General features: G+C 43.7%; 1 long non-coding RNA gene across 1 annotated transcript; it reads left to right on the top strand.

Moving 5' to 3' along the window:
• The first annotated feature begins 31,966 nt into the window (after positions 1-31,966).
• On the top strand, positions 31,967-66,584 carry LOC146359728 (uncharacterized). Its single transcript, XR_014787337.1, has 3 exons — positions 31,967-32,254; positions 55,858-56,062; positions 66,376-66,584. It is a non-coding gene; the product is annotated as an uncharacterized LOC146359728 (long non-coding RNA).
• Positions 66,585-72,089: the final 5,505 nt, after the last annotated feature.

The raw sequence follows: 72,089 nt of genomic DNA, 5'->3' as shown, positions 1-72,089 counted from the left end.
CTAGCTCCTACTGTTACCAGTCAAAAGACGCTAGTCTGTCTTTCCCTCCTTAATAAATTTTCTATGATAAGAAAAAAGAAGGAAGAAGCAGTGAGAAAAAAAATAGGAGGGTTAAGCGGAGGACGATGATGTCTGGATCCCCATAAAATTCCATGAATGAGGCAGGGTGATTGCCCAACAAAAGCCTCAACCGGAAGTATGCATCATATCATTCTTAACTAAATAGTCATATATAAATAACTGGAGCTCTGGGCAAGAACTGTAGTTGCTTTTGGATGCAAGCTCTTGGCCTTGCATCCAATAACTGTTCTGCGTTAGGGATGTACAGGAATTCCGTTTCCATTTGCCTCAAACCAGAATTTGCCCATGAACGCACATGCCTTTTGCAGGCAAAGCCTGTACATTCCCAAGCTTGCAGTGTTCATTTGCAAAATGCATACTTTGGAAAAATGCATTTTCAAGCTTTAGTCAGTGGGGGGGTGGGGAATATGCATTTATGAGTGCACTTTTTTAAAAGTGCACTCAAATCTATACTTTCCCCGTTTGAATGTGGTGGGGGGAAGTGGGAATGGAAATGAGGTGGACTGAGCTTCAAGGTGGAACTCTGAGAACCTCACTGAGGTTCAGCCTTGCTGATTGTCCCATCCCTATTCTGCACACTCTACCACAGATCTGTGCACGGAAGCCTGTTTTCTCGGTGTGTCTCTCTAGCTGAATTAGGACAACAGCATTTTATTTTATGTAGGGTGTCTCTGTGCACTGTATAGCGCCCCAGTGCTCTGTTCAGACTTTACAGGGCCAGCAGCCCACCCACATGTAGGATAAATTATTGATGTCTATTAGCCATAGCTAAAGGCAAAACTGAAATACTTTGGCCACATAATGAGAAGACAGGATACCCTGGAGAAGATGCTGATGCTAGAGAAAGTGGAAGGCAAAAGGAAGAGGGGCCGACGAAGGGCAAGATGGATGGATGATATTCTGGAGGTGATGAACTTGACCTTGGGGGAGCTGGGAGTGGTGACAGCCGACAGGAAGCTCTGGCGTGGGCTGGTCCATGAAGTCACAAAGAGTCGGAAGCGACTGAGCGAATAAACAACAACAATTAGCCATAGCTAAATGGAACTTCCACATTCAGACAGTCTACTAGGGATGTACGAAAGTCACTTAACTTTTAGCGGATTCTGTTCATGGTGGGGGAGGAGGCATTCTGACCCTCCCCCCGGAATCCTCGACGGGGGGTAGGCGATCCGGTCCTCCCCCCTGGAATCCTCGACGGCCAGCTGTGCTCCGTGGCGGCTCCACGGAGCAGCCGGCCAGGCCCAGGCCAGGGCCATCTGCAGCCGAATTTCCGGCTGCGGAGGGCTCTGGGTAAAAAAAAAAAAAAGCGTACGCAAATGGCGGCTATGGCCACCACCATTTGCGTTCCTTATTTTTCGCCGTCTTAGTCTACATAAATATTGACATAGACTAAGACGAAGACAAGAAAGGGGAACGCAAATAGCACCCAGTACACTATTTGCGTTCCCCTTTCTTTTCTTCATCTTAGTCTACGTAAATATTGACATAGACTAAGACGGCGAAAAATAAGGAACGCAAATGGCAGCGGCCATAGCCACCGCCATTTGCGTACGCTTTTGTTTTTGTTTTTTACCCAGACGTGATAGGCTACGGAAGTCTTTATGTAGCCTATCGCGTCTATGGGGGGGGGGGAGAAAAAAACACAGACTGCAAATGGCGGCGGCCGGTCAGAAGACCAGCCAAAGCTGCCGCTGGAGCCGCCGCCGTCCGAAACATCCGCCCCAGTTAAGTCTCGTCCCGGGGGGTGATCCGTGGGGGGTGGGGGGGCAGGCCGTTCCGGGATGGATTTCGGGGGGCCGAATGCACTGGCATTCGGCCTCACCGAGATCCATCGCGGAATTCTCTGACATCCCTACAGTCTACCTCTAAATACTAGCTGCTGAGGACAAACGGGGGAGGGCTGGCAACTTCATGCCTGCTTGTAAGCTTCCCAGAAGCACCTGGTAGGCTATGGTGGAAACAGTGGATTAACGGTAATGCACAATTGTGCAAATCCCCCCCCCCCAGTGATAAATTGGTCTGCAAGTCCATGGAATCTGCATGACTCAGAAAAAGCCAGTCTGCTGTGGAATCCACAGGTCACTTTTATAGAAATTTAAAGTCATTTGAATCCGTTGTGGATTTCTCTGGCATCCCTAGCCATTTCTGTAGTTGTCACCCACTTCATTGTACAAAGAACAATTTCTCTTGCAACTGTGCATGTTTCTGCCAATCTCCTTTCTCTCACAGCTGCCTGTCACAATAAGAAAACTGAAACAACGTGGTAAGATCAACAGCATCGAGTCAAAAAGGGTGATGACAGAACTAAACATTCAGTAATCTATATTAAAGAAAAAATTACAGGCCATTTATGACAATTCAAAGTACACTTCCTATTATGTTGCAGCTAACATCTTCTAAGCAGATAAAATGCTTAGAAGATCCACAGGCTGACAGTGCCTCAGTCAAAAAAGGGACAAGTTTTTTTCAGATAGCTTATCAGGGCTGATTTGGGCTGCAGTCTGCTTGCTGTATCATCCCCTTTAGATTTTAACATCCTAATCACTAGCTGTGATTTGAGTGCAAACTCCCCAAAATGGCATGGGCAAAGTCTGTCCCATGCAAAGGTCAAGTGAAGCTAGGTTGTGCCAGCACATCATCCCAGGGCGGGCTGCCTTTGCCGCTACTGTCTTCCTTAGAAAATTGGTGAGCAGCAACGCTGAAGCTTCTAGGCAGGCATTCGCTGGTGATCTCCTTAAAGCAAGAGGAAGAAGTCAAGCTCTGAGTGTCAGGCTCTGTCACTGCAGACACAACACAAAATGCCCTCCAGTGATGCCACCATCATGGGAGAACAGCATTGTCAGAACACCAGCAGCAACTTAAGAAAACCAGCTATTCTGACAGGACTGGCTGGGATTTAAAACTGGAGATAAAGAGAACGCTGCGAGCAATAACTTATCAAGTACATCACCAGACTGGAAGAAAATCACATTTAGGCACTCGGGGAGGGTTTTTCCGCCTTGTTGAAGATATACAAATTTGAAAATGAAGTACTAAACAACTGCAGGAAACAATTACTACTCATTAATAAACAGCCTTTACAATAATTCTCCAGTAGCTGTGCCCTGTGTCTTAGTGAAAGACTTATATCATTCTTAGGAATTTTCACACTATCTTGTAGTTTTAAGCACAAGCCAATGAAATCTAAAATCACCTTACTGGGGCATCACTTGTTTATGCCACATTCTGACTAGGTCTTTGTGGCAGTCTCCTGCCATGCCATCACTACTACCTTCTTTATGCAGTATATTGAGTAACAGTAGATCCCCTAAAAGTCTCCAGTATCCATTTAAAAGAAGCATTTCTAGATACCATACTAATTGAGGTGGTAGAGGAAAGGGGTGTGTGTACAAATTTATTTAAGAGGGGGTTGGACAAATTCCTGGAGGAAAAGGCTATCAATGGCTACTAGTCTTGATGGCTATGTGCTACCTCCAGTACCAGAGGCAATGAGCCTATGTACACCAGTTGCTGTGGAACATGGGTGGGAGGGTGCTGTTGAGCTCATGCCCTGCTTGTGGGTTCTTGGTTGACAGCTGGTTGGCCACTGTGTACACAGAATGCTGGACTAGATGAACCCTTGGTCTGATCCAGCATGGCTCTTATGTTCTTAAAAAGCATTATCTGGAGGGAATTAGTTTTGCACTGAGAAGCCACTGCAGCAAAAGATCAGTCCCTTGCAATGTAAGGCATGATGCAAGGGTTCCTAACTAGTGTATGGTGCCTGAGAGCTGGCTCACACATGCATGTACATCACTTGATTTCTTATAGGTTACTCAACATTTGATGACTGGGCAGCTGAACGTATGAACCAACTGACTCCACTGGAAAATATTTTATCTGAGAAGATACTGTATGGAGTGATATGAACATGCCTATGATCTGGGATGATTCATTGACACATGGAACTCATGACTTGATGTTGCAGTCATCAAGTGGTAGATATGCATCTGTACTATGATCAGGAAAAAGATAAAAAATGAGGGGGGAGGGTGGTGGTGGTGGTGTGACCAGAGAATGACAGAGAAACACCCAGGGAGGGAGGGATGTTGTGTATGCAAGAAAGACAATAAGTTAGTGCATGCAAGAGACTGAGACTGACAGGATGGGAGATGAGGAGAGAGAAATAGATGGGCAACACTGAGGAAATGCAGCAGGGATGGAGGAGAGATTTTCCCACAGTGTGCTGATTAAATAGCTGGGGTCATGGGGAAATAGTTGCATATGTGAAACATACCAGCCACAATTGTGGCTGCAGGCCTGTATTTTAATTGCAATTCAGGACTGTAACATTATTGTTTCATTTTGCATTTAATGCATGCTATCTCCGACAGATCCCAGAATTAAAGCCACTAGAAGAAGCAACTATTGATAATAAGTATAATTAAGTATAAAGCTAATGTAAAAACATGGGCACACATACGTTTCAAATAATGCTGTGAGCAATTAATGAGTGGGAAGTCCAATCTCATGTCAATTGGTTTTATTTATTTATTTAAAATAGGCCTTTTCTCTCAACCTTATTGACAAGGACTCATTCATTCTCCATATGGCAGCAATCTTAATCTTAGCATTTACTACATTATTACGCATGATGCTTTTGTGGCTGAATGTCAAAGAAAATTCAAAAAACTGAATGATGTTTGAGGGGAAGGGGAGAAGCAAAAATCTTGTATGTAAAATTATTTGAAATGGCAAGTCACACCTATCCATAAGAAAGTAGTTCTGCATTTCAATTGTCTCCAAATGAGTCCCTAAGAAAAAGATTCTTTGATCTGGCGGATGTCTGGAGAAATCAGCTCATATCCCTCAGCCTGTGGCCGGCACATTACTGCCTGCTCTTGTGTGATCTAGTGATATCACAAAGTCATCTGGCAGGTGACTGCATCATCAGCAATCAAGATGCTGGAGTGTTAAAATGGTATGACTTTCAGAGCTTATCAGACACCATAAAGCAAAGCCCGTCTTTGAATAGAAGACAAAGAATGACAGAAGCAGCAGTCACTGGGTATACCCAACCAATCTTGGGAAAAAGGGAGAAAGAACGAAGGTAATATATTGGAATTACAAGGAAGGGAATGTGACCAGTGAGATATAAACAGCCAGTCAGGATTGGTTTTTGTTATTTATTCCTAGGTTAATTTGTTAGGTTTTCCTTTGTAGTTATTTTTTATGTGGAACAGAAAAGCTTTTTTTTCAGTGAAAAAAGATTATAGATTGATTAAATAGAACTTTAGTGAGCTCTCCGTTTCAGTGCAATTATATTGTGCATGCTGTTTCTGTCAGAAATTCAGCAGTAAACATTTCTCATGTATGATAACAACACTTAAAACATCCAAGTCTTCAGTTCAAACATGTGAGTTTTCACTAAGGGTCTCATATGAGAAAAGTACATTATGAGTTTCTAAGGCTGCCATCCTATAGTCCCTTACCTGGGAGTAAACGTCATTGAACTCAATGGGACTTACTTCTGGGTAGTCATGCATAGGACTACACTGTAAGAGGGTCATGGAAAAAAGTGCTCAGTGCTTCCTCCTTCAGATTCTATTTTCCCCTCCCCAGGTGTCCACTCCAGTTTTGAAACTCTGGAGAGCCACTGCCAGTCAATGTCTACAATACTAAATTAATATGACTCAGTATAAGGCAGCTTCCTATGTTCCTCTCTTCCATGAAATGCAATGGAAATCTGGTGAGCGTAACTGTAAACGTAAGATAGTCAGTACAAATCCAGACCATCAAGTACTAAAACTCATCGCTCTATAATCTTGGAACTACTGCTAATATATTTATTGTGTAGCTGGTAATTTAACAAGAAAAATTAAATTTAAAAAAGGGAAAAGACAATAGTGCCAAGGCTGGGATATTAGGCTAATGGCTGCTGAATTCAGCGAGGCTTTCATTGCCCTCCTTCTGATGCTGAACACCCAGAATCCTCTATTTGGTAGGCAAGTGCCTTGATTATCACCACAGGTGAGTTCTTGAGGCATTTCTTCCAGTTTCTCCAATGCCAGGACTAGGCCTGCTAAAATGCCAAGAGATGTCCATAGATTATCTATAGATGATTTGCCTTATTTAGCCATTTAGAATTTCTCAGATTAAAAGTTGGTAGAGCTCAGCCTGAGCAGCACAGCCATATTTCCCCTGTGTGTGTATTACTAATGACTGCTTAACAAAGCAGCAGGTGGGAACCAATAGATCTGATCCCCCTCTGAAGAAGCTATAGTTACTTGGAGAGCACTTGTCAAAGAGGATTCATTTTTCTCCTGGGATGAGAGAGGCGCCAAGGCCTTACAGAGCAGAAGAGAATGAAAGTTTACTCTTCCCTCTCCTTCCTGAGGAGAGTTACAGAAGATAATTTCTAAAAGAGGGCAGTATTATTGGATTTTTTTCCATGCAAATTGTGGCTTCACCCACATGAGTCACTTGTTCCTGCCTGCCCTGTCGAACTCTTGAATTTTATGATTCACTGGTCTAGCTTCTGTTTATTGCTGTTTTTTCTCTCGCTCACTCTTTCTCCTCAGAAGCAGCCCCATGACATCATAATGCCTTCTTTTGTTTTATGAGCTCCACAACCCACTCCTTCGTACATCAACCTCTAGTAACCTGCCTAAAGGAGAGCAAGGCAGAACTATAATGACTTGCTTCTCAGTCTGTCCAGTCACAAAAGCCCTTTAGCTTATGGGGGTGATGTTTTTATCAAATCTTGCTGCCAAAAGGAATAGGCCTATTGGCCTCTTAGTCACAAAATCTTTCTGGTATTCAAGATGACCTGAGAGGAAACAAAAAAAGACAAGGAGAAGGAAAAGAGAGAAGCTGTGACAATTATTAGAAGTTGTTAATGGTTGATCTACATTATGCGACCCTTCACGTAGCCAGCTGAAACAGCTTCCGTGGCTGAAATGGCCTCCCAGAACACCTATGTGATAACATCCTTCAAATTTTTCCTCAAAAATAGCTTTTTCATGAAGCATTTGGCTTAAACACCCATTTCTGACAGAAACAAAGGCATATGGGACCACTTACATTCATACCCTGGCAAAGGAGTAAACAACCTCGTGTCCCACCAGATGTTTTAGATGACAACTTCCATAATCCCTCACCATTGCCAGTGAAGGCTGGGGCTTATGGGAGTTGTAGGCCAAAATATTTGTAGGACACCAGGTTGCCAACCCCTGCCCTGGCATCTCCCTTCATATCCTTCTATTGTCTTTTATCCTGGCCTCTCCTTCCCTTCCTCACCATTCTATGTGTTGTTTTCCCTTTCTCTCTTGAAATTTAGATTGTAAGGTCCTTGTGGATCCTGCTGTTCTTGCTTATATTACTATGTAAAACACCGTATACATAGAATGTGCCATATTAAAAAGAGAGAGAGAAAAGTAGATCTTCTTTTTGGTTATATTTAATTTAATCCACAGCATTTTAGAATGTGCCAGAAGTTGAACTACATCTTTCAATGAAAATTCGAATTGTCATTGTCATTATAAAAAGCTTTAAGAAAAATGATCATTTGCTGTTAGGCTTGTGACAAAAATCACAATAATTGGCCAAAGATATCTAAACCCCTAGATTTAAGATCAGAAAAAAGGATACAAGGCAAAATGAAAGGCCTCATTAAGACAAAATTTGTTCATTTTTGTCAAGGGCTTAATGTAGAAACTTGTCTAGCTTTATAATATTCGTCCCAGAAGCCCTGCTAAGCTCTCTGGGGGAGTTCATGGTGAGGAAGGGTGTGTTTCTTTCCTTTTTAAATATGCCCTACCACGTTATAATTATAATCTTTGGAAGCTCATAAGCTCTTGTAAAAAGTTACTTGAGAGTGCATTAACCAAGACAATGGTGACTCATTTCTCCCCATGTCATCCTGGCATTTAAGAAAGGGGAAGGTGGGTGGAGGTGACGATTTATAATAAATATTATTTTTAAAGCCGAAATAATGATCAGACATATTATTAACTAGAATAACTGTAGCTGACACAATGAGAATGCATTGTTCTGCTGACTGAACAGTACCAGGCTTAAACAATGCTAATAATGTTAAGTGTTTTTTTTAAAAAAAATTAAGTACAATCAAAGAGAATAGAAAATGTATTTTTGAAAAGCTATGGGGTTCTGCAAAATGGCATTTCCTTTACTTTCCAAGCTTAAAAAAATACTTTAAGGAGGTTTGTCAAAAACACAGAAATATTTCACAGTAAAGCTTGGGTAGTTCATTTGATAGCATATTGGGTGCTGTTTTGGAAGACCTGGGTTCAACTCCCCACTCGGACATGTTACTGACTGGATTTATCTCTCATTTTAATCTACTTCCCAGAGCTGTTGTGAGGATAAACCAACATAAGAGTTTAAAAATAATGTGCCATAGAAAAATATGCTATAGAACTATGTATCATTATCCCTGGTCACAATATTAACAGTGCCTCAAAGATCAGACCTGTCATTCCCATGGTGTCTGTGGGGCCAAAGTCTTGTTCAGAAGGTCCAATTTCACAGGTGTTTTGCCATAATAATGTACATTTTGCAACTCAATAATAACATTACGATTAAGGAAGGCAGTTCTATGACATCACCCAAAGATATAGAACATCTAAATTGGTTAGGAAGAGGCAAGCCTGCTGGAAAAGGGCCAGAGACCAAATGACTTCAAAAATAAATAAGGACAAACAAATATCAAACCATATTGTATTATTATTGTTGTTATTGCTGCTGCTGCTGCTGCTGCAACCACCTAGCTGGAGCTCTCAAAATAGCTTTCAATATAATTCAAATACTTTTTTTTTAAGTTAAAACCATGTAAAGAATGTAAAAGTAAAACAATAGCAACCAAACAATGTAAAACTAAGACAGGAAGGCTTTAAGCATACTCTGAAAAGCAGAAAGCAAGTGAGTGTGAAGGTAGCTTTAGGTAGGGACATAGAAAAAGCAAAAAAAGGTGTGCTGGTTCATTGCTGGGGGAGGGAATCCAAAAGCCAAAACTTTTATTTAGTTTATTAGGACTAAGCCAAATAATATCACAGAATAGTGAGCAAGCTTTCCAGTTCTCCGGAATGCTTTATCAGATGGTGCAGACACAAAAGCCCCCTTCATGCCTGAAATGGGCATCATGGGATCACTGGGGGCATGGCCATGCTGCTGACTCAGCCCCGGGTGCCCATCTGTTATCATGAACTGGCTGCATTATGAGAAAGCCTATATGTGCATGAGCTTCCACGTGATTGGAACCCCCCCATCATGTAGGAGTTCTGATGCCATCAAAGCCTATGCTCAAGGGTTCCATTCATGTGGGAGTTTGTGCACCAGTGCATGGATGACTGAAGGTGGGGCTGGCAAAATGGCCCCACTGCTGGTAATCTCATGGGGCTGTATCAAATGTTAGTATATCTTAAGTCCCATATTCATTACAATGGCTCTACTTTAAGTGGAACTAACACTGGATACTACCCATGATGCTCGCTTCCCACGATTCATTTCTGAAGGGGCTGAAGTCTACATGTAATTACTCACAGTTGAGATGGAGTAAGGGAAGAGACAGGAGACTTACAGCGCAATCCTACACAGAAGTAAGCCCCACTGCGTTCAAAAAGACTTACTCCCATACTCCTATAAGGGTGTATAGGACTACAGCCATAATTGAATTAGGTTCTACTAGGGGTTATGCAGATTTCAGGTTCCACTTAGGATTGATGGGACAAAGAAAGACAAAATGTGTGATCCCATATTTTTGAAAATATAAAATCCAGCTGTTACCTGGATCTAACTCCAGCCTTAAGTGAAACACATGGGTTCCTTGCTAGGTAGAGAACCAAAGTAAAGAGAATCATGGCAGTTTTTACATTAGCAAAGCTGGAGATTAATTTTAGGTGGTGTATTTGGTAGAAAGGTCAATAGAAGTCAAACTAAGGAGTGTTACCTAGTGGTTGGAGGGAATGTAAGCCTTAAAAAAAAGTTAACTCCCATCTCAAGGTGGTAGAAAATAATCTTCCTCCAGTTTTAGTACAAGGAGGTTAGCACTGCAGAGAAGCTCACCCACTTTTGTGATCGTCAGTATAGTGAGTGATGGGGTCATTGCAGGATAGCTTCTCCTAATTTAGTACTGCAGCTACCAAATGTGTTGACTTCCGCTCAAATCCCAGGTACAGGGCAAATTATTATATCGGATGCTGAAAACTGGAGGAGTTGGTATAGTTTTGGAAGTGAGGTTCATGCATGCAAAAGAAAAATGAAAGGAGAAGGATTCCTGGAAGAATTTACATAATCATAAAAATGATCTGCAATTAGTGAAATTATAAAGCTTTACTATAAAACCTAATCAACCTCTAAAATACTTATTTCAATAATGTGGAATATAAAATAATGGTTTGTTCTCCAGATTCCTTCCAGACAAGGTTTACTTTTAGCAGGAAATTTGAACTCTCTGCTTCTGAGCATGTTCTCTAGTTATACTTTGCTTCAGCAAAACTCTAAAATGTAACAGACTTTCTTGGAGTTTCTTAAACCGTCATATTCCCACTTGTCAGTACAGTAGCTAGAAATGAAAATCATAATATCTGAGATTACAAATGACTGAGCCTTATTAGGTGGCGGAGCCATTACAACAGATTTAATCTACTAAAGCCATTAAGTATTTGCAAAATACACATGCAATTAACAACTGGTGCAGCTAAAGGACAAACAGAGAAACATTGTTAGGTTGGATAATAAGACAAAATTAATCTCCCTGCATGGTCTACAACATTTTGAGATTTAATATTAAACAGGTTTTCCATGTCTTTCCTTTCCGACTCATTGATTTCTATCCCCAACTTCTACTGCGGTAGGAAGCAAGAGAGGACTTGCAATGTTGATATATATCTGGGACAATTTTACAATGCATCGGACAAAGGGACCATCTAACCTGGTACTGTCAACCCTGAATAGAGGGAACCCCCCAATCCCAATTTCCTATGATTCTCAGAGAATGGTATATTTTGTTTTATTTATCCATTCATTCATTACATTTCTATACTGCCCAATAGGAAAAGCTCTCTGGATAGTCTATCCCAGTCCTATCACCTTTAGATTGTAAACACCAGTGAATTGAGCCAAGGAACTAAGAAAAAACCCAGCTTTACAAAGTTATGCTCCCCTTCTTTCTCTCCCTCTTCAAACCGCTAAACCCAAACTGACAGTTCACACCCTCTCCTTTGTCATATCGCTAAAGAGCATTTCATAAAATGTATCTAACAAAGGGACATTTTTCCAGACAAAGGTGATCCCCAAGTAGTAGTTTGAGCTATGCCATCACCAGACTGCCAACAGTGAGATATAAGTTCATAATGTCTACAGGGGCTGCAAAATGAGGACTAGAGTGAAGTCAGGTTAGGAGAACAACAACTGTGTGATACAAAACAAGGCAAAATGGCTTTTCTTGAAACTCTCAGAGAAGTCCTTCAATAGTGCAACTATGGCCACATCTACATGGGGCATTTGCTCTGGTGCTACTATACCTCATAGACATTTGTGGTACATGACTCTTCCCCCACTCCACAGCAATTGTGAATTTTCATGCCATAAAACTCGCATTTTTGCAAAGTCATTTTGTGATGGATTTTCCCATTGTGCTTCACTGCATTTGGGAGTCTGTGTGACTTCAACTAGCAATACTAGCTTCCACGCCAGCTAGGGAGAGCAGTGCTGATAGGAGGAATAGATGACAGTTGCGTCATCTGCGCCTATCCAGAGGAGTGGAGCTTCGCATAAAGGTTAATGACTTTAAAAGGTGCTCTTTTCCCCAAAAAATGAGTCTTAAAGTCAGCACATTGCTTTGGGACAACTGTTCTTTTGACATCTCCACTTCTGCCCTGAGAACAGCCCGCTAAACATGTCTACTGAGAAGTAATTCCTATTAACTTCCACTGTACTTTCTCAGCATGGAGTGGGGAGAGGGGTGGAGAGGCCTAAGGTTAGTGGGGCGGAGGGGAGGTTGTTTTTGTTTTTAAAAAGAAGCATGTTGATGCTGCGAGACTCCACCCTCAATGCCCAGACTTAATGCCACTTCTCATGCAGTCTGCCACACAAAAGCTGTTCGAGGGGGTGGGGGTTGCATACGTCACTTTTACTGGCTACACGTGCCATGGGAGGAGCAAATCTAATTTGATGAAAATGCAGTTTTAAACTGAATCGCATTGGGAACGCATCTTTGTGTAGATTGCCCCTATGTTTAGCATATGACTAATCCTGATTTTCAATGCTGTACAAACTCACATGTTTAACTTTTAGCATTTATCCAAATAACATGCCAAGCCAGAATTATTCCAGACTATTCCAATATTTAACCTGAATTTCAAACACTTGGGAAAATTACTTGTCTATGTATTACTTTCAGTTTTGCTTTATAATGACATCAACCCCATCCTTGTTTAGCTAAAAAAATAAGCACCCAACTAATGCAGCTAATGCTTATCTCGATTCATAAGCAGCAAGGGCTGTCCGTCTGTGGCAGAAGAATTTGAGTCCATTCAACCAATCTGCATAAACATGGTGCCATTTTGAAAGACAATGATATAAACACATTTTATTGCTTTTTTGTTTAGCCCAAAATTGCGTGTAGATCTTGGAATTCAGAATCAAAGGCTTCACCTACTGTCCATTGTGACATCAGAACAGTTAAACTAATGGCACCTCAGGTCATTCAACTCTCTCATTTGTAAGAGTAGCACAAGACCACTCAGAATGGATCAAGCAATGGCATTAAGAGAGGTGGGGCAGACTGAGAGGACAAAGGCAGAAAGAGCAAAAGTGAAGAGAGAGGAAGGAAGTTCAGGCCCATCAGGAGGGAATTTTTAACACCATGGGCACTTAGCTAGTCTATAGTGTTTTAATTACACTATGGCCTGGTTCAAACATAACAACAACCTAGAATATGGGTTGTCTTTGAATTCTGGGTGGTTGTTATGTTATGTGTGAACTCTGAACTATGGTTTAACTATTGGTTGCTAACAACAAACAATCCAGAGTTTACAACCCATATTTAAACCATAGTGCAGAGTTTGCACATAACAACCCATACTGAGCCCATACTCTGAGTTGTTGTTACATGAGAAACAGGTCTATATGTGGTGTTTTAAGCTGCCATCTCACTGCCTTTAGAGGGTTCCACCCTAGAAATAATTTTAGATAGAGTGACAGTATCAGGTTTTCTGTTTCTGTGGTGGATTCAAATGAAGAGCAGCAATGTTGGATGAGATGCCCATTTTAATCCAACAATATGAAGATTGCTCTAAGTGAAGAGCCATTCCTCTGTAGTAGGTCAGCATGTGGAACCTCCATTCTTCATTCTATAGCAAAACACCCCAGGTATACATATAGGGTGGCATGCCAAGAATGGAAGATTCTGGATAATGATCTGCCACAGACAAAAAGACTCTCCACAGGAAACAATCTCCCTGCAACTGGATTTAGAGTGTGCATTTCAAGTCACCCTGAGTCAATCTGAATATGCTTCAAGCCAGTCTTGTATTTTGTATTCTCCCATTTCTTCAAGTTTAGAAGGGCAATGGGGAAAGAAGAAGCAAAATATTAATTAAATAAAATGTGATGTACTTTTTCTAATTTTGAAAAAGGCTTCCATTTGCATTCTGGGCAAAGATTCAAGTCACTTCTTATTGCACTCAAAGGAGCTCACTCATCTTCCTCTCTAATAAAAGCAGCACTAGTGAATCCATTTAATTAATGTGAGAAAGTGGGCTCAGAAGAATGCATCAATACAGCAATGCTTAGGGGCCCAAACTTAATACCTTCTGTCCCAAAGCATTCGAGCTTGGCTTTCATAGCTTGGTGTACATCTTGCCTAGCTATTTGGATTCAGCATGCAATTGCTTATTAAACTGTAGCTCAATGACACACTTTCAAGAGGGGAAAGGTGAGGTCTTGCTATCAAAGAGTTTAATAAGGCTGCAATCCTATACTCACTCACCTGGGAGTCAGTCCCACTGCAGTCAATGGGGCATGCTTCTGAGTAGACCTGTATAGGATTGCACCATCAGTAAAGCCCTATGTAGCCATTCAGCCTGCACACATGAGAGCTAAAAGGATGGTCAGGGAAAGGTGTACACAAACCAAGTCCCCAGGTGCTGTGGTGCCTCAAAAGTCATTCATGTCTTTTACTGGCTGCTAAGCAAGCAGTAGCAACATTGGGAAAGAGGAGGTGCAAGAGCAACTAATGAATATGGTGGCAAAGTGGGAGACTCACTGAGGGAGGAGTCCCATTGAGGGTGTCTTGCCCAAGGACCCTACAAAACCTGGAGCTGGCACTGCTTGCAAGCCCCACCCTCAACATCCCCATACACCTGGCTCCCCTGTTGAACCACCTATATAAAGCACAAAGATCTACAGGGTGGTTATATGTGCACTGGAATGAACTTGCTTACACATTTCTGTGTGATTTGGGAGCCTGAAAAGACAGAATTTCAATCGCGGGAAGGCCTGTAAGTGCATTCAGCAGAACATGCTTACAATCACCCTGCAGACCTTGGTGCTAGACACATAGAATCATAGAATACTATTCTATGAATAGTATATGAATCATAGAATACTATTCTATTCTATTATTCTATGTGACTGCAGGGTGATTGTAAGCATGTTCTGCTGAATGCACTTACAGGCCTTCCCGCGATTGAAATTCTGTCTTTTCAGGCTCCCAAATCACACAGAAATGTGTAAGCAAGTTCATTCCAGTGCGCATATAACCACCCTGTAGATCTTTGTGCTCAACATAGGGGGTTCAACAGGGGAGCCAGGTGTATGGGGATGTTGAGGGTGGGGCTTGCAAGCAGTGCCAGCTCCAGGTTTTGTAGGGCCCTTGGCAAGACACCCTCAATGGGACTCCTCCCTCAGTGAGTCTCCCACTTTGCCACCATATTCATTAGTTGCTCTTGCACCTCCTCTTTCCCAATGTTGCTACTACTTGCTTAGCAGCCAGTGATCAGATAGGCATCTACTGCTCCTTAGTCTCACCACCACTGTAGTCTGGACCAGAGCGAGAGGCAGGTGAATAAGCAGATTGCATTGGTGAGGAGGAAGAGCACCTGCAGAAGGGTCTTCAGGGGGCCCCTGCTGGGCTGTGGGCCCTGGCCCAGTGCCCAATCATGCCTACCCTTGATGCCAGCCATGCTTGTAAGAGTAGCCTTACCCCACCACACTTTTATCCTTCACGTGTGTGGGCTCAGTAGGGATGTACGAATTATGTACCTTCCGTGCCACTTGACTTCCGCAGTTTGCAGCCAGTGCTCCGTACCATAGTTCACAAGCCCCCGGAATTCTCCTCTTTTTTTTCCGCTCTGAAAATTACGAAGATAAATCCGTACCGACAACCGTAATTCTGGTGCCCAGCCATCTCCGTGAGTCTGCATAACTTCCGTAAGAGAGGCTATTTTTCAAAGATATTTACGTATTTTTCCCCTGCCCTGAGACGTGCAGTAATTACTTTCAGCCAAAACACTTCCTCCTCCTCGGGGCTTCCCAAAACAAGGCTGTCCTAGGTATGCCTGAGCGATGCACTCTTTGTTTAAAGCAACGCTGTTTTAAAGAAAGAAAAAACCTTTTAAAATGACCATGCCAGTCTGGAGCCCTGCAAGAGGTATTATTCTCCCTGCTAAGCTTTATATTTCCACATCCAGCATTGTTGTTGATGTTGTGAGGCTAAAATGGAGAGGAGAACCAACTCTGTACATGTCTACTCAGAAGTAAGTCTTATTGAGTTCAATGCGACTTACTCCTACACATGTCAGCACCCCACTTGCCCCCAGCTCAGCTTTGTATTTCCACATTCAGCTCATTATCAAACCACCTGTTAGTTATCTCACTGGGTGACTTTGAGCTGGATTCTAACCACTACACCATACTTCTGTTATGAAACTCATGAAGAAAAAGAGACAGTATAATGGAAAGTTCTTTCTGAAGCAGTCACACTTGTACAAATGCAGCATGAAGGGAAAGATCAGCAACCTTCTCTTTGAATAAAAAGCACACTCTGCACATGCTCAGGGAATGGACAAAATGAGGAATAAACATACCAGAGAATATGAAGAACTATATTCTTCCATTATGTGTGTGTGTGTGGAATCTCCCTCAATCCAGCTGTTCCCTGGAAACCCTCTTCCCCCCCCCATTCACCCAAGGGTCTTCTGAGATAACTAACAGGAGGTTTGCTAATGAGCTGGATATGGAAATACAAAGCTGAGCTGGGGGCAAGTGGGGTGCTGACATGTGTAGGAGTAAGTCGCATTGAACTCAGTAAGACTTACTTCTGAGTAGACATGCACAGAGTTGGTTCTCCTCTCCACTCAGCTTTGTATTTCCACATCTAGTTCATTATCAAACCTCCTGTTAGTTATCTCAGAAGACCCTTGGGTGAATGGGGAGAGGGGTTTCCAGGGAACAGCTGGATTGAGGGAGATTCCCCACATACACACATAATGGAAGAATATAGTTCTTCATATTCCCTAGTTCTTCAAATATTCTTCAAATTCCACATTTTGTTCAGAGTTGCCGTGCTTTTCTCCAAACAGAGACCAACTGACTTCCTAACTCTTAGAAACCCCTGGTAGGCTGTTTCTTTGTATTTCCTCCGAGTCTCAGGCAATTAGCATCTGTAAGCCTCATTAGGTTTGTCTGACTGTTGATTCTGGCTGTTGGAGGGTTCAGAAGACAACAGGGGCAGTCCTGACAGCTTGGTCTCTGTTTGGAGAAAAGTGCGGCAACTCTCTGAATTTAAGGAGTAGGAGGGAAAATTCTCCCCCTTTTCCATGGGGTCTCGGGGCATAGCTGCTGATGTCGAGCCAACCAGGCTGAACGCCTCAGCTTCGCTCCCGCAACCTCTCACTTGTGCCTGCGCCTGCGCCTCATGTCTAAAAGCTCAAGTTGTCCCTCCCTTTCCATGCCAGGGTCAGTATCGCTCCCAGGAATGTGAGCGGAGGGGGGGAGCTCCCCCTCCAGCTGCACCTCTGAAACCTCAGAATCAGAGCTACTGATCCTCTCCCGTGGATTGTATCTCCTCCTCAGAATCAGAGCTACTTTGGGACTCTATGGGTTCAGATCCAACCCTGGCACTTACATTGCTTTACAAAGACATGGTATACTCTTCAGAGCTGCATCCACATAGAAATGTCTATAAGAAACCAGTCACCATGCATCTGTCCTGGAGCAAAAACATTTGACCTCTGATGGCTCATCACGTTTTACCCCATGTGCATCTTTCCCTCACAATGCAGGTGTATGTATTATACTGTTGTGGGTCATACAGCTATTCTATCATGCCTTCAGGCTTCAGTATGTCTGATCATTCATGGGGAAAATGGATATGGGTAGGCTACAAGTGGGTTTGCAACAAAATGTTACAGTGTGGAGAGCTCCTGTTCAGGATTCCAGCCAGCCAGCCAAGCCCTTTTCCAGATGACTTCATTCCATTCCCCATCCAACTCCCAATTTTCTTCTTTTTCTCCTCAGACTTTCAGCTTTCTGTGGCCACTTAGCCTGTCCAGTCTTCATTGGGCTGTTTTGGGGTCCCCCCCCCCCGCTTAGTTTTTTGGTAAAGGTTTTTGTACTTTTGCAAAACATGGGCTTCCGAATGCTGATACCTCCCATTTGTGCATGAACGGTGACAATGGTAAACTGCTGAAGGATTTTATTATGTTCAGCGGTATATAAATGCCATAAATAAATTGTGTCTACATAAGGATCGGCACTCAACGAATTCATATATTAGTAGGCAATTATAACAAATCCTGCAGCCAGATGTCCAGGGTAGACCTAGAATCACAGCAAGGTGAACAATGAAAGCAATCCCATCTGGGAGAAATAATGCTATGAGTTGGAAGAGTAGGCATTTTTTAGTGGTTCACTTAGCTATGATCTTATTTTTGAATTGTTCTAATTTGGAGGACTCAGCTGGTGTCACTGTGAGTCTGCAGCTTCCTGTGTGCGCATTTGCGCTGTGATGCTTGCCCAAACTACACCATCGTGTAGTGGAACCAGGGCTTCCAGGGATACAACACCAGCACTTTTCAATTAGCAGGATGATCACAGCACCTGCTACCACCATCCCTCAGACTTTCCTGTTCCCTCTGAGCTTAGCTAGAATCCCCACAGTAGCTGGAGGAAAATTATTTTTCCCAGCAACAATATATCGTTCCCTGTTGTAGTGCAAAATACTTTGGGGTGGCTTGGTCTCAAATGGAGAATTAAGACCCATTAGCTTTACAAAAGACCTGCTCCTGGTGGAGATGAAAATTGCTAGGACTGGTTTGTTGATAGGAATCAGGCCTGAATTTTTGGACTCTCTTCAGGAGCATTGCTATGCGACTGCCATGATGAGCACTGGCACTTCAAAGTGTACTGCTACCTATACATTTATAAATGATTAAAGACACCATCCACCTCTCATCTTTCTCCACCTAAGGAAACCCACTCAAAGCTTCCCACTCACTGAGAAAGAGGATTGTGAAACACTAATACTGTCTTTCAGATCATTTTTCCAGCCCATCCTGAAGGCTCTAGATAAAAAGAGTTACACGTTCAAACCGAAGACATGCCAGACACCTGCAAGCCAGATGTCACCTGTTCACATCCCCATTCTGATCATACAACATAGCAGAATCACAGTATCCCACAGAATCAGTGGTGGTGATTCCAACCCTAGTACAATAGGGATGTTTTTTTTCCAGAGGTGTTTTCTGCTTCATTTTTCAGGGTTTGGGAGTGGGGAAGTTGATAGCTGGAACCTGGAAGCACCTACCCACACGTGAAGTCACAGTCAACTGCATGACTTGGCTTTGAACGCTTACCATGGGAGGCTCCCCTTAAATAAGATCGAGAGAGAAGTTACTTTGCAGCTCTCTTGAGCTACTGCTTCAGATTGCCTTTGCCGCACTGGTTACACTTGCTTTGCCGTGTTTACAACATACACAGCAAGACGCTGTAAATTACATTATAAAATGGGGACAGAACACAAGTTGAGAGGCCGGTGCAGTGGCATTAAGCCCAGAAGTGAAGTCAACGGAGCAGACCTGGAATGCCCATCTGCTTTCATCTGTCCCCGGCTGTAGGGGACTCCAGGTTTAAATGACTTTTCCTCACAGTAACCTGCAGCTAATTAGCTGCTGCCATTTCCAAGCTCCACTGGCTCACTGCCCAGCATTCACAGCCCTGTTCAGGTAGCGACCTACAGCATCACTGTTCCAGTGGACCTTGACTGTTCTCTCACCCAAAGCTAATTGACTAAAGCAGCAAAGGTGGATTGGCTCCTTTCAGAGGCAATGCAGTCACTCTGTTCAGCTTCAGCTTCTATTCTGTGATTGTGCAAATTGGGGTTGCCAACTTCTTAAATGGCTATTGTAGCTGTGCCATTAACAACAGCTTGATATACAGGCATTATTAACAGGAAGTGATATGCTGATGTGAAGCTGTGGCTGGGCTGAATCCAATATCTTGAATCAGTAATGGATGAGGGACAATAAACAGAAGCTCAGTTCAGCAAAACAGAAGAAACACTGTTGGCGGGTGGTTCATCTGACCTGGAAGGTGGCATTCAGTCTGTGCTGGACAGAGTTGCGGTCACCCTACAAGATCAGGTTGACTGCATAGAGGAGCTCATCTCTAGAGGCCCAAGTGTCTTCTGTGGCACAAAGCATCATTCACAAAATGTGGCTGGTGCATCTCTCCTGGATAGAGAATAGCCTGGTCACAGTTACCATGCTCTGGTAACATGCCATTTGGACTATGGCAGTGTGTAGTACATGGGGCTGCCCTTGAAGATTGTTCAGGAAACAGCCATTAGTTCAAAATACAGCAGCTAGATTACTAAGTAGGACCAAGTGAATGGAACATATTTTGACAGTCTTCAATCAACTGGAGTGGTTCCTGGTCCATTTCCAGGCACAGTTTACAGTGCTCGTTTCAGCCTTTAAAACCCCAAAGAGCTTAGGACCTGGTGACCTTAAGGGCTGCCTTCTCCCACATGACCCAGCCTGAGTATTAAGATCACCCTCTGAAGCCCTTCACTGGAGCTTTCTGCCTTTGGAAATGAGGTGCATGAGGGACCAGGAATAGGGCATTTTTTGTTATGTTGCTTTAGTTTTGGAAGAGTAGGATACAAATACTTTAAATAAAACTAAGTAATAATGTGTTTCCATGTTGTAAGAAATTACTCCTGCATACGAAAATGGCTGTTTAAGCAAGATGTCTTTTTTCTGGTTAGTTGCCACCCATAGAACAAACCAGTCTTGTGAACTCTATCCAGGTTCAGATGATAGCGAAGACTGGAGTGGATGGGGTTGTCAACTGACAAAGAAAATCTAGCCTGACTTGCTCTTGTGCCTTTGGTAGCGAATTGAACTGGGGGAAAAGAAAACTCAGCAGAGAAGCTTTTCACAGCATGGAAATAAACATTATAATCTGCTAATGTTTGCTGATGAAGCTGCTGTTAAAAAGACAGCTACCATGTCATCCCTATCAACTGATCATATGAAAACAGAATGCTGAGGAGGAACACTTACTTGGAGAAAACCCCATTCTGAGATGATGTGCATAAGATCGGAATTCATGCAGTGTAAGCTAGTGAGCAAAACCCAACAAGAAAACAAGATTTGATTATGCTCTGGACAACAGGGTGCTCTCGATCTTGTTTATATCAGGGGTGGGCAGAGGGTAGATCTCCAGATTTTTGAACTTTAACTCCCAGAAGCCAATGGCCAATGGTCAGGAATGCTGGGAGTTGAAGTCCAAAAAATCTGAGATGTACTTTCTGCCCACTCCTGGTTTATGAGGAATAGAATGGCAGCTTATCCCATTTCCAGCAGCTTCTGTCTAAACCACAGCCAGCTGAAAAGGGTACAAACCCATAGTGTGAGAGCCAAAACAGACATTATTCTAAATCCATATCTAGTAGCTGTATCTCTTCCCCCACACACACACCATTTTTTACCCTAGAGTAGGTACAGGGGCCCAATTCAGATATTTAAAGTCCCCTTCCCAGTGCAGACAGGGGACCCTACACCTACTCTAGAGTGAAAAATTTAAAAGATGTAGCAGCTAGATACAGATTTAAAGTAATAACTGTTTTGGCCCTGAAACATGGAGTATTTAGAGAATGTGACTTTGGCAACACTTATGATCCTGGAAATTGATTCCTTAAATCGCCTAAGCCAACACAGATTATGGGAAAATAAAACCAATACTGCTGCTAAACTAAAAGAATGAAACAAATATACCATCACCCTATTTTAGACTTAGATGAAACGGAACAATACAAATACAGCTATTCCATCATAAGACTCTAGATGCTGAATGCTGTTGGCTAAACTATAATTAAGTAGCAGGCAGAGAACAGAACCACATTTTTAAAAAGCAGACTATTTGTTCCACATCTTTTCTGCTAGGTACTGAGCAACTAGCCAAAATAAACTAATCTCGTTATACTGAATCATCAGTCCATCTCGCCCAGTACTACTGTCTGCCTCAACTGGCAAAGCTCTACAAGATCCCACATCAAGGTGGTTCCCAGTTCTGCTGCCTGTGATCTTTTTAAAGTGAGATGCCAGCAACTGAACCCTGGACCCGCTGCATGGAATACATGTGCTCTGCCATGATTGATGCTTGGGCCTACATGTGCTTACAATTGAACATGCCTTAAATGTAACATGGCTAAAGGGGCATGGAAGCTCAATGCAAAAATATATTCTTGGCCCCGTGGGCTTCTGATTTATAAAGTTCTCTCTCTCTCAGGCCAAGCTACACATAACATTAGTGCACATGTTTAAACAAGCGTGCTTAACCTGGCCACTTTTATTTTGGAGACAAAGCAGCTGTGGGCCCTGATTGGGAACATGCTCCCAATTCTGATCAGAGCCTTACACCACTTTTCTGCTGAAAATCACTCCTTCATGGCAGCTTTTTGCCCTCAAAGGTACTGCTTGCTGCAAACAGCACTTTCTGGAGCAAATAGCAACCAGGTAGGGGGCAAGTTTCAGCAGAAAAACCAGTGCAGGGCTCCAATTCATAGTTTGGTCCCCAGTTTTCAGTCCGTGAATGACTTATATGGAGCTGCACACACGGGCAGTGGGCGTCCTTCCTCAGACACACTAAATCTACATCAAGGTGGGCAACTAGTGGCCCTCCATTTGTTTTGCACAACAACTCCCATAAGGCCTAGCCAACATAGCCATACGTGAGGGATTATGGAAGTTGTAGGCCAAAACATCTGGAGGGCCACAAATTGTCCAGCCCTGATCTGCATTGTGGTATAGTCAGTGCTGTTACATGAAAGGCTATATGCCTTTAACTGCTACATAACAAGCAGAAATTTGTTAAGTACAGCATTCTTCACTACAATACCTTCATGCTGGGGAAAGCTGCACCTGTTGAATTTTGATTTGCCTTGTAGCAGTTAACAGTACAGAGCCTTTTGCAGGGAAAGAGTTTGTTGCCCTAGGTGAAGAGTGCATGATCCTTTTTCTCTGCTTCATGTGTTATGAAGGGTGTTATTGAAGGTAGCTCTTTAAGCCTTTAATACTCATTCCTGGACCTTTAATGCCTGTCTGGCAAGCAGAAAGATAACTGGTGGATCTAGCTTCTCTTATTCTCATCGTGATGTTTTTACGGGCAGAGAAGCACCGTTCAAGTCTAGGCATAGCAACCCAACCACTGGTATTTTGAACTGTACCACAGTTGACAACATCGGTAATGGTCCTCTGCCATCAGTGGTGGCACCAGGGAAAAAATGGGTGAAGGGTCACAAACAGGGCAAAAGGGGGCAGTTGACTGAGCACCAAACCACCATTAGGATGCAATCTTATGCATGCTTAGACAGAAAAAAATATCAAGCATGTAGGAGCTGTAGGACTTTTTTCTGTCAAAACATGCATAGGATTGCACCCTTAGTCTCACGAGTGAAAAACGCATGCTTGAGAATGGCAAACTGTTTATACATCTTTAAGAATACAAAACACATAAGGAAAATTAAAATTCCTCAGTGAAGATTCACACGTCCTTCATTCCCTGTTCCCATTGAACATACATTTAGCACCCGCAATATGCTCAGAGGTACCCTCATGCCACAATTCCATGGTCCTTTGACAGGTTCTTGCCACGTGGCACACTTGTTTGTTTGTATGTTTAAACATATCTACTGTAGTTTTGACTGGAGCATGTCAAAAGTGCCTTTTCTTCAAGTCATCACAGGGACCCAATAAAGGGGAGGGAAGAGTGAGCCACCTGTCTGGGAGGAATCGAGCCCCTCCCCTAGGATCACTTATGTTGGCCATGTTCTGTTCCATAGAGAATTTCAAAGGAACAAAACAAAACCATTCTTGCATGACTATATTGTAGCCTGGTAGTGATGGTGGTGCTAAATTTCCATAAATGAGGCAGGGCAGTTGAACAGCCTCGTCTGGAAGCACCCTCAGTCCACTTAAAATTAAATTCACCATGACTCTGGGGCTCATGTGAGCTACCTGATGATAGGTATGCATCACCACTTACACATCACCAAAAAAGAGGAAATGTGTCACCAAAAAATGAGGACGTAGTTTTGCATAAAATTTGGATGTGCTAATTTATATGTATAAATTCAGATTTTAAAATAATTACTATAATTTAAGTAGAAATATAGTACATCTCACCATAATGGGAAAGATTGTGACCAGCTGACTTGTGTGCTGGTCAGTCTGCTGTCCAGGTGATAACTGTCAATAGGCAATTTCAGAGGCCCCCCTGCTCTCCTTCTTGCAGTCCTTGATTTTTAAACCAGACTTGGACTGGGTGGTCCTTCAAATAGAGGACTGTCCTCTATAATGTAGGACACAAGGCCACTCTGCTTTATGACTAAATACATAACAGTTTCTAAACCACAAACAATGCAATCCCATACATGTGTACTCAGAGGTTAGTCACACTGGGTTCAATGGGGCTTACTGCCAGGTAAATGGGCAGAGGATTCCTGTCTCAATCGAATTCACACTGTAGAATCTGTCCACATTTGTTGGTTCTTTCTCTGGGAAGAACTTTTAATTCACCTTGAAAGGGAAAAAATTGATACATTTATCTAATTCAATACTAAGAAGCTTTTTGACACACACATGCCCCATATATGTATGTATGTAGGACAGGAAGGCCTGGCGTGCTATCGTCCATGGGGTCACGAAGAGTCGGACACGACTGAACGACTGAACAACAACAACAACAAAATGTATGTATGTATGTATGTATATATAAAGCTTTTACAGGTTTCTGCAGGAGAAAAGAGGCAGAAACTGCTTTGGTAACACGGGCTGTCTCGTAAAATGTTTTATCTATGCTAGTTACAATGGCCCTACATGACCAAACCTGTCAGAAAACAAAGGGAATTGCTTTTATCAGAATACTTCAGGCCTACAGAGTCCTCCAAAAGCCCACTTTGGGCATGGAAGAATTTGTCCAGCCCCAGCATTTGTGTCACATGAAGCTCAACTGCGTTGTCTTCTTCAAAGCGCTCATTCCACAGGCCTTGGGGATTTAGAGCAGAATCATTTTGTGCTAACCTCCTCTCTTCGTCTCTTTGTCAATGTTGGTATGAATCAGTAGCTGTTCACTCTCCCCCTGGAATCTAGAGATTATAGACTTTACTGACCAAATGGGACTAGGGGCTCCTGCTGCAAAATACTGAAGCCAAGCTGGAGTGACAGCTATAAGATACCAGTAAAAGGATTGGAGTTTGATCAGAAGGAAGGTGACCAGATGAGTCTCAAAACAACCACCACTACCACCACCACCACCACCACCAAGGGTCAATGGTGGATATTTTTTGCACATCAATTAATTGGAAGTGAAATATAAAGCCATGGAAAACTGGAATGTGAGGTCAGCTTAGGGAGCCAGGTGAAATTTAGATGACACTGCTACATTGCGAATGCAGGGTTTTTCAGTACTTCGGATAAGGAAAAAAATAGTTTAAGGCTATATATGATTATACAAAATGTAAAGGGTTTATTCATTTGCTTATTTTTGTTTTTGACATACACGTGGAGGGGGGGAAGTAACTTGCCTACGTGTTACTGTTGACTAAGTAAGTCAGGGTGGTTAACCCTTGGTTGGCCACTACAGATGCTGGAGAAATCCACAATGGATTCAAATGAGTTTTCTCATTTCTATGAATCCAACCTGCAGATTCCACAGGCTTTTTCCAAGTCTCATGGACTTGCAGACGAGTTTTTAGATTGGGAGAGATTTGCGCAAATGTGTATTTGTGCTAATGTGCATTAGTGCAAGTGTGTAGTAACTTTAATCCACATTCTTGCAAATGTGCAGTAGCGCAAATGTACACTTGCATAATTGGAATGAAATTCTTTTACACGCATTAAAAAAATTCCATTCCATCAATGAGCAGATGGCAGAACGTAAGACACCTGACAATCCACAAAGCACAGACATAACAGATTTAACAAAACTTGTACATCCCTATTGGCCACAAAATTGTAGTGGACCATATGTGGCCATCCATTCAGTCCTCCATGAATATTTATGTTTTGTCTTGGGAACGGGAGAAACACTCATAGGATATGCAGATCTATTTTGAGATGTCTAGGCAGTTGCCTTGGCTCGTGGGCACACTGGGAATTTGAGAAACTGCCGTGGGCACCACCATGAAATCCCTAATTGATGGATCACCACTTTGGCATCTACCTGTTGATCTATGGATCTTAGGCTGCGTCTTATTCAGCAAAAATGTTTGTTTCATATCTATTAAACACTGCAACATCTCTGTAATAAGGGATTGTCTAATTCAGCTATTTGCTGGCGGTGCAATACAGCCAATGCTTCTTTTAAGCATATGTTTTGGCAATGTCTAGTAGTTGCTTCTTTTGGGGAGGAGGTTATTACTCAGATAAATTTTGTATTGGAACCATCTTTAATATTCACTCATGCTCATACTCTTTTAAATTATTTACCTGCTTTATGTAAATTAACAAATCATCAGGGTAAATGGCCCCTTCATGGATCACTGCCTTGTTGTGGCGAAGGGGCTTGCATAACTCAGTGAAGCCATAAGCTATACTTTGCAGGGCCACCCAAGACGGACAGCTCATGGCGGAGATTTATGACAAAATGTGGTCCACTGGAGAAGGAAATGGCAACCCACTCCAGTATTCCTGCCAAGAAAACCCCATGGAATGTATCACAAGGCTAAAAGATAAGACGCCGGAAGATGAGCCCCTCAGGTCGGAAGGTCTCCAATATACTACTGGGGAAGAGCAGAGGGAATTTCCAAGTAGTGCCAGAAAGAGTGAAGTGGCTGGGCCAAAGCCGAAAGGACACTCAGCTGTGGATGTGTCTGGTGGTGAAAAGAAAGTCCAATGCTGTAAATAACAATATTGTTTAGGAACCTGGAATGTGAGATCAATGAATCAAGGTAAACTGGAGGTAGTCAAACATGAGATGGCAAGATTGAACATCGACATCTTGGGAATCAGTAAACTGAAATGGACAAGCATGAGTGAATTTAATTCAGGTGACCATCATATCTACTACTGTGGGCAAGAATCCCTTAGAAGAAATGGAGTAGCACTCATAGTCAACAAAAGGGTGGGGAAAGCAGTACTGGGGTACAATCTCAAAAATGATAGAATGATCTCAGTACGAATCCAAGGCAAACCATTCAACATCACAGTAATTCAAGTCTATGCCCCAACCACTGAGGCTGAAGAAGTTGAGGTTGATCGGTTCTATGAAGACCTACAACACCTTCTAGAACTAACACCAAAAAAAGATGTCCTCTTCATCATAGGGGATTGGAATGCTAAAGTAGGAAGTCAAGAAATCACCGGGATAACAGGCAGGCATGGCCTTGGTGTACAAAATGAAGCAGGACAAAAGCTAATAGAGTTTTGCCAAGAGAACATGCTGATCACAGCAAACACTCTTTTCCAACAGCACAAGAGGCGACTCTACACATGGACGTCACCAGATGGTCAATATCGAAATCAGATTGATTATGTCCTTTGCAGCCAAAGATGGAGAAGCTCCATACAGTCAGTAAAAACAAGACCTGGAGCTGACTGTGGCTCAGATCATGAGCTGCTTCTTGCAAAATGTTGGCTTAAATTGAAGAACGTAGGGAAAACCGCTAAACCATTCAGGTATGACCTAAATCATAGCCCTTATGAATATACATCTATACGAATATATTTAAGGGATTAAACCTGATAGACAGAGTGCCTGAGGAACTATGGATGGAGGTCCGTAACATTGTTCAGGAGGCAGCAACTAAATCCATCCCAAAGAAAAAGAAATGCAAGAAAGCAAAGTGGCTGTCTGATGAGGCTTTACAAGTAGCCGAGAAAAGAAGGGAAGTGAAAAGCAAGGGAGAAAGGGGAAGATATACCCAACTGAATGCAGATTTCCAGAGAATAGCAAGGAGAGACAAGAAGGCCTTCTTAAATGAACAATGCAAAGAAATTGAGGAAAACAATAGAATGGGAAAGACTAGAGATCTCTTCAAGAAAATCGGAGATCTCAAGGGAACGTTTTGTGCAAAGACAGGCATGATAAAGGACAAAGAAGGCAGGGACCTAACAGAAGCAGATGAGATTAAGAAAAGGTGGAAAGAATACACAGAAGAACTATACAGGGAAGATCTTAATGTCCCTGATAGTCATGATAGTGCGGTCACTGAACTTGAGCTGGACATCCTAGAGAGTGAAGTCAAGTGGGCTTTAGGAAGCATTACTAACAACAAACCTAGCAGAGATGACAGTATTCCAGCTGAGCTATTTAAAATCCTAAAAGATGATGCTGTTAAAGTGCTGCACTCAATATGCCAACAAATTTGGAACACTCAGCAGCGGCCACAAGACTGGAAAAGGTCAGTTTACATTCCAATTCCAAAGAAGGGCAATGCCAAAGAGTGTTCAAACTACCGTACAATTGCGCTCATTTCACATGCCAGCAAGGTGATGCTCCAAATCCTACAAGCTAGGCTTCAGCAGTATGTGAACTGAGAACTACCAGAAGTACAAGCTGGGTTTTGAAGAGGCAGAGGAACTAGAGATCAAATCGCCAACATTCACTGGATCATGGAGAGAGCAAGAAAATTCCAGAAAAACGTCTATTTCTGCTTCATTGACTACGCTAAAGCCTTTGATTGTGTGGATCACAACAAACTGTGGCAAATTCTTAAAGAGATGGGAGTACCAGACCACCTTACCTGTCTCCTGAGAAACCTGTACGAGGGTCAAGAAGCAACAGTAAGAACCGGACATGGAACAACCGATTGGTTCAAAATTGGGAAAGGAGTACGACAAGGCTGCATATTGTCGCCATGCTTATTTAACTTATATGCAGAGTACATCATGAGAAACACCGGTTGGATGAATCACAGGTCGGAATTAAGATTGCCAGGAGAATTCTCAACACCCTCAGATACGCAGATGATACCACCCAAATGGCAGAAAGCGAAGAGGATCTAAAGAGCCTCTTGTTGAGGGTGAAAGTGGAGAGTGCAAAAGCTGGTTTGAAACTCAAAATTAAAAAAACGAAGATCATGGCGTCTGGCCCCATCACTTCCTGGCATATAGAAGGGGAAGAAATGGAAGCAATGACAGATTTTATTTTCTTGGGCTCCAAGATCACCACAGACGGTGACTGTAGCCATGAAATTAAAAGACACTTGCTCCTTGGGAGGAAAGCTATGGCAAACATAGACAGCATAGTAAGAAGGAGAGACATCACCTTGCCGACAAAGGTCCGTATAATCAAAGCTATAGTATTCCCCATAGCAACGTATGGCTGTGAGAGCTGGACTATAAGGAATGCTGAGCGCCAAAGAATTGATGCTTTTGAACTGTGGTGCTGGAGAAGACTCTTACGAGTCCCCTGGACTGCAGGGAGGTCAAATCAGTCCATCCTAAAGGAAATCAACCCTGAGTGCTCATTGGAAGGACAGATACTGAAGCTGAAGCTCAAATATTTTGGCCACCTAATGCGAAGAGAAAACTCCCTGGAAAAGACCCTGATGCTGGGAAAGATTGAAGGCAAAAGGAGAAGGGGACGGCAGAGGATGAGATGGCTAGATAGCATCACCGATGCAATGAATATGGACTTGAGCACGCTCCGGGAGAGAGCGGAGGACAGGAAGGCCTGGCGTGCTATGGTTCATGGGGTCACGAAGAGTCAGACATGACTTAACGACTGAACAACAGGGTAAATGGATTCTCCGTACCCTTTTGACAGCTAAAAGACTGATATTACAACACTGCAAGGATAAACACTCACTTCCTATAATGCAATGGATTGAGGACGTTACAACGTTTTCAATATTTGAACAGGCATTTGAACAGGCACCTTCAAATGGATACTTATTTAGATATTTGGTCTGCTTTTGCTGAAGCCTATGTATATTTGCTAGGAAGTAGTACACATTTCATTGAAATCCATGTATGTATATTTTTTAAAAACGGGAAAAAATAAAAATTTAAAAATTGGGTGCCCATGAGCACCATGTTGGGAACCCCTTTGTGGACACCATTGGGGATCCCTGGACTACAGGTTATTTTGAAGATGTAGTTAGCAGCTGCATCTTTCTTTCTTTCTTACTCTAAAGTGCAGGGGCCTCAATCCAGATTGGTATGGCGTGGGATAGGGAGGCTTGAACCCTTTTTCCCCTGCTGTGGTCCCAATCCAGACTGGGGGGCCCACACTTACTTTGCTGTAAGAAAGAAATACATTGCTGCTAACTACATTTTCAAAGTAACTTGTAGCTTGGCCGTGAGCACACTTGCTGTACATGGATTCCAACTTAATTACATATCTTGTTGACATCTTTAGTATGGTTTATTGTATGAGACAATCACTCCATCTTGGTCAACTGGAATATATAAACTCTTGGGGAAGCGAATACCTGCAACCATTTTACCACTTATCAATCATCTATAAGATGTCTGTCTCATTCTACAACAGCTACTGAATAAGGACAGGAACGTTATATCATTTAGTCAACATCTCCATTTTTTAAAGGTTGATTTTCATAAATAATATTTTACGCTGTAATAAAATTCACTCCCTCCTAGGGGTTGTTTATGGTGTACATGTGGGTAGGTGTATCAAAACAAAGCAGACACTTCAGCTTCTTGCTAATGTGTTGATACTGATCAGATTTTATGAGCTGGCAATGCATCAATCACTCATCATTAAACCATTCCCAAAATGAATGTTAATGCACTCTTCTTCCTATTGAAGTGCAAGGTGAGGCACACTTACACACTTGTTGCTTTGCCATAAAATGAGGCTTACTTAACAAGAAATGTTTCTTACTGATGTCATTCCCAAACAATCTCTGCTGTTTCGGCACTGTGAAAAAGTTGGTATGTTAATATCAGCACACCATTGACTAGAGTAGAGGCTAAGAGATCTTCCTCCCCTTTAAAGGCATTTATATAGAATGGCATGAGTGAGACACTGTACTAGCTGAACTCGCTGGGGATGCTTTCAACAGGGAAGAAGCATTCGGGAAAGCAGTGGTGGATGTAATTCTTAGACATGTAAAAGATCACCTCTGGCAGCTTTACAGATAAGTATAAAACATTACTATCTCTCAAAATGATTTACTAGTTGTGTACATGTGGGTACCTGTGGCTTGAGCACTAGGTCTCTCCCTTGTAAAAGAAAGACCAGTCACTCGTGAAGTGGAAACGTTTGTCATGCTTTCCTCATATAATCTAATCAGTTTATATGGTGTTGGTATAAGTCAAATGCTTATACGTTTGAACACCTACATAGGGCTGAGGAGACAAAGACTGGGTTCGCATGATCAGGGGGGTAAAAGAAGCCATCGTGGCGTCTCCTCTCACCCCCTGCGCATGCCATGCGCATGCCGGTTGTTTACATAATTACCTATGCTACAGTGCAGGTTGGTGTGTCGTGCAAACCTGACATGTGGCACAGCAGGGGTGGCTTTGTATCCACCCCACACCCCCTACTGCACATCATGGATTGCAGGGTGGGTACGAAGCCACCTCCGGCACACTGCTCTCCAGGCTCAGATGACACACCAGCCCATGCTGCAACACAGGCAATTATGTAAACAACTGGCACATGCAGTGTGTGCAGGGGCTGGGGGGAAAGCCACACTGGCTTCTTTTGGCCCCACAGTTGTTCAAACCTGACCAATGGCTTGTATCCAATTGGTATCTCTCTGCTGACAGAAGGCCCTTTGATCCATTAGAGGCTTCTGTAAGCAGAGTAGGGAGGTAACTGACTTTTTGCTGATTCCCCTCCCTATTGCAGCCCCCTGCATCACCTCCCACACTGTTCCAAAAGGTCCCCCAATCCTCTGGAGAAGATTTTGGGGGTGCACAGGGGGATGCAGGAGCAATTTGTCAAAAATTGCCTCCTCCCCCAATCTGCTTTGATCCTGCTGGATCAAAGAGCCTTCTGTCAGCAGAGAGACACTAACTGGATACAACCCAGACTTTCTGAATATGATAAATTACTGTCATTTAGAATGGTTAGTCATGGAATCAACAAGAGGAGAGGTGACCCTTGATTGAATACTAAGTTGTGTGTAGGATCCAGTTAGAAGTGTCACTATACAGAATTCAACACATACATGTGAGTGAGAAATTGTCTAGAAAGTCCAGTACCATCTGGGAAGGTCTGAGGCCTACAGAGGCAAAGGGGAAAAGGTCAGGCTTAGAGGCCTGGAGTTTTCAGTTGGGAGGGGGTAACCCTTTGAGGAGTAGTTTCATTACTCCAATCAGTTTCATTTCTTCACTTAAGTTCCATTTCTTTAGGGTTGAAGCAGCACTTTCAGTTTTGAGAAAGTTTTGAGTATGTAAAGAGAGGGAGAGAATCAGAAAGAGTCAGAAAGACCAAGCTGCAGCCAGAGCAAGAGCGAGACAGCCAGAGCCTGAAGTGGGAGCGGAGTCTGAAGAGTGAGCAGGAAGAACATAAGAATGTAAGAAGAGCCATGCTGGATCAGACCAAGGATCCATCTAGTCCAGCATTCTGTTCACACAGTGGCCAACCAGATGTCGACCAGGAACCTACAAGCAGGGCATGAGCGCATCAGCACCCTCCCACCCATGTTCTCCAGCAACTGGTGTACAGAGGCTCACTGTCTCTGGTACTGGAGGTAAGACAGAGCCATCAGGACAAGTAACCAGTGATAGCCTTTTCCTCCAAGAATTTGTCCAACCCCCTTTTAAATCCATCCAAACTGGTGGCCATCCTGCGGTAGCGAATTCCATAGTTTAACTATGTGCTGTGTGAAGAAGTACTTCCTTTTATCTGTCCTGAATCTCCCACCTATCAGCTTCATAGGGTGACCCCGGGTTCTAGCATTTTGGGAGAGGGGAAAAAATGTCTCCCTATCCACATTCACCACACCATGCATAATTCTGTAGACCTCTATCATGTCTCCCCTTACCCTCCTTTTTTTCAAGCTAAACAATCCCAGCTGTTGTAACCTTCTCTCATAGGGGAGATGCTCCATCCCCTTGATCATTTTAGTTGCCCTTTTCTGCACCTTTTCCAGCTCTACAATATCTTTTCTTAGGTGTGGTGACCAGAACTGTACACAGTATTCCAAGTGTGGCTGCACCATTGATTTGTATAGGAGCAGTATGATACTGGCAGTTTCATTCTCAATTCCTTTTCTAATTAGGCCTAACATGGAGTTTGCCTTTTTTACAGCAGCAGCACACTGAGTTGACATCTTCATTGAGCTGTCCACCATAACCCCAAGACCTGTTTCCTGGTCTATCACCACTAGCTCAGCTCGCATCAGGCTATACTTGAAGTTGGGATTTTTTGCCCCAACATGCATCACTTTACACATTACTACATTGAACCACATTTGCCATTTAGATGCCCATTCTCCCAGTCTGGAGAGATCCTTTTGGAGCTCTTCACAATCCCTTTTTGTTTTAACCACCCTAAATAATTTAGTGTCATCCACAAACTTGGCTCCTTCACTGCTCACTCCTAATTCCAGATCATTTATGAACAAGTTGAAAAGCGTTGGTCCTAATACAGATCCCTGTGGGACCCCACTATTTACTTCCCTCCATTGGGAGAATTGACCATTTATTCCTACTCTCTGCTTTCTGTTCTTTAACCAGTTACTGATCCATATGAGGACCTGTCCTCTTATTCCATGACTGTTAAGTTAGCTCTGGAGTCTTTGCTGAGGGGTCTTCATAGAACCGATCAACCTCAGCTTCTTCGGCCTCAGTGGTTGGGGGGTTCAAGTCTAACTAATTCAAGTTAGACTTGAATTACTGTGATGTTGAATGGTTTGCCTTGGATTCGTACTGAGATCATTCTCTCGTTTTTGAGATTGTACCCCAGTACTGCTTTCCCCACCCTTTTGTTGACTGTGAGTGCTACTCCATTTCTTCTAAGGGATTCTTGCCCACAGTAGTAGATATAACGGTCACCTGAATTAAATTCACCCATGCAGGTCCATTTCAGTTCGCTGATTCCCAAGATGTCGATGTTCAGTCTTGCCATCTCATGTTTGACCACCTCCAGCTTACCTTGATTCATTAATCTTACATTCCAGGTTCCTAAACAATATTGTTCTTTACAGCATCGGACTTTCTTTTCACCACCAGACACATCCACAGCTGAGTGTCCTTTCGGCTTTGTCCCAGCCGCTTCACTCTTTCTGGCACTACTTGGAAATTCCCTCTGCTCTTCCCCAGTAGTATATTGGACACCTTCCGACCTAATGGGCTCATCTTCCGGAGTCATATCTTTTAGCCTTGTGATACGTCCCATGGGGTTTTCTTGGCAGGAATACTGGAGTGGGTTGCCATTTCCTTCTCCAGTGGACCACATTTTGTCAGAACTCTCCACCATGAGCTGTCCGTCTTGGGTGGCCCTGCACAGCATAGCTTATGGCTTCACTGAGTTATGCAAGCCCCTTCGCCACAACAAGGCAGTGATCCATGAAGGGGAAACAATAAATTACAGATTAATAAGTCACCAGGGCCAGATGGCATTCATTCAAGAGTCCTTAACAATGTGAAATTGCTGACTTTTTAACAAAAATATGGACCTATGAAAGTCAGCCTGCTTACAAGAAGATTGGCAGGTAACTAATGCATCACCAATTTGTAAAAGAAATCCAAAGGAGATCCAGGAAATTAAAAAAGTGTTGCCCTAACTTTTGGTCCTAGGTAAATTTGAAGAAAGCATTATTAAAGCCAGAATTAACACACAGAAGAGCAAGACTTACTAAGGATGAATCAGCATGGCTTCTAGGAAAGGAAATCCTGTCTTATCAATCTTCTTTCAAACCATAAGAAAATGTATTCATTTATATTTATATCCTGTTTACTTTGGGTTTTCATCCAGGGGACTGACCAGATCCATATCTGTTTAGGCTATAGGAATCCTGCTGCATCAGCTGTTCCCAAACCAAATTGAATCTGACCTGACCAAACTTTCAAAATTATTTGAGAGTGTTAATAAACATGTAGATGTATATACTTGGGCTTTCAAAACATTTTTGACAAAGTCTCTCACCAAAGGCTCCTAAATAAACTTAGCTGTCATCAGATAAAAAGTTAGGTCCTCTTGAGAGTCAGGAACAGGAAGCAAGAAATGGAAGAAATACATAGAAATTTTTTACAATTGAGGGAGGTAAGTAGTACAGTCCCACAAGGATCTGGATTGGGACTGGTGCTATTTAACATGCCAATATCATGATGGCTACGCGCGCACGTGCATGCACACACACACACACACACACATATTATATAAATATATGGCATGGCCATATTTGGAACAATATGTTCAGTTTTCATCACCATCTCAAACAGAATATCATAGCACTAGGAAAGGTATAGGGAAGACCAATTAAAATGATCAGAGAGTTGGAACACCTTCCCACGGAGAAAAGGGTAACGCATTTGTGGGGATTTTTAGTTTTTTAACAAGACAATGGAGAGAGCAATCCAATGGTCCCTGGGTGAGAGTCCCAGGGACCATAGGAGGGCTTAAAAAACCCTTTTGAGGTTGGAGACAGTGCTCCAACCTCGGGGGGAGTCAGAAATCTGCACCCAGACCCCACCCCCTCACAGCCAGTGTGGAGAGAACCATGCTGGCTGCCTCTCTGAGGTCAGGAAAGCAATCTCGGATGAGGAGGAAAGGGGGCGTTCGAATGGGCAGGAAGGAGAGGACACCAGATTGGCCAGGATAGGAGTTATCCTGAGCCTCCTCCACCCTCCTTCCCTCCCCTCCCCCTTTGAAGTGCCCTTACTAGGCAGGCTGAAAAGCCCATCTAGTGAAATCACCAAAGAAGGAGGATAGGGAGGCAAAGGTCAACTCCGCTGCTGTTCCTGCTCTGCCAGCTTCAGCCTGGCAGGGCATAGGAATCTTGGAACCCTCTGAGTTTGGGGGCATCTGAGCAGTGAGGGCTCAGTCCATAGGATTGTGCCCTAAGAGTGCAATCCTATGGGATTGCTGCTCAATAGACAGAAGGCTTTGCGGTCGAAGCCCTATGTGTCAGATTTCCCTTTTGTCCCTGCTGAACTTCAACAGCCAAATCAAAACACAGACAAGAGGCTTCTGTCCACGGCTCTTTAATCCTTTTACTTCAATGGGAGGAAGAGGTGCAGGGAATGCTGATGAAATTTGCAGATTCCACAAAATTGGGCGGGATAGCTAATACTTTGGAAGACAGAAACAAGATTCAAAGTGATCTTGATAGACTGGAGCGCTGGGCTGAAAAGAACAGAATGAAATTGAATAGGGATAAATCCCAAGTTCTGCACCTAGGAAAAAGAAACCAACCGCACAGTTATAAGATGGGGGATATGTGGCTCAACAACACTACAAGCGAGAAGGATCTTGGAATTGTTGTCGATCACAAGCTGAATATGAGCCAACAATGGAATGTGGCTGCAAAAAAGACAAATGCTCTTTTGGGCTGCATTCATAGAAGCATAGCTTCCAAATCCCGGGAAGTACTAGTTCCCCTCTACTCAGCACTGGTTAGGCCTCATCTGGAGTACTGTGTCCAGTTCTGGGCACCACATTTTAAGAAGGATGCAGACAAACTGGAGAGGGTTCAGAGGAGGGCAACAAAGATGATCAGGGGACTGGAAACAAAGCCCTATGAGGAGAGACTGAAAGAACTGGGCATGTTTAGCCTTGAGAAGAGAAGACTGAGGGGAGAGATGATAGCGCTGTTCAAGTACTTGAAAGGCTGTCACAGAAAGGAAGGCCAGGATCTCTTCTTGATCATCCCAGAGTGCAGGACACGGAATAATGGGCTCAAATTACAGGAAGCCAGATTCCAGCTGAACATCAGGAAAAACTTCCTGTTAGAGCAATATGACAATGGAACCAATTACCTAGGGTGGTGGTGGGCTCTCCCACACTGGAGGCATTCAAGACGAGGCTGGACAGCCATCTGTCAGGGATGCTCTGACTTGGATTCCTGCACTAAGCAGGGGGTTGGACTTGATGGCCTTCTAGGACCCTTCCAACCCTACTGTTCTATGATTCTATGATGCAAATTGTCAGTAACTCACAGTCTACAAAGGAAATGCCTTCAGGGAGTTCATAGGGAAGCTACGAAGGTTGAAAGTTGCCCACCATTTGAGAAAAGGTGGGCACGCTATCCTAACTTAAGGGGGGGATCTCCCTCTATCTCATGAGGTCTCTAGGCATAGCTGTTCCCACTGGGCCAATCGGGCAGATCTCTTAAGCTTTGCCCCTTCCATCTCTCTCTTGGCTCTGTGTCTATACCTGGCGTCTAAGAATTCAGGCTCTCCAAGCCCCACCTCTCCCTGTTCGCTGTCTCTCACAGGGGTGTGTGAAGGGAGGCCCTCTTCGTCCAGCTGGACTATTGAAACCTGAGGAGTCTGTCTCTCCCTGTCTGGAAGAGTCTGGAAAAGTTCCTCCACGTGTTTTGCAGTTCGTCTTCGGAATCTGAGCTACTTTGCCAGTGCCTATGTTCAGAGGCACCCCTGGCATCATGTTTGTCCTATGTCCTGCTGGCAGCAGCCAGGCAAGGCTGGAGGAGGATGGAGGTGAAAACAACTCCCTTGTTGTGAACAGGATGGACAGCCAAGAGGCTTTCTCATCCTACAGATCCTAGCCTCTCCTACTCCCCCCTTCCCTGCCCACCATCCTGCCCTCTATCCTCTCCCCAACCTGAAGCCATGGTGCTCTCCACAATGGTTGCAAGGGGATGGAGGTGGGGGAAAAGCAAATAGCCGATGTTTTAAGGAAGCATGACTTTGACTTTTGAAAAGCAAATAGCCAATGTTTTAAGGAAGCATGATGTAATGGGGGACTTCAATTTCCCCGATATTTGTTGGGAGACAAATTCTGCAAAACATGGCCCCTCCAGGAAATTCCTGACTTGTGTGGCGGATAACTTCCTCCTACAGAAAGTAGAGGAAGGAACTAGAGGATCGGCTATCCTTGACTTGATCCTAACCAACAGAGATGACTTAGTGGGTAAAGTAGCAGTTACAGGAACTCTGGGGGAAAGCGACCATGTTGTACTTGAGTTCTTGGTTCTAAGGGAAGCAAAAGCTGAGTGTAGTCAAACGCGTACCCTGGATTTTAGGAAAGCTGATTTTAATAAACTCAGAACAATGATCAGTAAGGTCCCATGGCAAGTAACGCTAACGAGAAAAGGAGTCCAAGATGGGTGGCAGCTTTTAAAAAAGGAAATTCTCAAGGCACAATCACAAACAATTCCAACAAGAAGAAAAGGTGGAAGACAACAGAAAAAGCCAATGTGGCTTCACAAAAAGCTTAGGGATGACCTGAAAACAAAAAAAGGACACATATAGGAAGTGGAAAGAAGGCCAAGTAACAAAGGAAGAGTACAGGCAGATAGCACAGAATTGCACGGATGGCGTCAGGAAGGCTAAAGCTGAGAATGAGCTGAGGTTAGCAAGGGATGCTAAAAACAAAAAGGCTTTCTTCAGCTACGTGCATAGTAAAAGGCAGAGGAAAGAAATGGTGGTTCAGCTATTAAATAAGGATGGCAAAACGATAACAGATGACAAAGAAAAGGCAGAGGTGCTCAATTCCTACTTTGGCTCAGTCTTCTCCCAAAAGAGGGTCTATGACCCCCCTGGCAAAGGCGAAGTACAGGCTGAAGGGGCAGGATTGCAGCTTGAGATCGATAGGCATATGGTCAAGGAACACCTAATTACTTTGAATGAGTTCAAATCTCCAGGGCCAGATGAACTGCATCCTAGAGTAATAAAGGAACTGGCAGAAGAACTCTCAGAACCGCTGTCTATTCTCTTTGAGAAATCATGGAGGACGGGGGAAGTGCCAGATGACTGGAGGAGGGCTAACGTTGTCCCTATCTTCAAAAAGGGTAAAAAGGAGGAACCTGGAAACTACAGACCAGTCAGTCTGACATCAATCCCTGGGAAAATTCTGGAGCAGATGATAAAGGAATCCATCTGGAAGCACCTTGACAACAATGCCGTGATTACTTGAAGCCAACATGGATTTGTCAAAAACAAGTCCTGCCAGACAAATCTGATCTCATTTTTTGATCAAGTAACCTCCCTTGTAGACCATGGGAATGCTGTAGACATCATATACCTCGCCTTCAGCAAAGCTGTCGACAAAGTGCCCCATGATATCCTGATAATATCTAGCTCAAAGTGGGCTAGATGAAACAATGATCCGGTGGATCCACAGTTGGCTACAGAATCGGACTCAAAGAGTGCTTATCAATGGGACCTTCTCAAACTGGGGAGAGGTAACGAGTGGGGTACCGCAGGGCTCAGTCCTGGGCCCACTGCTCTTCAACATTTTTATTAATGACTTGGAGGAGGAGGTGCAGGGAATGCTGATCAAATTTGCAGATGACACCAAATTGGGTGAGATAGCTAATACTTTGGAAGACAGAAACAAAATTCAAAGTGATCTGGATAGACTGGAGCGCTGGGCAGAAAACAACAGAATGGCATTTAATAGGGATAAATGCCAAGTTCTGCACCTAGGAAAAAGAAACCAAATGCACAGTTACAAGATGGGGGATACATGGCTCAACCACACTACAAGCGAGAAGGATCTTGGAATTGTTGTCGATCACAAGCTGAATATGAGCCAATAATGTGATGTGGCTGCAAAAAAGGCCAATGCTCTTTTGGGCTGCATTCATAGAAGCATAGCTTCCAAATCCCGGGAAGTACTAGTTCCCCTCTACTCAGCACTGGTTAGGCCTCATCTGGAGTACTGTGTCCAGTTCTGGGCACCACACTTGAAGAAGGATGCAGACAAACTGGAGAGGGTTCAGAGGAGGGCAACAAAGATGATCAGGGGACTGGAAACAAAGCCCTATGAAGAGAAACTGAAAGAACTGTGCATGTTTAGCCTTGAGAAGAGAAGACTGAGGGGAGAGATGATAGCACTCTTCAAGTACTTGAAAGGTTGTCACAGCGAAGAAGGCCAGGATCTCTTCTTGATCATCCCAGAGTGCAGGACACGGAATAATGGGCTCAAGTGACAGGAAGCCAGATTCCGGCTGAACATCAGGAAAAACTTCCTGACTGTACATCGCCCAGAGTGGCTGGGTGACCAGTCAGATGGGCGATTAATAAATGTAATAAATAAATAAATAAATTAATAAGATGAGGCTGGATAGCCATTTGTCAGGGACGCTCTGACTTGGATTCCTGCATTGAGCAGGGGGTTGGACTCGATGGCCTTGTAGGTCCCTTCCAACCCTACTATTCTATGATTCTATGAAAGATTTTGGATTCCCCCTCCAAGGCCATAGCAGTGAGGGAGGGAGTGCCATATCCTATGGCCCCTGGGACCCTCTCCCAGGGGCCATAGGATTACTGTGTCAGGGATAAGAGCATGACAGAGGTTTTTACAACGTGAATGTTACAGAAAGAATGGACACAGAGATTTTTCTACCCATCTCACACTTACAGTACTTATGGCATTGATCAGCAGTCAGTTCAGAATAGATAAAAAGGAACGTTTTTGTATAGCACACGATGGCCATGAGCTTAGATGGCTTTTTTAAAAAGATTGAGGGCTCCATCTTATGCGCATAGGATGGTGCCTTTAGGCTACAGTCCTATGCCCACTTACCTGGGAGTAAGCCCCATTGAACTTAAGGGGACTTACTTCTGAGTAGACATGTAGAGGATAGCAGTGTGAGATGATTTCATAGAGGATAGGCCTATCAAATCTTAGCCATGATTGCTAAATGGACCCTTCATGTTCAGAGGCCTCTGAATACCAGAAGCTGGGGGCATACAACTGGGAGAGGGCTGTCACCCTCATGTCCTGCTTGTAGGCTTCTCAGATGCATTCGTTTTTCCACTGTTGGAGACAGGGATGCTAGAGTAAAAATGGTGTGTGTGTGTGTGTGTGTGTGCGTGTAAAGGAGTTCAGGAGTGGGCCTCAAGAATGATTCATAGCTTGGAAAGCCTGGCTTCTATTAGGATTGCCAAACTAAATGGAATGACCTTAAAACAGATGGTTAAGTGTTGCTATTATCACTGTTTGTAACTGCCTCCCATGGAGAGATTTCTAATAGAGAATGCTGTTCTAGCAAAGGCATTATGATATTTTGGAGCTAGTCGTTGAAGCCAGGCAAACTGAAGCTGGAGAGAAGACATAAGCATTTCATTATAAAAAGCATATTTATTATTGACATCAAAAATGTAATCCGCTCCCCATCAAATGAGGTCTTTGAACCTTACCTATATTTACCATCTTTCTAAAAGAGACTCTTGCATTCAGTCAGAAATGAATAGTGTTGCAGTAGTAATTCATAGGTTAAATCTATGACTTTTCCCAGACAGGAATTCACATATGGCCTTAAAGGACTTGTTGAGAAAGGAAAGGAAAAGAATTCAAGTAACTATTATTATTGGGGGGAAATGGAAGTTCAGCTTCAGGGAAAAAAGAACAATTTGCCATGGGATATTCACATAATCCATATGCAAAATGTCCCTGAAATTATCTGGGACTGACTTTATTACAAAAGGTAATGCTTAAGACTAGTTCAGTGTTTGCTGGTCTTGATAGCCTAATGCAAGTGTGACCATGCTAATAGACTATCTTAGGTAATTGCCCCCACAGTTTCTGAAGAGATTATGAATTCAGCCAACGCCCTCAAGTACTGTCTCAAGAGATAGATTTACCATGCAGGAGAACATGCCCAGCAATTTATCCAGACTCCGGAAGGCCTGGAGAATAACATCATTTGGGTCCAATATCTCCATGGCATGTATTACATTTTTTAAATTTATTTAAAACATTTGTATCCCACCCTGTATCATTAAGATCTCATATCCTAACTTGGTAACTCTGGGACAGGTTGTTGTTGTTTAAAAAAATCTATTTGAAATTCAGGCTAAGCCTGATGGCAGTTCTTAGGCTGTTTGCATAATGATGGGCATAGATGAATTTAAATGACTACCTGAAAGGTCATCTCTCTCTCTCTCTCATGCACACACACACACACACACACTTCACTGAGATCACTACCCTGTTTGATTATAATTCCTTTATATTGCTTAGAGTGCTGTAAGCTATTATCTTACTGAAACTCTACATAAACATCAGTGCTAAAGGAAACCATAACTATCTGTTCCATGGGTATTGTCTTGCAAGGAAAACAACACATTTGGGCCAATTATCTCAATCATGATTGGAGAGTCCCCCAACCTTCCAGAGCATATTTAGAGGGTGCCTGGGTGGGGGAGGGAGCCTGCAAGTGGGAGGAGAGGGCATGTTCTGCAAGTGGTGGCCTCCGCTTGTGGTATCACAGTCCTGGATCCAACCCTTATTTTTTACACAGATCTATATACCACTTCGCAGTGAACTATCAAAGCAGTTAACAATAATAATACAATCATAAAAATATAACCATAAAATGCAATAAAATAATCACTACTTGGCAATAAAACTATAACTATACCGGCTGGGTCACACCTTGGGGAAACTCTGCATGAAGAGGTGGGTCTTAAGCAAGCATCTGAAGATCAACGCTTAAGATGTGGTGTACATGGTGTTAATGAGAGTCGGTGGGTGTGTAGAAAGCTGGAGGGAGGCAGACAGGGAGGGCTGAAGGTCTTTTCTGCCTCAAAGAAGGACATTCGGCACTGTCACACTCGATGTCAGGGTGGACACTGAGCCCATAGAATCCCAGAGTAGTTCTGATTCTGAGGAAGAGCAGTTGCTCCTGGGAGAGGAGCGCGCTCCTCTTTCCCAGGGCCAACTGCTGACGGAGATTCCTCCCACCAGCATTCCTACCTTAGATAGCAGTCCTGGGAGTGACAGAATGCGGGAAGCAGACTTGATGGACGCGCGACGCCGATGCAGAGAGCGGCGCCAAATGGAGGGCGCGGAAAGGAGGCGTAGTGCCCGGTTGGCGCGCAAACAACGGCTGCGCCCAGAGGATCCAAGGGAAAAGGGGAGGGACTCTCCCTAGCCCTTAAGTTCAGAGGTCTGCCAGTAATTCCCTTTCAAACGGGGACCAACTGTTCCAACTTAGGGCACTGTGCTGCTCAGATCTAGTTGCAAATGGTAGAGTTGTTAAGTTGTAAAAGAAGAATAAAGCTTTGAAAGGAATCCCTTTGTCTGAGTCTGGACTTGGCTACTGGATTAGACTGAGAGAGGCCTCCAAGGAGCCCTTGACACTCAAGTTGCATTTGAGGCAAGCATTATTAACTGCCCAAACTCGTATTTCCAAGCCTGAAAATATGAATTTTGACGCCATCACTAAACATGTGTTGCCACAGGCGATCACATTAAATGGCAATGTGAGCACATGGTGCCAAAGATACTGAAGGCAAAAAAGAAGCAAAATGGCCCTGAGAAGCAGCAGCTGGAGAACAAAAGGGAGGGCTCCAGAGGCCTAGTTATGCTCATGGAAAGCTCCATGGGTGTAAATCTACTGTCACTGGTGCTCCCACTGGTAGAAGGCCCCCAAACAGACTGTTCTGCAGGCAAGGCAGAGGTTGCTTTGGATACCCTTTCTTAAAACAAAACAAAAGGTACAGGAGGATGGGACTAGGATGGCCACTTATGCATTGCCAAAAAGGAGGAATTACATCACAAAAAAGAGGGCAAAGGGGACACCAATTTGCATGACATTTGCATATGCAAATGTATGTGTGTCGGTGCAAATTTTTAAATAATAATAATTTCAGTAGAAATACAATGCATCTCGCCATAGCAGAGAAGGCTGACTAGGTAACTTGTGTGTCTGTTCCATCGGCTGTTTAGGTGCTGTGGATGGGCAACGTCAAGGCCCCTGCTGCTCTCCCTTCTTATGTATCTGTAAACTGGACATGGATTGGACAGCCTTCAAACAGAGAACACCTTCAAATAGAGGACTGTCCCCTGCCAGCTCTCCAAAATAGAGGACTGTCCTCTCTGAAGTTGGAGAGCTGGACACCCTATGGGCCTCCTCTGCCCCTCTGCTCTCCCTGTAATTTAAGAACTGGCCTGAGTGAGCCACAATATCTAGAATCCAGCCCTTCAAGTGTGTTAGATAATCCAATCTAATGTGAGGGGGCACTGACAAATTGTGTTGTATTTTTTCTGATGTTGCGAAGTATTTTTCAAAGTGTTGTTTCTTCCATTAGCATTTTACTTATTTGCCTATTTATTTGCCTATTTTCTCTCAGAAACCTTGAACAGGTTCCATATTCAGGCTGTACGGTACCACCTTTTTTGGTGGTGGTGGTGCTTGCTGGCAAAAGCAGATACAGCTGCTGCGCCATTTTGCCGGAAGCTCACTTCAGGCCAATTTCTGCTCTTAGTCAATCATCCCCACCCCATGAGTTTCACCAGAACAGAAGTAAAATTGCTGTCCAGAAATCTCTTTCTTTGGACTTCTATCTTATTTACAGAGGCAGATATTTCAAAGAACTGACAACTTCAACCGACTGCGCTGGACCGGAATATGCTTCTTTAAAAACAAAAACACAAGTTTAAGTGAACAACCTGACATTCTTTAGCTTGGAATAAAAAGGGTCCTCCCCCGCCCCCCGCCTCCCAGCCCTTTATAAATCTTTTACAGAAGTTATTGGCACCAGCTTCAAAAGAGTTGCCTTACAATTAGCTACATCCTTTCCCTTATGGAATCATATGTCAGTGGAAGGCTTGCCCAAGAAAGGAGCAATAAATAATACCTTTAAGCAGCATTTAATAATTGTAACCTATCTAATCTTTCCATGATAGGTTCAAATCCAAGAACCGTGAAGGGCATTAGATAATGTGATTCATGGAGCAGTCTGCAGAGACACAAAGAAACTGCAGAAACCTCAATGAGGTGGGTGGGAAGACAGAAGTGTTTCATTTTAAAAGCATACAGGAGGGCTAAAGGAAGGCCTGCATTGTCACTGCAAGCATTTTCGTTGCTCTGTGTGCCAAACCAAAGGGAAAGAGAACAAAATGAGAAAAGGAAAAGGAGGGGGAAGGAATTTCACGAAGTATTCAAAGAATTGTTCTTTGACGTCATGTGTAACAACAATATTGGCCAGACACCAACCCGCTCACATACTTGCTCTGTGATGTGAAAGCTATTACCCTATGTGAGCCCTTGTTACTGCTGGGTGGGTGTGAATTCTACAATCTTGAGTGGAGTCAATTGCACAAGTCTATGCCATTTCAGTGAGATCCTTCCGACTGGGTGGGAAGACTTGATTAAGTGCTTGTTTAATTCATACACACTCCCCCCACAGGCATGGAATCATTCTGAGAGCTCCCATACTGCACAGTGTGACTGAATGTGAGACATCCCTGATCTGATTTTTCCTTGAGTTAAGAAGATATAGTTGAAGATGGACTCTCCACTCGTGTTATTAGAATTGGGTTTATGTACCAGGGGTGGGCAGAAGGTAGATCTCTGAGTGATTTGCAGTAGATCTTCAAAAATTTCTGACTCCCAGTTGTTGAAGAACAGCAGCAATAACTTACTCCACCTCCACCACTGCCACCCTCAGATTATACTCTTGGAGTAACCAGGAGTGGATTTTCATGTGGAAAGACTGTAAGCTGCTTTCAGTTCTGGTACACAAACAAATGCCTGGGCTCAAAAAATAATAATTTTAAGTGTATGTCTTTTGCACCTGGCCCCTGTTGGTAGATTGCAGGGTTCTAGTAAAAAACAACAAGAACAAAGTAGATCTCACAAGCCTGCCCACCCCTGAATTAACATCCGAGACCTAGGGAAACTCACTCCTGCCCCTGTCTATAGAGGATTCCTCCAAATTTGAACAATTTTGTGAAGCCTGAGTCACAGCAGCTGAGGCTTACTGAGAAAGCTTTGACAAATCTCTCTTAGGGCATCTCTACAGCAGCCTAAAATCCTGCATTTAAAATGGGACTTTCTGCTCCAGTTTTAAATGCAGGATCACAATGACTCCCTTTTTCATGTGCTTCCTTTTCCCCCACCCCCTTCCCCCTCCTTCTCCCTGTATCTGAGTCTTCCATTATCTTTCATTGATCTTGCTCCTCTTCTTGCCACTTTTACTCTTTTCACAGAGCAAACTCAAGAAGAACAAACCAGGGTAATTTGATAGCTCATTTATCTGCGATCTAATTAAAAACAGAACAAAGGGCATTTCTTTTTATTTATTTATTTAAAACATTTCTATCCCACCCTATATCATTAAGATCTCAGGGCGGCATACAGATAAAATCAATGTAAACGGTATAAAACAATAAATAATTTAAACACCTAAAAACATATTAAACTATTAAACAAGCTAAAACCAGTTAAAATCTAAAACAGTTAAAACAACGTTCTAGGGAATGCATTTAGCCCTCAAAGGGTTTTGGTAAAAAGCCACGATTTTACTTGGTGCCGAAACAAGACCAATGTCTGTGTCAATCGGGCCTCCAAGGGGAGGGCATTCCACAACCGTGGTGCCACAGCAGAAAAGGCTCTCTCCCACATACCACCATAGTGTATGCCTCGTACCGTTGGGATGCAGACGAGGGCCCCTCCAACAGATCTCAGTTCTCGGGCAGGCATATATAGGGAGAGGCGCTCCCTCATATATCGAGGCCCCAAGCCACTTAGGGCTTTAAATGTCATCACCAAAACTTGAATTCCGACCGGAAGCATATTGCCAGCCAGTGCAATTCCTTTAAAACCAGTGTTGTATGGTTTTTATGGGGTGTTCTGGTCAGCAGTCTAGCTGCTGCATTTTGCACTAGCTGCAATTTCCGAGTCATCCTCAAGGGCAGCCCCACATAAAGTGCATTGACAGTCTAATTGGGAAGTTACCAGCACATATACTACTGTGGCTAGATTATCCCTGTCCAGGAAAGGCTGTAGCTGGAGGATCAGCCAAAGCTGGTCCCAAGTACTCTGGGCCACAGAGTCCACCTGGGGCTCCAGTGACAGGGATGGATCTAGGAGTACTCCCAAGCTATGCACCTGCTCCTTCAGGGGGAGTGCAACCCCATCCAGGACAGGTCGCTTACCCAATTCCTGGACTCGGGAACCACCAATCCACAGAGCTTCCGTCTTGTCGGGATTTAGCTTCAGTTTATTGGCCCTCATCCAGCCCATTATAGCCTCCAGGCACTGGTCCAGCACCTTCACCACCTGGAGGCTATAAAGGCACTGGGGTAGCACCTTCTATATAGACTTATACACAAGATTCATGGCTCTATTTTGCATATAAGTCTATGAGGACATCCTGCCAATCACCATTTTTGTTTTTTTTAATGGCCATCAGCAGGATGTGCCCATAGACTTATACGCAAAATAGAGCCGTGAATCTTGCGTATAAGCCTATCGGCACATAGACTTATTACACAAGATTCATGGCTCTATTTTGCGTATAAGTCTATGGGGACAACCTGTCAATCGCCTTTTTTTTTTTTTAATGGCGCTCGGCACGGAGGCAGCCATGCCGTCCCGCGTGGAATCCTCCAGGCGAGGAGGTAAGTGGGGCCAATCCGCTGCAGATTCCTGAGGCCAGATTCCAAAGAATCCAGCCTCATTTGAATCCGCAGCAGATTTCTCTAACATCCCTATCTCAAATACAGAGTTGTGATTCTTCCTCACTGTCTTTTGGAATATATCCAGCTACCTGTCAGATTCATGCATGTGGTCATTTCCCCAAAAGATGTAAAAGCTGGGATTGCAGCTGATCCTAATTGCTTTGAACGTAGATTCCATTGACATTTTGCACAGGAATAACAGGCAATGCAGATGAATTAATGCAAACATGCCAGATGGTACCTGATTTACAAGAACTCTGGTGAGGCAGCTTTTGGAACGGAATGCTTACAAAACTGTCTGTAGGAACTGCAGAGGATTTATAGCGCTTTCAAAATGATACTTTATCACCCCAATTGACATTTTTGTAAGGGGCCTATATCCAAGCAGTCTCAATAAGGATGTCTGGTAAAGAATACGCAAGACAGTTTACTAATGTAGACGGATCATGAAATTGGGGTGGGGGTTGTTTGTTTCTTCAGAAAAGGAAATTTTATGATGGCTCTTGTTTAAATTGTGAATTCATCCATACTGTTCAAGCTGTGACCATTTAACAGCTATCTGGTGGCCTTGTATGAAATATACTGTGACTGTGTAGGATGTGTGTAAAATTCTTATTTATTTATTTTATTTATATACCGTCCTACTATCCTCAAGGCAGTTCACAAAGCATCAAACCCCCAAAACATAAAACAACCAAAACAATAAATACAACCATGAAAATATTAACATATTAAAACATTAAAAATATTTAAGAGCCAAATTTAAGAGTAAATTTAATAATCAGAGCAACAGATAAAAAATTAAATGCCTCCTGGAAGAGGAAGGGCTTAACCTGGCACCTAAATGTATACAGTGCAGGTGAATCTCCCTAGGAAGAGCATTCCACAGATAGGGGGCCACTACAGAAAAGGCTCTTTCCCTGGTAGCTACCTGTTTATTGTATGGGCCATTGAGGGCAGTGACACCCAGAGAAGACCCACCAAAGCTGAACCTAGCAATCAGGCAGGAACATGTGGGAGAAGGGGCTCATTTGCGGTGGCCAGTTCATCATTGCTTGGTCCTACTGGATGGATGGATGGATGGATGGATGGATGGATGGATCCAGTGGTCAGGGTCTGTTTGCCCTAATGGTTAGACTGCTTAATCCACCAAGTAAGGCTTTTCCAATCTTCAAAGCAAAGTAATAAGGCACTATTACTTTGTCACTCTGTTGACTCAGCCCCATCCCTAGCAGATGCCAAGCCCACTCCAGATGTTTGAAGGCCTTTGCCATGGCCTAGAAGCAATGATGTCACTTCCCCTTTGCCACACCAGAGGACTCGGAGAATATGATGGAATGCATGGCTTAAGCATGGCAGGGGGACACTCCCTGTCAACATTAGAAATCCTTTGTTCATGTTCATGGGTGACTGCATTTTAGGGTAGGGAGGCAGAATTTTATTTGGTTTGGGAGGTTTTATAAGAACTTAGCAAAATTCGCAAATTTCTTCGTATTCAGGAGGGAAAGAACTTGAGATTCAAAAAAATCTAATTTGGGAGAAACCAAAACAGACAGGTTCATCCATCCAGGCAGAGGGCTTTGAGTGCTTTGCTCTTAAAAGTCTGGGTTTGAATCCCTGTGTACTCAACTGTGTTTGTAGTCCTAATTTAAAGTGATCAGAGCCAAACTGCTCATAAGACCTCCTCCCTGCCCCATGATCCCAGCAAAAGAAAAAAGCCTCCATTTATGCCAATGGAGATTTTTCCCTAACCCCCACCCCAGTCTGAATCAGGGCTATGCATGTTTACACTACAGTAAATATAAAGCTAACCCTCAGCTACATGCCAAGTGATTAATGTAACATGCAGCGTAGCTCTCAGTCGCCTCTTTTTTCTGACAGGCTCCTCGTCTTAACATATGGCAGACAGGTACATGTAGGGATGTACGAAAGTCACTTACCTTTCCGTGGATTATGTTTATGGTGGGGGAGGAGGCGTTCCATCCCTCCCCCCGGAATCCTCGATGGGGGGGGAGGCGATCCATTCCCCCCCCCGAATCCTCGAACGGCCGGCTGTGCTCCGCGGTGGCTCTGCGGAGCAGCTGGCCAGGCCCAGGCCAGAGCCGTCCGCAGATGGATTTCCGGCCGCGGAGGGCTCTGGGTTTAAAAAAAAAAAAAAACGCATATGCAAATGGTGGCGCCTATGGCCGCCGCCATTTGCGTTCCTTATTTTTCGTCGTCTTAGTCTACGTAAATATTTACGTAGACTATTACGGCGAAAATAAAGGGGAACGTAAATAGCGCCCGCTATGCTATTTGCATTCCCCTTAATTTTCGCCGTAATAGTCTATGTAAATATTTATGTAGACTAAGACGGCCAAAAATAAGGAACGCAAATGGCGGCAGCCGTAGCCGCCGCCATTTGCATACACGGGGGTTGTTGTTTTTTAACCCAGCCATGATAGGCTATGTAAATCTTTACATAGCCTATCACGTCTCTGTAAAAAAAAAAAACAACAACCTCCAGACTGCAAATGGCGGTGGCGGCAGCTGGTCGGAAGACCAGCCGCCGGAGCCGCCCCCAGAGCCGCCGCCGCCTGGAACATCCACCCCAGGTAAGTCTCATCCCAGGGGGGATCCACAGGGGGGCGGGGGGGTGGCAGGCTGTTCCGCCACAGATTTTGGGGGGCCAAATGCACTAGCATTCAGCCTCACCGAGATCCGTGGCGGAATTCTCTGACATCCCTGGGTACATGATGGTCCTGTCCAGGCTGGGAATAGCTGTACCTCTTGAATTTGGCCCAGGCAGATGGGTGAGAATTTCAGAGATGATCTGAACTTGTAGCTCCAAATCTGTAATTTTAGTCTGCATGTTTATTAATAAACAGACTATTTCCAGCACTTAAATTTCTAAAGTGGAAAGCGTGTGTGTTGGGGGTGGGGGTGCAAGGCGGCAGCAACTTCATGGACTAGCTATATAGCGCTGGAAGAAAGTAAACTGCAGCTCTAAATATCAAGCCAGTGAATGAAGTTTCCTATGAGTCAGGATTTATTTCACATTTAATTGGTGTATAGTAAATTATATGAGCTCAGGACAGCCAATAAATGACTAAGTGATTAGTCTATTTTCTGCTACACCTCCCAATTTAATATGCACAATTTTAATTAATGAGATGTTTTCCCTACTCCGTTCCAAGACATTAGGAAAGATAAATAAAGCTAAAGCTTCTTCCACGTCTGTGACACCCCACTTGGGTGCCTCCCCAGGACTCAATAGATCACTACAAATTGTTGCTATCTATTTATCCTTCTTCCAGCCATGTGACACTGTTTGTAAGCAGGCCATTAAGAATTAATATCGCAAGTAAGAGGCATTATTCCTAATACTTCACTAATAGTAATAATTACCCTGTATTTTATTCCTGTCTTTCTTATCTATTAATTTTCTAATTTGTACCCCCCAAAACGCAATGTAATCTATGATGATGATAATTCTATGTTTTCATCATTATTCCATTAGACTTGTATAACATGCCTCTTCCCCAGAAAAGAAATGTGTGGGATCTGCTCCAACTCATTTGGCAAGATCCCAGAAATTATTAAGTTACCATACATGTGTTAGATCGTTCATATGACCATGTCTGTGTTCACAGAGGAGCACATGAAAAGACCTGACATAGTGAAAAGCCTCCAGGTAACTGTAGGAGCTACAAATTCTAACAGTTGAAAAAGCCACCTGTGCTGAGCTCCTTTTCTACATGCTCTAAAATCTGTTTGACCACCCCCTTGCTCACCCTCCCACCTTGCTCACCTTCCCTGGCAGCACCTGACATCTTCTTGGATAAGCATTGTGGCGGGAGAAGAAGAGTATGCAAAGTCATCAGAAGCCCTTTCAGATGTTCTCAGTGCAAAGATAATTAACACATGAGAAGGGGGAGTGTGCTAGCCCCCCCCCCCATCACTGTGTTTGTCTCCCTCTACACGTGGCGGGTGGCTTTGCAAAGAAGAGAACCTCCTCGACTGTGGGGGCGTTCCACATGATCCAGAACACTGATTTTCCCACATCCTGGCTCATGTAGAGCCCCCACAGATAGAGGAGGCTCTCCTCTTCACAAAGTCACCCTCTGAATAGCTAGTGCAATTCCCCCCCCCCCGTGCACCTGTTGACGATCCTCGGATTGAGAATGCCTGAAGAGGCCTGTGTTGTATATAGCTATGAAAACCACAAAATAAGGTTCAGAATATGGCCCTATGTCTTTTTTATCTCACACACACACACACACACAAACCTGGTGAAAGATTGTTTATAGAAACTGCCTGTGAACAATCCAACTGCAGTCCCATGAGCACCCCCATCCGATGCATGGTTTCTCAGGAATAGGAACATAGGAATCTGCCTTATACTGAGTCAGACCATTGGCCCACCACTTAGCAGTGGCTTTCCAGGATTTCAGGCAGGACTTTTTTCATCCTTACTTGGAGATGGCAGGGATGGAACCTGGGACCTTCTACATGCAAAGCAGATGCTCTATCACTGAGCCATAGCTCCTGCCCCTCCCCACTGTGTTCAGTGGGGCTTGCTCTCAAGTAAGTATGCATAGCATCATAGCCTTACAGTGCAAACCTATCCATGTTTACTCAGAAGTGAGTTCTGCAGTGTTCAATAGGACCCTCTCGAGGGGGTGCTTCCAGACTAGATTTTCATCGTGCAATCACCCTGCCTCAAACACAGGGGCTGTTCAGATAACACGCTAACCGACACTCATTGGTTGAGTTGTGGGTTGTTTTGAACCATAGGTTGTTTGTTGAAGCATGGGTTAGGGTGTTATCTGAACACAGCACATTTTCCACAGGGTGGGTTATCGTGTTGTCTGAATGCAGCCAGGCTGGCTTCTTAACCATGCAGCATGGCATGTTAACCACTCTGAACAACCCAGCAACAAACCATGGGTTCTCAAGGTGGTTTGTTCGAGAAAATAAGCCAGACTGCATGGTTAACAAGCCACCCTGGCTGCGTTCAGACAACACAACAACCCATGGTTCAACAGACAACCCATGGTTCAAAACAACCCTCACTCAACCACTGAGTGTGGGTTAGCACGTTGTGTGAACAATCCCACAGACTTTTGCGGGGGGAGAGGGTCCAGTCGTTGTCATCTTCTAATGTCATCTACCACTGCTTCTAGTTTTTTTCTTACCACAAAAAAATCTGTTGAGGGATAAGTATACACAGGAGTAAAACCCCAGCCTGTAAAATTGCCCCCAGAAAAATTGGTTTGAGAACCAAGTATATGTTGAGAAAATGTGTCTATACAAAATGGAGCGGGACAGGAGAAACCTGGAAACTTGGCACTGTCAAATGTAAGCACACAACACATACTCCATAATTCTGCGCAGAAGAGCTGCACAGTAAATGAGAAGTGCTATTAAAAAGTGATATTTTTCTCTTCGAAGGAAGGTTTCAAAACAGGGAGCTTTAGCCATTTGAATTGGGAAATTTGTGTTAGCATATAAAACCTAGGTGGCATGCATTTTATGCTCCCTAAGAGGAAAATAAAGGTATCTCTTATTGGTGACTGGAGTTAACAGGAATTGATAAATTACTTTCCATCCCAGTGGAGAAGAAATCTCAAAAGTTTTAGATTTCCATTGTCAGAGAAATTACTTCTGCAATTCTGCCAGCAGGAGTGAATTTAACTGTGGTGTGTGGAGTTTTTTTTTAACTTTATCAGAGTATGGCAAAAATCAGAAAATTCATAGCTCTGTGACTGCAGTGTATGAATGCACAAGTTCCAAGGGCCCTGTTTAGAACATTCTAATTTATGAATGCCACCTGCATATTTGCAGCACTGACTTGAAAGTTCAGAATCCTTTGGATGTTGGAAGGCTGTTCTTCAAGCCTTCTCAAATGCATTGCCTGGAGAAACCAAAGGGAGAACACAGAGAGGATTATGGCTTCAGCTGCACAGGGCCAGTTTCACACTCCCCCAAGCATGTCCCCTTTGCTCAGGGTTATGCGAGCACATTCTGCAGCTAGTTAAAATATCATACTGCATTTGAATCTACTTACTGAAGTTTGAAGTTACTTTTAGGACCACAGACATTAATAAAAGATTAGATGGTTTTAAGCAGAATATAATACCTCGAAGAATGAATGTTCAAATAGGCTTAAAAAAAAGAAGAGGAAGGAGAAAGAAAAGAAAAAGGAAGGAAGGAAGAATGTAAAAGGGGGGAGGGAGAATTTTCCCTGATTTCACTATCTGAACTGTGCAGTTTGGGTGGTATCTTATCAGACACCACTGTCTGGATAAAGTATTACAACCTCACTGAGTACAATAGATAAGCCTGTACACAGAGCTCTGCACAAGTGACCTCTTGAAATTCTCCACCGTATTTGTGGGCATTGGGGTGAGGGACTATTTTACTGAACTTCTCCAGGAGGAGGAGAAACTCTCAACAGTTTCGTACAGCTAAGGCACCCCATTGGCAGCACAACTTCTCTCTTTTTTCCTAAGGGTTTTTTTGTGCTGCCCCTGCAAGTGGCAACAGCATCAATTGTACTGGCAGGCTGGCCTAGGGGTGACCTGTCCATATAGGCGAATGAGGCAGACAAGTTTAAAAATAAAATAACGAAGATGTCGTTATTTCAATTCCCATCTGTGTGCAGAGGGAATGTGACCGAGGCTGTGGAGGTGGGCGAGGGTCCATCTGGGGCTGATGGGGCTAAGTCAGGCTGCCCACTTGCCTTTGGGACCTGGCCCTCTCTCAGGCGGCACAGGATATCCTCCTGCTCCCCTGCTACTCCCAGTTGGAGGCAGGAAGTGAGAGTACACACACCCCTGAGAACAACCGCTCCCTTTGCCCTCGGAGGGCTGAGCCTAGGGGCTGGCAGCACCTTGTTGACGATGTCGCCCCAAGGATGCAACCAGGACCCTTCTTCCAGTCACCCTTCTTCCAGGGCTGTGCTTGTCTTCTCCATTGTTTTCATCAGGTCCTCTGTGCTGAGTTTTTTAAAAAAAAAACATTTTGGGCACATTTTATTATAGATTATCATATTTCTACTTCCGAAGATGCGGGGGGGGGGGGGTGTGCCTCTTTATTAAACGCAAAATAGGGGCAAAATGTTTCCCAGTTTACCAAAAACCTCAGCCTAGATCTGCCCTTGGGGTTTGGGTGCTTATTGCATGGTTCGCCTAGGGTGCCAGTTGCTAGCAGCTAGTGTAGGGCCAGCCCTGGCTGGCCCCCATTTTGCACCTACCACAAAGCAGGGGGGGGCAGTGTTGTATCTAGCCTCAGGGAAGAGGTGGAGCTAGTGCTGTTCCAAATTCTGTCCTTCACTTCCCTGAAACTTTTCTTCCCCATGAAAGCTTCCATTGTTCTGCCTCATTTTCAGGGTGTTTTACCATTTATTTTTGTGGTGTTTTTGAGCTTACCGAATCACTGCAAGGCAGCAGAGGATGCTGTGAGTGGCTCTGCAGCTTCCCTGACCACTTGCGCTTCCGGATCTGAAAAAAAGCCCTATGGGAGGAATTACCTCACGATGTCTTTCTGTGGGCTTTATTTGATGTGCGGGAAGCTGAGGATGCTAGATGCTGCCAGAGAGATGATTGCGCCATGAAAGACAAGACACTCATGCACACTCCTTAGCCACATCCTAAGTAAAGGAAGCACAAGGAACCTGAACCCAACCCATGGGAATTTCTCTGATTTTTTTTTTCCTCCTTTGAATTTCTTTTTGAAAGCAATTTCTTTTCTATCAAATTGAATGAAAATGGTGGGAGAAAAGGTGAGAGAAATTCTCAGCATAGCACTAATTTTTTATAAAAAGCAGAATGAATAGTGGGCCTCTATGTTGGCACCTGTGGCATTGTGCTCATTGTTGACTGTTATTCTTTGCATGTGGCTCCCTCACTGGAGACAAACACCACTTTTTCAGATTGTCAGAAGTGCCATGGCATCATTACCCAGGGTGTGCACAGATATTTCATTTATCTCACTATTATACAAACACCTGCTCTCCTTTAAAAAAAAAAAATATTGGGGTTTTGTTTGCATATATATATAATATCTCATTCAGCCCTGACAGTAGATGCTCAGTCAATAATAATAATAATAATAATAATAATAAAATAAGAGGACAGATTTCACATACTCATTGGTACTCTAGCAAGCACTCATTAGAAAATTACTTCCAAAATTTTTCACGGGCTTCCACTGGTTTATTAGCTAACATCACCTGAAAACGCTTGACTATAACATCTACTTGTGTAATTAACATTTCACTACGAAGACTGGGGATTTTTTAAAGGTGGCTGCTGAGGATGCTATGCTAAAGCATAGTGTGCTTCCTAATTAATTAAGCCTTGTTAAGACCACTTCCGCATCAACACTGCATAAAAGGCCTAACTGCCTTTGAGAGAAAAGTCCTTTAAATTTATACACAGAGCATACACACAGGAGAGAAGACAAAAGAGCTCTTGTCAAGTACAAAATGAATGTAGCCTGTAAGAACACTGCAAGCAAATATTGGACTACAATAGCAAGCATGATAGCCATCTAATCGGGTATGGCGAGGATGTTGTTGCCGAATTTTTCTCTGTAGCCATAAGATACCATTTTATTTTCTGGTCCATGTAGCTTCTCAGTCTGTGGTGCCTCTGAGGATGATTAGTCCTGTGGCCAACAATACCATTTATCTTACCCTGGGGATGGTCGTCTGTATTCTACTTCACACAGAATTTGCTAACGTAGGGTGTTGTTGTTTTTTAAAAGAGCAAACTACATGAGGCAAAAGAACATGGCTGCAATCAAGTGACCCTCTTTCTGAAACTACAGGAACTGCCATGGATCAAAGAAGGTCTTATGATCCTCAGAGAGCTAACTGAACACTAAAAACAGAAGTGAATGAATCTACCATTCTTGTCATTTTGTTTTCCTTTTTTCATGCAGTGCTGGACAAGTGTTCAAGAAAAAGCTGGTAAGTAGACAAAAGGGCGGTTGGATATTGATGGAACATGCCTGGGGTCCATTCCTTACCTCAGTCCCTCAGGGGTTACTTGATAATTCAGATTAAATGGGTATCATGATGGCTGAACTCCCCTTACTTGCCTAAACCAACTCCCCTTTTCCCATAACTCAGGGCTTTTCTACATGAGGCATTTATCATGCACGCATCATTCCCTACTCACAGTTGTTTAGATGACGTGACACTCCAGTTTCACTTCTGGGTCTAACCAGCATTTTCAGTGAGTTTTTTTAGAGCATGGAAAATGCATCATTTAATCATGAAAGCGAAAGAAAGCATGATTTCCTCTTGGGTATTTGCACTATTCAGCTATGCCTTAGTGCCACCTACAGGTTATGTGGTGGAAAAGCAGGAAAGGAAATGCTCCTTGTGTAGTGCTCGGATCTCAGTTCTGTGACAAAACCGAAAGTAGATACAGTGGCTTAACAGACATTTAACAGCCTCATGTCAAAAAACTCTCAGTTCCTTCAAAGCCAGTTCCTAGGCCATTTATTTTATTTTGCATGCTAGGTTTAATTAATTATTTTAACTGACTAATGTATTTTTACTTTGTTCTTTGATATTCTCTGTTTTGTAATGGCTTCAGCTACACAAAAATAAACTGTATTTTATTTGATATAATGTTCAGAACCATCACTAGATGACTGTGTTAGTCCAGCTTTATTGCTGGGACTAAATTCACCCTAAAACATTCTAAAAACACCTTCTGACATCACCCATTGTGTAACATATAGGAACTCTTACTATCAGAGTAGGTGGTTCAGTTAACAAATCTAACTGGAGTGTACTGAATTAAAACTCTGAAAGCTTCCCATCTCTTACCCAAAAGGGATTGTATTCTTTCTGATTAACTTGGTCAAAAGGACAAAGGCATTAACACAGGGTAAGATAAGATAGCTTAGAATTCCGTCCCTCCAATCAGAACACGCAGACTTACTTAACAAAGCAGTTCGTTTTATTTACAGAAAGAATGTAAGGACTGCAGTCAAGCAAATAAAAAGCAAACATTTCATCTAGCTTAACATACTTGACCTAGCTGATATAACAAGATGGGAGGTTGCATCTCACTTCATTACGGGCAAATCCATCACAAAAGGCAATAGCGTGTCTAGGTTTGAAATCCAAGATCTCCTCTACCTCTCACATGGAGAGGAATTCTGCTTTTGCCAACACCATGTGTGCCGACTGAAGCCTGAAGCCCCTAACACCAACTTGAGATGTTTTCGTATTGCCGACTTCACCTGTAAAATTGGCTCTAGGGCACACTGCGGTCCAGGAAGAAGAAGACAGACCAGGATGACTGGGATAATTCCCTTGCATAGGACACAAGGCAGGATACATTTAGGCTGTCCTAGCCAATACACATCTCAATTGTTTTGATACAGTCTGAGAGTATCAGAAGCCAGCACGCTGAGCAATTCACATGGGATGAATGGTAGCTAGTGTCTGGAAAGTCAGCAAGGGTAACTCCGTGCAACCTTGTCCTTTTGGAACAGAGGCAAGATGGATTATAATTAACTCAGACCATTTAATACTGTGTATTCCTAACTCTATGTGACACTCCGTTGTAAGATAAATATTACAGCAGCTGAAAGCAAAAGTTGCAAGTAATTTTCCAGATGTCCTAAAATATTCATTCATATATATATATATACACACACACACACACACACATACATATATTCTGTGACTTCATCAATGCCTAAACATGAGTCTCGGAGAGAAAATTCAGAAGCGGGGGGGAGGGGAGGGGTAGTTGAACTGAACTGCACTAAACAGCTGTTATCAATTTGTTATTTTAAAAATCCCTTCATGTAACTAATCAACGTGATGCTGTGGTTCTCAAAATAAGTGCTAGATCAACTAGGGACAGTACGGCTAGCCATTGCACTTTCCTCCTGATCTCTTGCCCCAGTCCAGAAACTGTGTCCTTAACTCAGAGGAGGGTAACCTATGTCCCTCCAGATGTTGTTGGACTCCAACTCCCATCAGCCCCAGCCAGGATGGTCAATGGCCAGGGGTATGGAAGTTGTAGTCTCACAGCATCCTGAGGTGCACGGGTTCCCCACCCCTGCCTTAACTGAGCAAGAAGTCTATAGTGGATTTTCCCCTCTTCACCACCACCACCTATCGCGAAACTGCTCCTTCTCTGTGCAGTCTCACCTATGGGGTTTCTTACTTATAGCAGATATGGGGTTTTCAAAAAAACTGCTTAGTGACAATTCTTAAGGACTCGAGAGACACTGTTGCTGCTACAAACCTCTTAATGACTTTTTTTGTTAACCTCAGGCCAAATTCCTTAAACCTCTACCTCTGCCAAATATACTCACAACCAGGTACAGTCTTCCTCTGACTCCCAAAGCTCCTCCTGTTGTATTTCTGGCTGCTTGGACAGTTTATCTGGGTTTTTATTGGCAAGATCTTCTGGCAAGATCTTAGGGCAGCCTCCTGACATAACACAGCCACCTGCTCCCTACTCCTGATCATCAGCCACCTAAGGTTATCCCCCAGAGAAAGAATAGCTTAACATCCTGGCCTTAGCTATTCACTTTCTCCTCAGCTTTCTCCCAATCCTTCTAAAACAACACACAACAAAAATATCTCCTCCCTCACTTTCCACAGACTGACCCCCCTTTCAGAACATCACTAAGCAACTACTACAGAGGCCTTTGACAGTAACAAAACAAGGCCTCAGGCCTACTCAGATACATTGTAGCCTCAGAGAGGCCACACAAAGTAAACATTACATAACAACAATTATATACCTGTCATTTTTTCACAAAGGCCTACCACTTGAAATCAAATATTAGATGTCAAATATCAAATACTGTCAAGTAGTAGCACTGAATAATAGGCCATGATTTTTTATGGATACTTGACCTCAGAATCCACATGGATATTTTACTTCAAATCTGAGGGAAATTCCAATACGTTCTGTTCAAAACCCATTGTTCTCTGCTTTAGTGCTTTGCTTTGAAAAGTCCTGGCTCACTTATGCATCCTGTGAGTTCTCTAAATAATAATATTTTCCCAAGTAGTAACATCCCCCTATCCCCATTCTGCTCTGTCTCCTGAAGTAAATGCATGGGGGGGGGGGGGGTAGCTCTGCAGAAAATGACATTTGGTGGGAAACCAGAATTGCTTAGCAATCATAGATTGAGGTGTTTACCCTGTAATCATGAAAGCTCTGTGGTCCAGAGGGCATAGCCCAGTGGCAAAAATAGGGCTCCTCTGATGTATTCCCACTATCTAGATGGCAAAGAAATGGCAACAGTGGAAGGTCTCTACAGCAAAATAACACATTTTTGAATAACTGCATATCACTCCTTGAATTTCACTGGCAATAACGGAGACCTTATAAACCTGCAGAGCTTAAGTGGTTTTTATAAAAAATCTGACTGAGCCTGTGAGATCAAGAAAATAAAAAAGGATAAAGCATCTGTTTTCATGTAACATGCACAGAAATAAGGGGGAAATAATAGCAACAAGATGGAACAGCTGTTGATGCAACTGGTGCCCTTCTGGCTCAGGAATGGGGGGTGGGGGTGGGGGGAGTGGATAAAGTTATCCCTAATAACTAGCTAATAATATCATGAGCAAACTAAGGCTTATCCAACCGATTAGTCTAAGATGTGCCACCATCTTATTTTAGCCTTTATAGCAAAATAGTTTTGGAAATATCAATGAAAAAGCTAATACCATGATATGATATCCAGTCTACACATAATGTGTTGGAAGAAGGAAGGGAATGCCAGCTATTCTGCTCTCCACATTGCATTTTTTAAAGGCTACATGATGCACATTCTAGTGCATCAGAGGAGGCATGCTCCATTTTTAATGTAAAGACTCGCATGTGAACTGAAATTGATTAGTCTCAAGGCAAAGTATGGAGGAGTCCTTGTCAATTTCACCACACAGTGACCAGTTCAGATGTAGCGTCAAGGCAAAATCTGAGTACCTAGAATCATAGAATCATAGAATAGTAGGGTTGGAAGGCGCCTACAAGGCCATCGAGTCCAACTCCCTGCTCAATGCAGGAATCCAAGTCAGAGCATCCCTGACAAATGGCTGTCCAGCCTCGTCTTGAACGCCTCCAGTGCGGGAGAGCCCACCACCTTCCTAGGGAATTGGTTCCATTGTCGTATTGCTCTTACAGTCAGGTCATTAATAAAAATTAATAAAGTCAAGTCATTAATAAAAATGTTGAAGAGCAGTGGGCCCAGGACTGAGCCCTGAGGTACCCCACTTGTTACCTCTCCCCAGTTTGAGAAGGTACCATTGATAAGCACTATTTGAGTCCGATTCTGTAGCCAAATGTGGATCCACCGGATGGTTGTTTCATCTAGCCCACTTTGAGCTAGTTTGCTCATCAGGATATCATGGGGCACTTTGCCAAAAGCTTTGCTTAAGTCGAGGTATACTATGTTTACAGCATTCCCACAGTCCACAAGGGAGGTGACTTGATAAAAAAATGAGATCAGATTCGTCTGGCAGGACTTGTTCTTGACAAATCCATGTTGGCTTTGAGTAATCACTGCATTGTTTTCAAGGTGCTTCCAGATGGATTGCTTTATCATCTGCTCCAGAATTTTCCCAGGGATTGATGTCAGACTGACTGGTCTGTAGTTCCCAGGTTCCTCCTTCTTACCCTTTTGGAAGATAGGGACAACATTAGCCCTCCTCCAGTCATCTGGCACTTCACCCGTCCTCCATGATTTCTCAAAGAGAATAGACAGCGGTTCTGAGAGTTCTTCTGCCAGTTCCTTTATTACTCTAGGATGCAGTTCATCTAGCCCTGGAGATTTGAACTCACTCAAATTAATTAAGTGTTCCTTGACTGTATGCCTATCTATCTCAAGCTGCAATCCTGCCCCGTCAGCCTGTACTTAGCCTTTGCCAGTGGGGTCATAGACCCTCTTTTGGGAGAAGACTGAGCCAATCCTTATTTAATAGCTGAACCACCATTTCTTTCCTCTGACTTTTACTATGCACGTAGCTGAAGAAAGACTTTTTGTTGTTTTTAGCATCCCTCGCTAACCTCAGCTCATTCTCAGCTTTAGCCTTCCTGACACCATCCGTGCAATTCTGTGCTACCTGTCTGTACTCTTCCTTTGTTACTTGGCCTTCTTTCCACTTCCTATATGTATCCTTTTTTGTTTTCAGTTAATCCCTATGCTTTTTGTGAAGCCACATTGGCTTCTTCTGTTGTCTTCCACCTTTTCTTCTTGTTGGAATTGTTTGTGATTGTGCCCTGAGAATTTCCTTTTTTAAAAGCTCCCACCCATCTTGCACTCCTTTTCTCATTAGTGTCGCTTGCCATGGGACCTTACTGATCATTGTTCTGAGTTTATTAAAATCAGCTTTCCTAAAATCCAGGGTATGCATTTGGCTACACTCGGCTTTTGCTTCCCTTAGAACCAAGAACTGAAGTACAACATGGTCGCTTTCCCCCAGAGTTCCTGTAACTGCTACTTTATCCACTAAGTAATCTCTGTTGGTTAGGATTAGGGATGTCAGAGAATTCTGCCACGGATCTCAGTGAGGCCAAATGCCAGTGCATTCGGCCCCCCGAAATCTGTGGCGGAACGGTCTGCCTCCCTGCCCCCCCATGGATCCCCCTGGGACGAGACTTACCTGGGACGGATCTTCCGGGCGGCGACGGCTCCGGCGGTGGCTTTGGCGGCGGTGGCGGCGGCTGGTCTTCCAACCGGCTGCCACCGCTGCCATTTGTCTTGTAAAAAAACAAAAAACGACGTGATAGGCTACATAAAGATTTACGTAGCCTATCATGTCTGGGTTAAAAAAAAAAAAACGTGTACGCAAATGGCAGCGGCTACGGCCGCCGCCATTTGCGTTCCTTATTTTTGGCCGTCTTAGTCTACATCAATATTTATGTAGACTATGACGGTGAAAATAAAGGGGAACGTACGTAGGCTAAAACGGTGGATCAAAAAGGGACGCAAATAGCGCCCGCTATGCTATTTGCGTTCCCCTTCATTTTCGCCATCATAGTCTACGTAAATATTTACGTAGATTATGATGGCCAAAAATAAGGAACGCAAATGGCAGCGGCCATAGCCGCCACCATTTGCGTATGCGGTTTTTTTATTTTTCCCCAGAGCCCTCCGTGGCTGGAAATCCGGCCGCGGACGGCTCTGGCCTGGGCTGGGCCTGGCCGGCTGCTCCGCAGAGCTGCCGCAGAGCACAGCTGGCCATCGAGGATTCCAGGGAGGAGGGACAGAACGCCTCCCCCCCCACCATCAACATAATCCGCGGAAAGGTAAGTGACTTTCGTACATCCCTAGTTAGGATCAAGTCAAGGATAGCCGATCCTCTAGTTCCTTCCTCTACTTTCTGTAGGAGGAAGTTATCCACCACACAAGTCAGGAATTTCCTGGAGGGGCCATGTTTTGCAGAATTTGTCTCCCAACAAATATCAGGGAAATTGAAGTCCCCCGTTACTACTACATCATGCTTCCTTAAAACATTGGCTATTTGCTTTTCAAAAGTTTCATCCTCATCTTCTCTTTGATTGGGTGGCCGGTGGTAGACTCCGACCACCAGGTTCCTTTTATTCTTTGCTCCATTTATTTTGATCCAAATGCTCTCGATGGGGCTACCAAGCTCAACCTCCTGTATTTCTGTGCAGATATATATATTTTTCACATACAGTGCAACCCCACCCCCATTTCTGTTCCTCCTGTTCTTTTTGAACGAGTTATATCCTTCAATTGCTGTATTCCAGTCATGAGAGTCATCCCACCAAGTCTCAGTTATACATATCAAGTCATAATTTCCCTCCTGTATTAAGAGTTGAAGTTCGTTCTGTTTGTTTCCCATACTCTGGGCATTAGTATATAGACATCAAAGACCATGTGCTTCATAGTCTGGCTTTCTTCCTACATGTGTCTGAAGACTATTATTGGGCGCTATCAGAGCTGTTCTCTCCGTTGCGGTGTATGCTCCTACATCCATTGTTACCCCCAACATTACATCTCCCTTCCCTGTAGGATTCAGTTTAAAGCCCTCCTGATGAAGTTCTTCATGCTGTGGCCAAACATATTCTTCCCATCCTTTGTGAGGTGCAACCCGTCCCTTGCCAACAGCCCATCTTCCAGGAAGTATAGGCCGTGGTCCCAGAATCCAAATCTTTCTCGTCGGCACCACCTTCATAGCCAATCATTCACCCGGAGTATTTTTCTTTCCCTTTCTATCCCTCTTCTAACTACTGGAAGGATGGATGAGAAAACTATCTGGGCCCCAAAGTTCTCGAGTTTCCTTCCCAAAGCTTCAAAGTCTGACGTGATTTCTTCGTAGCTCCGCTTGGCAGTATCATTTGTTCCCACATGGATGAGAAGAAAGGGATACCTGTCAGTGGGCTTTATGAGTGCAGGCAACCTTTCAGTCACGTCTCTAATCCGTCCTCCTGGGAGACAACATACCTGGCAAGTCCACGGGTCTTTGCAACATACTTGGGTCTCAATCCCACGCAGCAAGGAGTCTCCCACTACTACCACTCTTCTCTTATTCTTGTTGTAGGCCTGGGTTTCATCGCCTCTGTTTGACTGACCTTCAGCCTCTTGCTCACTCTCATGTAGGTTCCTGTGTGATTCTTCCTCTTCAGGCTGTCCTCCAGTCTCATCCGCAAGTACCTGGAATTGGTTCCACAGCTCCACTGCTTCCACTGGTGCAGAGTGGCGTCTAGTTCTTCTTCTCCTAACTGTCACCCTTTTCCACGGAGTATCCTCTACTCCATTTTTCTTCACCTCAGCATTTCCCACTTCTGCCTCATCTTGCTGTTGCTCTTCAAGCTTCTGGTCTTCCCTTTGCTGCTGTAGTTCCCCCATTCTGTCCAAGAACTCTTCGTGTTCTCTTATTCCCCGGAGGGTCGACAGTCGCCGCTCCAGTCCACTAACTTTTTCTTCCAGCAGCGTGATCAACTTGCACTTGTTGAACGTGTAGGCCATGTTGCTCTCAGGCAAGAAAACAAACATTGCACACAACTTGCAGGTCACCACCACTGGAGAGTCCTGTCCTTCCATTGCCTCTTTTCCCTTTCTGAATCTAGCTTTGTGATTGTTCTAGACGAGCCTGTGCCTGCTCAGTAGAGGTTAAAAGCAGAGTCCCACTGGTGTGGAAGTGTGTGTTACAAGACAAATAAATAAAAAAAGTTAGTTAAAAAAAAAATGAAAAAATGAAAAAAATGTTAGGGGCCTCCCCCTTGACGTCCCTGGCCAACTCCTGTTTGCTCCCCCTGTTCAGTTGCTCTGGTCACTAGCTCTCTGGGAGCTTGCTTGCTTCTGTAGTCTCTGGACCAGCTGGACCTGTTCTTCCTGTGTGTGAATGTGTGCGCACGTGCGCGCATGTGCGCATGCTCATTTGTGAAACTGACAAGACTTCAGGGATCAACACCACAGACATTGTCAGCATAATCTCCCACATTTTGGCCCCCTCTTTGCAGGCTGAGTGCAGATATTAGGGCTTACCTATACCTACACATTACTTTAAAATTAAATTAAACAGTGAAATGCAGCTATGGGAGTGGGGCTGTCAATCTGATCGGAGCACCGGTGTGTGTATGTGTGTGTGGGGGGGTAAACACTTCCCCACACACACACACACACACACACTGCTTCTCTGACCAAATTGATATCCCCACCTCTGTGGTTGCATTTCAGGGTTTTGTTTTGTTTTGTTTTGAAAGTTGGGAAATATAATGATGGGTCCCCTGCATAATGTATGATTTGGCCCTCAGTGTCACAACACATTGCAGGCATTGGGAATGGGAAGTGTGTCATTGTCAGTGGCATCATAAGCACTTGGTTGTTGTTCAGTCGTTAAGTCGTGTCCGACTCTTCGTGACCCTGTGGACCACAGCACGCCAGGCCTTCCTGTCCTCCGCTCTCTCCCGGAGTGTGCTCAAGTTCATATTCATTGCATCGGTGATGCTATCCAGCCATCTCATCCTCTGCCGTTCCCTTCTCCTTTTGCCTTCAATCTTTCCCAGCATCAGGGTCTTCATAAGCACTACCCCTGACATTTACACAGGCACTTTTTAGACATAATCCCACATAACAACTGCTTCCACTAGCTGAACAAACGGCTTTTAATGTCCAGGGGGTGAGCAGGCAGAGGACCCTTTGCAGGGTCTACAACTGGCAGGTGGAGAGCTCAACCTGGCAATTCTTCCCTGCACATCTCCCCTAACTGTTTTGAACTATTTTTCCCAATCTAGGCTCCAAGCCAAGAAGTCAACCCATTTGGAGAGGGAATAACTGGGGATGGCATCTTCGGGGTGGGGCAGAATCAGAAGATCTGGGGGCGGGGGACTTGTCTCTCACAAGCTGCATTTGTATTAATCTTGGAAATACTGCTTTGGAAGTACAGATTTGCTAGGATAATATAAGTTTCTCCCTCATCATCTAGAAAGGACAGTATATGCGGGAAAAGCTCAACACACATGCTGACTTATTCTGCCAAGAAAGAGTAAAGAAGAGGTAAAGTTAGGAGCCATAGCTGTAGAGTGGTTAGATAGTTGCCTGGATCTGATCACTGTTAGCTTTCCATTTGTATAATGGGAATCATAATTAATTTTACCTATGAAATTGAATGAAATTGACAACCAGCACCAGACAGTATGTAGCTCCCAAGTATCAGACTTGCAATGGAATGTGAAGACACAGCACTGAATCCTTTAGCCACCTGTCACTTGAATAAACACAAGAAGCACTGTTCTCTGTGAAATGATGAAGTGAGATGTTTGCAAAGTTTTGAGTAGTAACAAAATAATAACACAGAAAATGAAACTTGAGCTGGACATAGCTATTCCACTTCTGAAGCCTGACTTACATTTTTGGGATCTTCACAAAATAGATTTATCAATGTACCTTGATATAAAAATAGCTTTATGAAATCAGAAGCAGCCATTAAAATGTCAGTATTCCTTCGTGCTCATGTTTCATCACCAGAGATACAGATTTTGCAAACAGAATGGAGCTAATGGTTGTGCTGCTCATATAGAAAACCATAATAGAGCCCAGTTCCTTATTTAACAATAGTAAAAAGTAATAGCACACATATTTTGGTGTCGGAAAAGCAATCAACACACACACAGAATAAAACCATTGAGTAAGAATGCATCACTTTCTGTAGTCACTTATCTGAATTACTGCACTTTAAACTCTCTCTCTCTCTCTCTCCCCCCCCCCCCGTCTAGTTGTATAATGGAGGCTACAAAATGCTTTTTTGCCTTGTACATTTTACAGAATTCATAACAAGTGAAAATTGAGCAATAAGAACACATTTTAAACTTAGGAAGTTGAAATGCGAATATCATAGGAGCAGGTAAGTAAAACTAAAACTGGGCTCTTGGTACTACCAAAGTGAAGCTGTAACGTTTGTTTCTGTATGGCTCAAGGGAAAGGGAGAGAAAGTCTCAACATCTCCTCCTCTCTGATAAGTATTGAGTCTTATAGATTATGAGGTATAGTTTAGGGCTGCTCTTGACCATTGCAAGTTTAGCCCCATTGTACACTACACAGTGTTACATCATATGCATGGCACTGTTTACCCTCTTTCAGGTTGTTCTAGTTGCTTGTTTATGAAAAATGAATCATCAGTTTTAGCCAATGCAATGTTGGAAGAATGCAAGAGGAAAAGCATTAGTCAAAGAGAAAGCCGCTGCTTAAAATGGAATTGGCTGAAGCTGCAGATTAAATCATATAGATAAAAAAACCCATTACTCCTTACATGGCTAAAAAATCTTACACGTTCCAATGGGATGATTTTTCGCTATTTAAGCTAGAAGGTACATTATGGAATCTTAAAGTTAAAGCTGGCTAATGTGAAGTGTAGTCCACCACATAGCCCATTGAATCCAGGGTTCAAATCATACCAGCCACAAGTTTGTGACTTTCGCCAAAGTATTGCTTCTCGATTTGAGAAGAAATACTCACACTTAACATGGATATACTGCTGTTTTCTTTATTTGTATTTGTGAGATTTCTGGAATTACCATACATTGTGGTCTTCATTCTAGTGCATAAACACATACAAGGCTGTTTTTCAGTGGCACATTATCAGTGCCTTATTACTGCTGGAGGATAAGGCTATCAATGGATGCTAGTCATGATGTCTATATATTGCCCCCAGTATCAGAGGTAGTATGCTTCTGTACCAGCTGATGGGGAACACGAGCAGGAAGGTGCTATTGTATTTGTGGGCTTCCCATAGGCATCTGGCTTGCCACTGTGGGAAACAGGATACTGGACTAGATAGGCTTTGGCCTGATCCAGCAGGGCTCTTCTTATGTTGTAATCATATGTGCACATCCGTGGAAAAGGTTTGGTCTGAAAAGGGTTGACAAGCATGTATGCGGTGGAGGCTGGTGGCTCCGATTTTTGGTGGGGCTGTAAATCCACTCTAGGTTTCAGTCAGAACCAGACAGAACTCTAAAGGAGCTATCCAAGGTGCTGAACCCTAGCCCAAAATAGGATAGCTCCATTAGAGTTCTGGCTGGTTCTGACTGAAACCCAGGATGGATTCACAGCCCCACCGAAATCAGAGCCACCAGCCTCCACTGCATGTATGCATCTACATGCTTGGCACTTCCTGACTGCGGCATCCAGTGATCATTTATGTGTATGAAACGTCATCACAGATCAAATGTCACAGATAAATTTTTCATCATGCCACCTCATATCATCTCAAACACAGTGCTTTGCAGTGGACACAGTTCTCACATTGAGCAGCCATTCATCAAGTAAATTGTAATAATCAAGTGACGGGCAATCAAGTTTTATCGTGCATGTATTAAATAATCCATACTGCTAGTAATATGCGTCTTAGATATGATCAAGCTTGTTTTAGTTAGTATTCCTGATGATCGCAAGGCCATTTTATGCATACCCAACAGCAGTTCCATCGTCACTTCAAACCTGTTTGCATGCAGACAGATGCTACCTGATAAAACCCATTGTTTCACTCTGTGAGGGATTGCTCATATTATTATGCTCCTTCCAGAGCCAGCTGATAAGTCATTCATTCATTTCCCCTTCTCAGATAAACCAGTTGGAACCTTTTTAGATCTGTGTTAGTATTGTGTATCTGTCTTCCTAGCTTTAAACAGAGCTCAAATTTGCACAGCACACAGGATTGGCAACCAATCAGAAAACAAATGGCCCAGAAAGGGAACTTGCTTTCAGGCCAGGCTCCAGAGAGGAAGGGGAAAAGGTTGCCGGAGGGGGAGGGGGTTGTTCTTGGATAGTTCTGTTACTGAGTTGTCCACCTCCAATGAATAAATAACTCTTGTTTGCTTGCTGCATTCATTTACCACCTTTGTGACAAAGAACCAAAGGTGGTTTGAACATATGAAGCTACCTTACACCAGGTCAGACCATGGTCCACCTAGGTCAGTAGTAGCTAGACTGACTGGGAGCAGCTCTCCAGGGTTTCAAACCAGGGGCTTTCCAAGCCCTACCTGGAGATGCTGGGGAGTGAAACTGGGACCTTCCGCATGCCAAGCATGAGCTCTACCACTGAGCTATGGCCCCTCCCTCCAGGTTTGGCCCTTGTCTGGGAAATAAATCCAAGACATCTTATGCCCAGAGCAAGAATCCTACCCCTAGACCAGCCTCCCTCAACCTGGTGACCTCCAGATATTTTGGACTACAACTTCCATCAGTCCCAGCATGCCAATGGTCAATGGTTAGGAATCCACCTTGAGTGGCATTTTTCTGGGCAGAAAGGCGGGGTACAAATCAAATCAAATAAATGAATAAGCAAATAAACAAACATGAAGGCACCAGCTTGAAGGAGGCTCCCCTAGACCATCAAGCCTGAGCTAACAGTTTAAAATGATGACTTACCATCTTAAAGATACATGATTTAAAAAAAAACGAATGAGAAGGGAAGAGGAAAATAAGGAAAATTCAAGTGCCACACCTTTCATGTGGTTACATGATGAAGCTACGTAATGATCAGGTGGAATGATTACTACAGAAGACCGTTCTGGGAGGGGAGGAGGCAAATGAGAGTTATTCCCATCCAAGCCACTGAAGGAGGCCTTGCTGCCTCATCTATCTCTCAGATGCAGCCAGGAGGAATGTGGGCTGGGTTCCACACACTGGCTCCAACCCTAGATCCTGGTCAGATATCAGAATGTATTATTTCAGGAGTTGGCAACCTTAACGGCATGTGGAAGTATTTCAAATGAGAAGCTGTGATTGGATTTTCTACACAACGTACCTCTGCATCTTGACCATAGTGGGCTAGAACACATAGGCTTGAGGACCCGCCTTCTTCTATCATTTGTGATTCAGTTCACCAATAAATGAGAATCTGCCAAGGGCTCATTAGATGTCACTTGCAATAGAATTCCCCTACTTCTGTGATATTATTTCCTGCATGCTTCCTGTTGAGCTGATGCTATACTTTGTCATGGGTGCCTACATATTTTCTACTCCTAGTGGCAGGCTAACTCCATTATATACATTGATGGAATTCTTGTATCATCATCATTGTTATCCTTGTCATCATTATCATTATCATGCTATATTAGAAACTTGCCCTATCTCCACAGGACTCTGGGTGGTATACATGATTCTAACTCCTCCCACCCACCCCATTTTATCCTCACAACAACCCTGAGAGATAGATTAAGCTGAGAGTGACTTACCCAAAGCCACCCAGTGAGCTTCAACACTGAGTGGGGATTTGAACCCATGTCTTCCCAATCCTAGTCCAACACTCTAACCCTGAGTCTTTAAAGTGTTCAAAGCAGGGATGTACGAAACGACTTACCTGTTTCATTTCATGACATCCACGGTGGGGGGGAGGCACTCCGTCCCTCCCCCCGAAATCCTCGCCGGCTGGCTCCACTCCACAGCGATTCCGCGGAGCCGCCAGCCGGGGCAGCCCGCAGCGACATCCGGCTGCTGCTGGGCTGCGCTGGGACGCAAATGGCGGCCACCGTAGCCACTGCCATTTGCATCCCTTTTTTTTGCCGTGATAGGCTACGTAAATATTTACATAGCCTATCACAGCAGAAAAAAAAAGGGAACACAAATGGCGGAGGCTACGGTGGCCGCCATTTGCGTTCCCTTTTTTTTCCCGTGATAGGCTATGTAAATATTTACGTAGCCTATCATGGCAGAAAAAAAGGGAACGCAAATGGCGGCGGCTACAGCGGCCACCATTTGCATTCCCTTTTTTGCCATTTTTTGCAGACGACATTCACAAAGCAGCGCGAATGGCACCAGGTAGGTGCTCCGTTTCGTGCACCTTTCGTGGGGTGGTGGGGCAGGGGAGCTTCACTCTGCCATGGATTTTGGGGGGCTGAATGCACTGGCATTCAGCCTCACTGAGATCCATGACGGAATTCTCTGCCATCCCTAGTTCAAAGCACTTCATATAAATTATCTCTGTAATTCTTACAACAAGCCTGTGAGGTAGGTCAGTATTCTTATCCCCACATTACAAATGGAGGCGAAGACTGAGCTAGTTCATGGCAGATGTGAGATATGAGCCAAGGACTTCTTGGTTCATAGTTCAGCCTCTCAACAGTCTGAATCTAAGCATGTTCAGGATTGTAGTAGGGATGGCGGAGAATTCCGCCACGGACCCCAATGAGGCCAGATTCCAAATAATCTGGCCTCCGGAGTCCATGGCGGAATGAGGCACTCACCTCCGCCTCCCTCCGGAATCTGTCCAGGCCAGCTCCTCCATGCAACGATCCTGCGGAGCTGGCCACCGAGTCTGCATCGCTGGCGATATGGCCAGCTGCCATTGCTGTGCCGTATCGCTGGGCTAACTCCGGACACAAATGGCATCCAATACGCCATTTGCGTCCCTGTTTTTTCACGCGATAGGCTACACAAATATGTATGCAAATGTAATTTGTGCAGCCTATCGCGTGAAAAAACAGGGACACAAATGGCGTAGTGGATGCCATTTGCGGCTGTAAAGCTGTTAAATTTAACCTAAATGCAGCCATAACTGGCTGCATTTAGGTTAACCTAACAGCTTTATGGCCGCAAATGATGTAGTGGATGCCATTTGTGTCTGGAGTTAGCCCAGCAATATGGAACGGCAATGGTGGCCGGCTGTATCGCCAGCAATGCGGACCTGGCGACCAGTTCCGCAGGATCGCCGTGGAGCGGAGCCGGCCCAGACAGATTCCAGGGGGAGGGACGGATCACCTCCCCTCAAGGGCGGATTCCCACCTGGGCCAGCAGGTAGGGAATCCGCCCATCCCTAGATTGTAGCCATAGAGCCAAATGATGAGACATGGGAATCCATGATCAGTTCTCCAATGTCTCTTACGAGTTAAGTTAAGTTAAGTTAAGTTAAGTTAAGTTAAGTTAAGTTAAGTTAGCTCTGGAGTCTTTGGTGAGGGACTTTGTCAAAAGCCTTTTGGAAGTCCAAGTAAACAATGTCTACTGGATCACCCCTGTCTACTTGTTTATTGACACACTCAAAGAATTCTAAAAGGTTAGTGAGACAGGACTTACCTTTGCGGAAACCATGTTGATTCTTTTTCAGCAGGGCTTGTCCTTGTATATGCTTACTAATTTTATCTTTAATAATGCCTTCAACTGATTTACCCAGAACAGCCGTTAAGCTAACCATCCTGTAAGTTCCTGGATCCCCCTTGGATCCCTTTTTGAAAATTGGTGTTACATTGGCCATCTTTCAGTTCTCTGGTATAGAGGCTGATCTTAGGGACATGTTGCATATTTTAGTTAGAAGATCAGCAATTTCATATTTGAGTTCTTTGAGAACTCTAGGATGGATACCATCTGGGCCTAGTGATGTATTAGCATTCAATTTATCAATACAGTTGAGAACTTTATCTTTTGTCACCACTATTTGCCTCCGTTCCTCAGACTCCCTTCCTGAAAACATCAGTTCAGGCACAGGTATCTGTCCTATATCTTCTGCAGTGAAGACGGATGAAAAGAATTCATTCAGCTTCTCTGAA

Source organism: Heloderma suspectum, chromosome 1, assembly GCF_057233095.1.
Source record: "Heloderma suspectum isolate Gila_16-S chromosome 1, 16-S_ref, whole genome shotgun sequence".
NCBI lineage: Eukaryota > Metazoa > Chordata > Lepidosauria > Squamata > Helodermatidae > Heloderma > Heloderma suspectum.
Note: the sequence above shows the minus strand (reverse complement) of the source record. Positions and strands in the feature narration are given on the sequence as shown.